This window comes from Dendrobates tinctorius, unplaced genomic scaffold (assembly GCF_039654945.1).
Source record: "Dendrobates tinctorius isolate UK_male_01 unplaced genomic scaffold, ASM3965494v1 ptg000377l, whole genome shotgun sequence".
Classification (NCBI taxonomy): domain Eukaryota; kingdom Metazoa; phylum Chordata; class Amphibia; order Anura; family Dendrobatidae; genus Dendrobates; species Dendrobates tinctorius.
This window is the reverse complement of record NW_027362043.1, coordinates 3209150-3281238: the sequence shown is the minus strand read 5'-3', so window position 1 is coordinate 3281238 and position 72089 is coordinate 3209150.

Genomic DNA, 72089 nt, shown 5'->3' with positions numbered 1-72089 from the left:
TGAAAAGCTCTGACCAAACAATCAGCCTTCACCGAATGAATCATAGAATCATAGAATCATAGAATCGTAGAGTTGGAAGGGACCTCCTGGGCCATCTGGTCCAACCCCCTGCTCAAAGCAGGATTCGCTAAATCATCCCAGTCAGATGTCTGTCCAGCCTCTGTTTGAAGACTTCCATTGAAGGAGAACTCACCACTTCTCGTGGCAGCCTGTTCCACTCATTGATCACTCTAACTGTCAAAAAGTTTTTTCTAATATCTAATCTGTGTCTCCTCCCATTCAGTTTCATCCCATTGCTTCTAGTCTTTCCTTGTGCAAATGAGAATAAAGTTGATCCTTCTACAATGTGACAGCCCTTTAGATATTTGTAGACAGCTATTAAGTCTCCTCTCAGTCTTCTCTTTTGCAAACTAAACATTCCCAAATCCTGCAACCTTTCCTCATAAGACAGGGTTTGCAGACCGGTCACCATTCTGGTCGCTCTTTTCTGAACTTGCTCCAGTTTGTTGATGTCTTTTTTAAAATGTGGTGCCCAAAACTGGACACAATATTCCAGATGAGGTCTGACCAAAGAGGAGTAGAGGGAAATAATGACTTCACGTGATCTAGACTGTATGCTTCTGTTAATACATCCTAGAATTGCATTTGCCTTTTTTGCTGCTGCATCACACTGTTGACTCATATTCAGTCTGTGATCTATTAGTATACCCAAGTCTTTTTCACATGTGCTGTCACTTAGCCCTATTCCTCCCATTCTATATATGCTTTTTCATTTTTATTGCCCAGATGTAGTACTTTGCATTTCTCCCTGTTAAAAACCATTCTGTTAGTTGCTGCCCACTTCTCCAGTTTATTTAAATCTTTTTGAATCCTCTCTCTCTCTTCTCTAGTATTAGCTATCCCTCCTAGCTTTGTGTCATCAGCAAATTTAATCAGTTTACCCTCAATTCCTTCATCTAAATCGTTGATAAAGATGTTGAACAATACAGGGCCCAGGACAGAGCCCTGTGGTACCCCACTTGAGACATTCTTCCAACTGGATGTGCAGCCATTTACGACCACTCTTTGTGTCCGATCACTAAACCAGTTATGAATCCACCTAACAGTTGCCTTGTCCATTCCATACTTAGTCATTTTTTCAATAAGGATTGTATGAGAGACTTTGTCAAATGCTTTGCTGAAGTCAAGATATACTATATCTACAGCATTTCCTTGATCCACCCAATCAGTGATACCATCATAGAAGGAAATTAAGTTAGTCTGACATGACTTATTAGTTACAAACCCATGCTGACTCTGTTTAATCACTTCATTCTTATCCAGGTATTGACATACAAGTTGTTTAATAATTTGTTCAAAGATCTTTTCTGGTATAGAAGTCAGACTCACCGGCCTATAGTTGCCTGGGTCCACCTTCTTCCCCTTTTTGAAGATAGGAACAACATTTGCTCTTCTCCAGTCTTCTGGCACTTCTCCTGTTCTCCAAGAATTTTCAAAGATTATGGAGAGGGGTTCGAAAATTTCTTCTGCTATCTCCTTCAGTACTCTGGGGTGTAATTCATCTGGACCTGGAGACTTGAATTCATTTAGGTTAGCTAAGTGTTTCCTCACTATCTTTCTGTTTATAGATATCCTGGATTCTTCTATTCCCTTAATAGGACAGTGAATAACAGTTTATGTTACATTTCCTTTCTGAGAGAAAACAGATGCAAAATAGGAATTTAAAAGTTCAGCCTTCTCAACATCCTGTCTTACCATTTCATCATTTTCATCCTGTAAAAATCCTATAGCATCTTTGACTTTTCTTTTACTTTTGACATATCCCCAAAATCCTTTATTATTGCTTTTGACATCTCTTGCAAGCCTCAATTCATTTTCAGCTTTAGATAATCTGATTTGTGCCCTGCAGGTTCTGCAGACAGCATTATATTCTTCTTTAGATATGCCTCCCTCTTTCCATTTTATAAACATTTTTTTCTTCCTTTTTAGCATGTGCTTAAGTTCTGTGTTCATCCATCCTGGTTTCCTTAAATGCTTCCTTTTCTTCCCTCTTTTCGGAATTGTTAACAACTGTGCTTTGAGAATTTCATTTTTCAAGATTTCCCATCCTTCCTGGACATTTTTGTCTTTAAGGATATCCAGCCATTGGATCCCTCCAATTCTCTTTCTGAATCCTTTAAAATCTGCCTTTCTGAAATCTAACCTTGATGTCTGAGTCTTCACAGGTCTTCCGCCTCTAGTTATCCAAAATTCTAAAATAGCATGGTCGCTACCTCCTAGGTTCCCAGCCACTTTTACCTCCTCAACCATTTCCTCCCTGTTTATAAGGATTAGATCCAAGGTAGCAGTTCCCCTTGTTTTCTCCCTTACCTTTTGGAAGATAAAGTTGTCAGCAAGAGAGGATAAGAATTTCCTTGACCTGTTAGTTTTGCCTGAGAGAGATTCCCAACAAATGTCTGGATAGTTGAAATCTCCCATGACAGCTATGTCATATTTTTTGGAGAACTTGGCCATTTGATGCATAAAGAGTTCATCCATATCTTCAGCTTGCACAGGCGGCCTGTAGTAAATGCCTACAATGGTGTCCTTTCCATTGTTCTGTCCTTGTATTCTTACCCAAACAGTTTCCACAGAACTCCCAGTCTCTGAAGCTTCAATCTCTGTGCAGATATACGCGTTTCTAACATACAATGCGACACCCCCTCCTCGCTTATCAAATCTGTTTCTTGCAAATAAGTTGTATCCTTCTAGTCTTGTATTCCAATCATGTGTATTGTCCCACCAAGTTTCAGTGATTCCAATGACATCATATTTCTTTTCCTGTGTTAGTAGTTCCAATTCTCCTTGTTTGTTGCCCATGAGCCGGAACCTAGGATCTCTCCTTGGGTCCATATTCCCTCCAGTGAACCAGATATTGGAGGGAATTTCAGACCCTCCAAGAATCCACAATTCTCTGTACCTCGTACTCCAGACCTCCATCAACAGAGATGGGAGGAGGAGGGGAAGAGACAGACAACACAGACGGAACAAACTTCTTTAACAGGGATTTGTGAAAAACATTGGGGACACAAAGGGACAGTGGAAGCTAGCTTTTATCTAAAGGTAACAGGATTTATGACCTTTAAAATCTCATATGGGCCATTGAATTTCGGGCCCAACTTTGCCAAAGGTACTTTTAACCTTATATTCTTGGACGATAACCAAACTTTATCCCCAACTTTGAAAGTGAAACCCACGGAACGTTTCCTATTTGCCTTACATTTTTGCGGAAACTGAGCCAGCCAAATATTCCTCTGAACCTCCCTCCAAACATCCCCAAGTTTCTGAATGGTCACTTCCACTCCAAGTCACCAAAATGAGGATGAAAACCACAGTTACAAAAAAAATGGAGAAGTTCCAGTGGACTGATTGACCCGATTGTTAAAGGCGAACTCAGCAAGAGGCAAAAATCAGGTCCATTCCTCCTGAGGAGCAGCCACAAAACATCTTAAAATTTGTTCTAGTGATTGATTCGTCCTCTCTGTCTGACCATTTGTCTCAGGGTGCTAAGCAGAGGAAAAAGACAAATCAATCCCCAACTTCCTACAAAATGCCCTCCAAAATTTAGAGACAAATTGCACCCCCCTATCCGATACAATGTTTAAAGGAATGCCATGCAATCTCACCACATGGTTGATAAATAACTTGGACAGTGTTTCAGCATTAGGTAACCCTGCTAATGGAACAAAGTGAGCTTGTTTACTGAATCAGTCAACCACCACCCAAATGACCGTTTTTCCACCAGATAAAGTCAAATCTGTAATGAAGTCCATGGACAAATGATTCAATGGTCTTTCTGGAATATGTAATGGAACCAATTCCCAGCCGGTTATGACAGACTTAGAGTGGGCACAAATCTCAAAAACGGAAACAAATTCCTTAACATCGTTAAGCATGGATGGCCACCAAAAGAGTCTAGCAATAGCTTTCTGTGTAGCAGTGACTCCCGGGTGACCACTTAAGACGGAGTCATGAAATTCCTGCAATAGACGTAATCTAGGATACCCAGGCACAAATCATTTAAATTCAGGTGTAGCGGATGGGGACAATAACTGGACCTCACGAATTTCAGCTTCCAATTCCTAGGATACCATAGAAATCACAATTCCTAGAAGAATGGAGGATGGAGGTTCTGGAAGAGAAACAGAGTCAAGGCTGCATGACAAAGCGGATCTTAGGCGTCGGGTTCCTGCAGCAGCAGGAATCCAGAGCCTCACATTCTGCGGTCTCACATTCTCCATCGACCGCAGAGGAGCTTGCTCAGCAGCCCCGTCGTTCCCGACGCTCTGCCCAGACCTGCTCTGTGGATCTGGCTGTTGCTGCCACCTTTGGGCCAGCAATAGCAATGCAGGCTGCTCAGCAGCAAACCGCTCCAGAGGTGAAGTCCTTCCATTCCTCCACTGAGCATGCTCACGAGACGATCTCCCGTTGGAGATTGGGAGTCACATGCACAGGTCCTTCTCCAGATCTGATTGGTCCATCTCAGGGATCTGGAAGCTTCCTGAAGGTCCTGGCTATAAAAGGTTTACATGGCCGCTCGGCCATGCGCTAATATAGACTCTAGTTGCTAACTGTGTGAATGATGATGGATGTATGGACTTGCAAATGACTCATTAAGATTCCCCTCCCTCTGATATTACGTATGTGGATAGGGAACTAGTGTTAGAGTCAGCGCCAGTCAGTGGCAAGCTACAGGCCACAATATGCATCCTCCACAGTACTTGCGTCCGACAGTGCGCCTGCTACCAGGCATTGTCGTATAGCGGCAGTGTCTGGTGCCATGCTGCAGTCAGCAGTACTCCTTGGCGTCCACGGTTGCGACGTCACACGCACGGTAGGTCTAGACGGACACGGACCCTGTGTCTTGGCCCCAAGTCCTGTGACCATATACCGTGCGTGCATTCCACATAGTCCTGTGACATCAATAGGCTCAACCTTTTGTATTTAACGCCTTGGCGTCTGTTATGAATGGGTCACCATGGAGAAAAAGCAAACAAGCTAAGCCACAAAAAACAGAGTGGTTGGTAACTATGCAGATTGCAGATCCCTGATCTTACCACACAACTAGCAGTAGCCATGGAGCGTGCCTACGATGAACCTAGACGCCTCGTCACGGCCGGAGGACTACATAAGCCTAAAGCAAGAAAAGGGAAAATTAACTGCCCCACAGCAGACCCCAAAGGAATAGATAGCCCCCACACATGTATTGACGGTGAAACAAGATGAAGGCACAAACACAGGCAGGAAAATAGGCTGAGCAAATGATGGGGCCCAAACTAACTAGACAGGAAAGGAAAGGAAAGGAAAGGAAAGACACTATCTGCAACCTGCAAAAAACCCTACAAAATAATGTCCAACACTTCTGATAGCAAAATTAACCCTGAAGTCACTAGACTTCTCCCACTATATCAGCACTCTGAAATATTCTGAGACAGAGCAAAAAGTAAGGGACAAAAAGCCAATTGGCAAAATGCTGATAAATAAGAGTGGAAATTCAGCCGGGGCTGGCAGACCACACAAAAAAATGAATAGACCAACAAAATCAAGTGTGAACATTAGCAGAAAAACTTAGCTTTTGATGACTGGAACAGAGCTGAAAACCAAGAGCTGACAAGCCAGAAGGAATCACCAGCAACTGAATAGGGCGTCGGCTGTCTTAAATCCAATCTGAGAATCCTGAGATCCAATCGTCATCTTCATTCTCAGGTGGCAGATCTCCACCGATCAAACCAACCGCACCACCTCCCGTCACCACCAGAGAGAGTCCAGAAGGGGAACTCACAACTGGTGAGAATGAACTCACAACAGGCGTCTCTGTGAATTAACGGAGTCCGCCCAGCTCACTCCGGGTGACGTTCAATTCACGTGCGCGATACCGCCATTTAGTGCGTCTGCCATTACATAGCAGCAGTGTAATATCTTCTGCACGATGGACCCCGGGCGGCGAACGCACTTGTTATTATTTATTATTTAGTGCATTCCGCCGTCCCTAACATTATACTAGCGCCAGTGTCTGGCTAGTAATGGCGGACCAGCAGCAGCTACGGCAGCTAGAGGGCAGGTTGGCGGCCCTCGAGAGTTCCGCCTCAGGTGCGAATGCTGCAGAGGCTGCTGCCCGGGCAGTCACAGAGGCTGTCTCGCGTGGGGCCACATCCACGCCTGCGCCGACAATATCCCTCCTCCCGTTGCCCGATAAGTTTTCTGGTGACAGCACCACCTGTAGGGGTTTCGTGAGACAGTGCTCTATCCAGCTCGAGTTACTGGCCGCGCGATTCCCTACAGAGCGGGCTAAGGTGAGGTTTATCGTCTCCCTTCTGTCGGGCAGAGCGTTAGAATGGGCCACGCCACTGTGGGAGCGTGATGACCCCGTGGTTCTGAGCGCTGCTCAGTTTCTAAAGTCACTAAAGCAGGTCTTTTTGGGGCCCCAGGTCACACATGACACCTCTCTCCAGTTACTTGCATTAACACAGGGTTCCCCAGGCTCGGTCTGCCCTGGCGGGGTACCGGGTAAATGCCCGGTGGGCCCCAGGGGTCACTGGGGGCTCTTTAAAATGCTGCCCCTTTAAGTGCGTCGGCCCTTTAAATGCGCGTCCCATGATTTGAAGGGACGTGCGCGTGCACATACCATAGCGCGCGGCGGCGTGGGAATGGCGTACCCCCGTCTGAGGCGCTGAGGTGGCGTCGGGCGACCCCCTTGCTGGCTCTGGCTCTCTCTGATGACTCACACAGCCCCAGGACCTTGCCGCGTGAGTCGTGATGTCAGCTCAACAGCGCTCTGTTCTTGATGGCTGCTTTCCGGCTGCCAGCGTGTGAGACGAGGACGTCGCAGAGCTCTACTCTCCTTGCTGATGCTCCCGCTCCTACTCTGCTCTGAACCGGTGAGTAGAGTCTAGAGAGTGGGTGATAGGTGGTCTGTGTCCCTGGAGAGGAGGGGGAACAAAGAGTCTCCATGGAAGAGGCCAGAGGGGCCTGGAATAGGAGGGAAGAGGGGTCCAGAGGAGGAAGAGGAGGCCAGAGGGGTTCGGAGGAGGAAGAGGAGGCCGGAGGGGTTCGGAGGAGGAAGAGGAGGCCGGAGGGGCCCGGAGGAGGAAGAGGAGGCTGGAGGGGTCCGGAGGAGGAAGAGGAGACCAGAGGGATCCGGAGGAGGAAGAGGAGGCCAGAGGGGTCCGGAGGAGGCCAGAGGGGTCCGGAGGAGGAAGAGGAGGCCAGAGGGGTCCGGAAGAGGAAGAGGAGGCCAGAGGGGTCCGGAGGAGGAAGAGGAGGGAAGAGGGGTCCGGAGGAGGAAGAGGAGACCAGAGGGATCCGGAGGAGGAAGAGGAGGCCAGAGGGGTCCGGAGGAGGCCAAAGGGGTCCTGAGGAGGAAGAGGAGGCCAGAGGGGTCCGGAGGAGGAAGAAGAGGCCAGAGGGGTCCGGAGGAGGAAGAAGAGGCCAAAGGGGCCGGAAGAGGAAGAAGAGGCCAGAGGGGTCCGGAGGAGTAAGAAGAGGCCAAAGGGATCTGGAAGAGGAAGAGGAGGCCAGAGGGGTCCGGAAGAGGAAGAGGAGGCCAGAGGGGTCCGAAAGAGGAAGAGGAGGGAAGAGGGGTCCGGAGGAGGAAGAGGAGACCAGAGGAAGAGGAGGAAGTGGAGGCCAGAGGGGTCCGGAGGAGGAAGAGGAGGCCAGAGGGGTTCGGAGGAGGAAGAGGCCGGAGGGGCCCAGAGGAGGAAGAGGAGGCCAGAGGGGTCCAGAGGAGGAAGAGGAGGCCGGAGGGGTCCAGAGGAGGAAGAGGAGGCCAGAGGGGTCCGGAGGAGGAAGAGGAGGCCAGAGGGGTCCGGAGGAGGAAGAGGAGGCCAGAGGGGTTCGGAGGAGGAAGAGGCCGGAGGGGCCCGGAGGAGGAAGAGGAGGGAAGAGGGGTCCGGAGGAGGAAGAGGAGGCCAGAGGGGTCCGGAGGAGGCCAGAGGGGTCCGGAGGAGGAGGAAGAGGAGGCCAGAGGGGTCCAGAAGAGGAAGAGGAGGCCAGAGGGGTCCAGAAGAGGAAGAGGAGGCCAGAGGGGTCCGGAGGAGGAAGAGGAGGGAAGAGGGGTCCAGAGGAGGAAGAGGAGACCAGAGGGATCCGGAGGAGGAAGAGGAGGCCAGAGGGGTCCGGAGGAGGAAGAGGAGGCCAGAGGGGTCCGGAAGGGGAAGAGGAGACCAGAGGGGTCCGGAGGAGGAAGAGGAGTCCGGAGATGGAAGAGGAGGCCAGAGGGGTCCGGAGGAGGAAGAGGAGGCCAGAGGGGTCTGGAGGAGGAAGAGGAGGCCAGAAGGGTCCAGAGGAGGAAGAGGAGGGAAGAGGGGTCCGGAGATAGAAGAGGAGGCCAGAGGGGTCCGGAGGAGGAAGAGGAGACCAGAGGGGTCCGGAGGAGGAAGAGGAGGGAAGAGGGGTCCGGAGATGGAAGAGGAGGCCAGAGGGGTCTGGAGGAGGAAGAGGAGGCCAGTGGGGTCCGGAGGAGGAAGAGGAGGCCAGAGGGATCTGGAGGAGGAAGAGGAGGCCAGAGGGGTCCGGAGGAGGAAGAGGAGGCCAGAGGGGTCCAGATGAGGGAAGAGAGGTCCGGAGATGGAAGAGGAGGCCAGAGGGGTCCAGAGGAGGGAGTGGAGGCCAGAGGGGTCCAGAGGAGGAAGAGGAGGTCAGAGGGGTCCGGAGGAGGAAGAGGAGGCCAGAGGGGTCCGGAAGAGGAAGAGGAGGACAGAGAGGTCTGGAGAAAAAAGAGGAGAGAAGAGGGGTCCAGAGATGGAAGAGAAGGCCAGAGGGGTCCGGAGGAGGAAGAGGAGAGAAGAGGGGTCCGGAGATGGAAGAGGAGGCCAGAGGGGTCCGGAGGAGGAGGAGGCCAGAGGGGTCCAGAGGAGGGAGAGGCCTGTGCTGTGTATATCATGTGGGGCTGTGCTGTATACCATGGTGCTGTATACCATGTGGTGTTGTCCTATATACCATGTGGGCCTGTGCTTTATACCATGTGGGCCTGTGCTGTATACCATGTCGCAGTGCTATATACCAATGGGGGGCTGTGCTGTATACCAATGGGGGGCTGTGCTGTATACCATGTGATGCTGTGATATATACCATGTGGGCCTGTGCTTTATACCATGTGGGGCTGTGCTGTATACCATGGTGCAATGCTATATACCAATGGGAACCACAGAAAGAGGAAAGAATCCTCCAATATTTAAGAAAAAAACAAAACAGACAGAGATGCTTACTTGTATAGACAGGCTTCAAAACAAAACCACTAACAGGGTGCAGCGGACCCAAGTAAAATGGCAACTGCACAGAAGCAATAATACCTAATGAGCACTGGACAGCCCCCCTATATGGTGTTACTAAGAGGCTGTGAACCATATGCTCTGCATTCCCTGTGTGAACATTGCCACATACGGATTATTTTTTTGCACTGGTGTGCCACACGGCCAATCCCTGATTGTAGGCTGGCTGTTTCATTAGGTATTATTGCTTCAGTGCAGTTGCCATTATACTTGGGTCCGCTGCAACCTGTTAGTGCATTTGTATTGAGGCCTGTCTGTACAAGTAAGCATCTCTGTCTGTTTTGTTTTTTTCTCAAATATTGGAGGATTCTTTCCTCTTTCTGTGGTTTTCATGTTAGAGTAGGACTGGCAAGTGTAAGGAACTATATACCAAAGGGGGCTGTGCTGTATACCAATGGGGGGCTGTGCTGTATACCATGTGATGCTGTGATATATGCCATGTGGGGCTGTGCTTTATACCATGTGGGGCTGTGCTGTATACCAATGGGGGCTGTGCTGTATACCATGTGATGCTGTGATATATACCATGTGGGTCTGTGCTTTATACCATGTGGCCTGTGCTGTATACCATGGCGCAGTGCTATATACCAATGGGGGCTGTGCTGAATAGCAATGGGGGCTGTGCTGTATACCAATGGGGGCTGTACTGTATACCAATGGGGGCTGTGCTGTATACCAAGGGGGGCTGTGCTGTATACCAATGGGGGCTGTGCTGTATACCATGTGATGCTGTGCTATAGACCATGTGGGGCTGTGCTTTATACCATGTGGCCTGTGCTGTATACCATGGCGCAGTGCTATATACCAATGGGGGCTGTGCTGTATAGCAATGGGGGGCTGTGCTGTATACCATGTGATGCTGTGATACATACCATCTGGGGCTGTGCTTTATACCATGTGGGGCTGTGCTGTATACCAATGGGGGCTGTGCTGTATACCAATGGGGGCTGTACTGTATACCAATGGGGGCTGTGCTGTATACCAAGGGGGGCTGTGCTGTATACCAATGGGGCTGTGCTGTATACCATGTGATGCTGTGCTATAGACCATGTGGGGCTGTGCTATACACCATGTGGGGCTGTGCTTTATACCATGTGGGCCTGTGTTTTATATCCTGTGGGGCTGTGCTTTATACCATGTGGGCCTGTGCTGTATACCATGGCGTGCTGTGCTGTATACCAATGGGGGCTGTGCTGTATACCAATGGGGGGCTGTGCTGTATACCATGGTGCTGTGCTGTATACCATGTGGGGCTGTGCTATATACCATGTGGGTCTGTGTTATATTCTATGTGGCTGTGTTATATACCATGGGGGGTACATTATATATTATATTCTATGGGGGAGACTGTGTTATATAATATGGGGGGCTACATTATATTCTATGGGGAGGTGGGCTGTATTATATTCTATTCGGGGCTACATTATATTCTATGGGGGGGCTGTATCATCTTTATTATATTCTATGTTGGTGATCGCATCATACTCTATGAAGGGGCTACATTATACTATATGAGGAGGCTACATTGTATTCTACGGGGGGCTGCATTATATTTTATGGGGGGCTAGATTATAGATTATATTGTAGGCTTTATTATACTTTATGAGGGGGCTACATTATATTCTATTGGGGCTGCATTATACTCTATGAGGAGGGCTGCATTATATTCTATGGGGGAAAAATAACCTAAACTGATCATTCTCCCCCTGAGAATTTGTCAGGAAGTGCAACTACAGGTTCAAGAGAGACCAACTGCACATCAGAAGGTAAAGGAGTCAGTACTACAGTTGATGGTGAGGAGCTTTGGGACGCATCCATATTTCTAGAAAACTGACCCTGCAGCTGGGACTGTGTAGATTCTAATTTCAGGTGTTCCCTTTCGAAATCCTGAACCATCTTGGTCAAATTCGCCACCTGATCACAGAGTGCACGAATAGGATCCATTGGTGAAGGGAAAAAAAAACTACTTTTAAGGCCAGTCAAAATGTGACGCTAGTCACAACCTACAGCTAGTCCGTGAATAAGCGCACTCAGACATTCCGGGGTCAATACCAAAAGATCACGTAGTAAACCAAGGGAAAATACGAAGTCGCAAGTCAGGTCACATGCCAGGGTCAGAATGCCAGAGAAACAGCGGATAAGCTGTCACGACTGCAGCCGCAGACGCGGCCCAGCAGGCGCCTCCACGCCGATGGCGAGGGGCATGGGCATCCCCCGGGGACGCAATATGGACCCTCTATACCACAGAGGGGGACCAGGGCCTACCCGAACTAGGGAAGGGCAGTGACCGAGATTCTGTGGCAGCTGAGCATGTGGACAAGGACACGTAGGACTTGATGACACCACACAACTTCAGGTATAAATAAAGTAAAGTTTACTTAAAGTAAAGTCACAGTACATAGACAAAACCAGGACACATGAGGTCATCAGGACACACAAGGTCATCAGGACACACAAGGTCATCAGGACACACGAGGTCATCAGGACATCAGGACACACAAGGTCATCAGGACATCAGGATACACGAGGTCATCCAGATGCAGGCAGGACATCAGTGTCACCCACAGGACATCAGAGTCACCGGCAGACATCAGATGGGAGTCGTTTGGTTCCGGATATCCAACACAACCTACAGGCACCACTGCAGTCATCCAGCTCCAGGCTCCAGGCAGCGGTCATCAGGTTCCAGACTGCGGTCGTCGGGCTCCAGGCATCGGACCTAGGAAGGAACTCAAGCGTGATGGTACTAACACCGCAGGATCAAGGATTCAAGCCTGGATACACCGCCTCCAAGCCAGGGTGAATTTAGACGGGGTCAGGTACAGGATCAGGGATTCAGGCCCGGATATACCGCCTCTGGGGCAGAGCGAGGGAACAGGACAAAGCAGGAATCAAGGCAGGGAATTTGGTACCAAAACAGAGACAGACGAGGTCCAGGGACACAGACACGAGACATACATGGCAAGGTTCAGGAGCTTTGTGAGTAGCTCTGGCCCCGCCAATAGGGCAGGTAAGTTTATAAAGGATCTGCCCCTCAGCAATTGGCTGGGGACAGCATTTCAAGTACACACACTAACCCTGATAAAAGCAGGGAAGGTGTGGCTGCGCACGCCCTAAGCACACACAGAAACCATTGCAGCCCAATAAGTGCAGGAACTGCAGCCTAGAGCAGCTGGCATTGTCTGCAAGCATTTTCATGTCTGACATTATGTAGCCTCTTATCTACACGGCATTATTTTTTGCAGCTCTTCAGTTAGTGCGTTACTTTTCTCATTTTATGGGATGGAATGTTTTCTTGCACATTGTGTGCGTTATTTTCACCTCCATCCCAAACACTGTGGTTGTTGCACATTTAGCATGGTTGTGTGGTATTGAGGTATCATGATTGATATGTTATCCAGGAAACTTTTCCTACCTGAGGGTCATTTACATGTCTGAGTCTCTAATCAGGGCGATCTCATTAGGTTGCACACTATGAGGGGCATTTTGATGTAACTACATTGTCATACATTATTATGTGGATACGCCCACTTGTGTATGCCCGTTCCTACTTATCTTGTTGTTTATCCATGTTGATGGTATATATATGAGACTCTATTCTATTTTGTATGGACTAGGATATACAGTGGGATTGTTATTCATTTTTCTGCTTTTACGTGTTTTTAATGTAGCATTGTTGTTAATAAAGCCTTCTCCTTGTATAATCATACATACTGGTGGTGTGCATTTTTCTATATGGTCTTCTTTTTTTCTTGTTGCTACAGTATATTACTATGTGACCATTTGCATCCCCTGGCAATTGTTACTTCTGTAAATTAGCAGTGCGCCCGTACATTCCTTATTTCAGTTGTCTGCAAGCCTAGACACACGTGGAAAGACATGCACCAGCTGGAAATGACCTCACAACCCGCGGACAGCTTCCACAGCGGCGACCAGGGACCGCACATGTGAATGGTCAAGCAGCAGAGCAAAGACCTAACACCACATGTGCAGCTACGCAGCAGAGCAGGGAACTGAGCAGGCTCCACACAGGTAAATGGGTTGCCCTCGCACACCCAGGGCAGCGGGGTACTCGGTACCGGGCCGGTGTCAAGGCGGGAATGTGTCACAGCAGCGGTGACCCGGTCCGTGGCCCTGGGCCCCCAATATCAATGGTGGTGACGTTAATGATGTTAAAGTTTATATGAATAGTTCGTGACGCCACCTGTGGTGTTCGGCAAGTAAGATGGTAAGCCAACGCTGCATGCAGATCCGCTGGGACTGATGGTGCGGTGCAGCAGAGATGGTATAGCTCCCCACAGGTGGAGCTGTAGTCCCAGGGCAGTGTAGGTTCAATGGATAAGGAGAGGCGCAGAATGGTATGGAGGCTGGTACCCAGGTGTAGTGATGCTGGAATAACTGGAGGACACCAGAATATGCGGTTACAAAGCTTTATTCACTGTTTGCAGTTCACACAACTGCCTGCCTCCGTACTGTGTTCTCCAGGTCAGGACTCCAGCCAACCTCCAGGCAGGATAGGATTCTCCCTTCCACACTCCGCCAACATGTACCTTACTGAACGACTCCTCCAATGCGCCTTTAGGGGCGAAGCACTCCAGTACTTAGTTACCCTGGAATGCCTCTCTCTAGGTGTTCCTAATCTTTACTTGTATGACAGACAGCTGTAGCCTGCTTCGGGGACTCCTCACTGCGTCCCGGCTCTCTATTCAGTTGCTGTTGTGTCCCAAGTCTATGATGGGAGCAAGGCGTTAGCGGCTCACTACTCCTCCGGTGTCTGTTGCCGGACATAAAGATCCAATCAACCTCGGGGACCGGGCCCCGGCCTTTGCGCTCTCTGGACTGGAAGGGTTCTCTCTCTTTCTCAACCTGCTTCCCACCGTCCTTCTATTCTCCTTCGTTCCGATCTGTTCTATCTCTATCTTATGGAAGGTTAGGTTATCAATCTTATCAGTCTCTTTCTCTGGTCTTTCTCGTGCCAGCAGCCCAGATCACTGGGACCTGCTGCAGCATGTCCCTCAGACACCCATCTTCTCTCTTCTCTCTCCTCTAACCAACTAACCAATAACTTTCACTCTTCCCACTCTTTTGTATAATCTTACTCCACCCGCCTCCCAGCACATCTCGTGTAATGAAGCAGGGTTCCAAGAGGGGTGCTCTGCTAACCCCCAGCATGAAGCTGTTAGGTGGCCCCACTGAACTATCTTGTGTGTGGAATGCAGGTGTGGAGCGTGGTCAGGAGTTCCCACCTTACCTGGATGGTGGGGCACTACACCTTAGGAGAAGGTGCAGTACCTCTGTGGCAACTGAAGCCTCAGGGGCGCCACATAAAAGCCAGCAGTATCCCAGCTCAATTAGGGGGAAAGGAGTAAGGGATTAAAGCAAAAAACATGCATTGTCACGCCGACAATCAAATACAAACAGAATGGTGTGACATAAGCAAAGGGGAAATAACAAATGGGTAGTCTGAACACGGTCCAAAGGTCAGCAACGGAATATCAGATGCAAAGGGGCAATGACAAACGGGTAGTCTGAATACAGTTCAATGGTCAGCAGAATATCAGATGCAAAGGGGCAGTGACGAATGGGTAGTCTGAACACAGTCCAAAGGTCAGCAGCAGAAGAAGATCAGAACTTACAGCACAAGGGACAGGCAAAAACACCAGAGAGCACCAGCTTTGAACAAGTTTTTGACTGGCAATGATCTGGGCCAGACAGCTCACCTAAATAACAGGGCAATTACCAAGAATATGGAGCGCCTGTGGAAGTCTCTGCACCTTCCAGTTAGATAGATCAACCAAGCTGTCAATCAAAGCACCAACAGCTCAGCATGCCCCAGCACAGGATAGGATGCCAGAGCTGTCCATCACAGAATTCCAGACACTCTGAGCAGAGGAATCATGACAATGGGATCATTTGAATTCAATCGGATGTCCTTGGGCCTTACTAACGCTCCTGGAACATTTCAGGGACTGATGGAGAAATGATTGGGAGATCGGAACTTTTAGGCCATCCTCAACTATCTGGATGACATCATTGCCTATGCAGCCACCTTTGAAGAACATCTCCAGCGGTTGGAGCAAGTGTTGAGTCGGCTACAGAAACACTGCCTGAAAGAGAAACCCCCAAAATGCCACTTTTCCACAAGCAAATCGAATACCTGGGACACGTATCCACTGAGGGAGTGGGACCTGCACGTGAGAATATAGTGGCAGTACAAGACTGGCCCACCCCAAAGACAGTGAAGGACGCTTGGACCTTTCTGGGGCTTACTGGGTACTACCGAAGGTATGTGAAGAATTTCACTAGTATTGCTAATCCGCTGCTGGAGTTACTAAAAGGAGTGCCATCTGGTGCAAAGAATCAGACTATTCAGTGGGGAGATAGCCAGGAAGAAGCCTTCTGAACCTTAAAGGTGGCCTTGACTGAAGCCCCAAATCTGGCCTATGCAGTCTTCTCCCAGCCCTTCATCCTTCACACCGAAGCCTACATGGTCTAGGGGCTGTGCTGTCACAAATACAGGATGGGAAGGAACGAGTGATTGCCTATGGGAGCCGGTCCCTCCATGACGTGGAATGGAACCTGGATAATTACAGTTCCTTCAAGCTGGAATTGCTGAAGTTAGCGCGGGCGATGATCGAGAAATTTGCTGAATACTTCTAAGTAGAGATGAGCGACTTTGCCTTTTCTCAGGTCGAGTCGGGTTTCATGAAACCAGACATTCGCAAAAGTCGGGTCGAACGCAATCGGCCGATTATCATGAAAAGTCGAAGGCCGACTGAAACAGGAAACCTGTCATGTCCGCCATGTCTGTCATGTCTGTTTTGTCTCAAGAACTCCTGGAGCGATGTGCATGCGCATATCTTGTCTGCTATCCTGCTTGTTCCCTAGAGCAGTGTGCACACTCACCTCATGTCTGCTGAGCTGCAAGATGCCTGTGTTTCTGCTTTGCCTTCTGTGATCTTCTCGTCATGTCTAGAATCCCTGATCATGTGTCATTCCTAGGATCCTGCACTGTCTGGTTCTGCAATCATCTCGTCATGTCTGAAGCCTTGATCATGTGACGTTTCCTAAGATCCTGCACTGTCTGGTTCTGCAATCATCTCACCATGTCTGAAACTCTAATCATGTGACCTTTCCTAGGATCCTGCACTGTCTGGTTCTGCAATCATCTCGCCATGTCTGAAACTCTAATCATGAGACCTTTCCTAGGATCCTGCACTGTCTGGTTCTGCAATCATCTCGTCATGTCTGAAACCTTGATTATGTGACGTTTCCTAAGATCCTGCACTGTCTGGTTCTGTGATCATCTCGTCATGTCTGGAATCCTGATCATGTGACTGCGCTCTGTGATCCTGGAGCATCTGAACTAGGAAGTTCTCCCCTTGTCCTGACCCAGAAGAGGAGGTGCTATGCCCTATATTAGACCGCCCCTTCCTATGCTCAGGGCCTGAGTATTGTGTGGTGTCCCTGCATGGCTGCTTGGTCTGTGGGGCGCTCCCTCTATTCTGTGCCCTTGCACTCTGCTCTGTCATGCATCTCTGCACACGCTCCGTGCTCGTACTCCATCTCTTGTCCCGTGCCTTGTCTTATGTTTGTCCATTGTGCCATGTTCGTCCTTGTCCTGCTTGGACTTGTAGTCCTTCTGTTATTCTCTGCCTTGCCTGTTTTTGCCATGTCTTGCCTTCGCTATGCTCTGCCTTGTTCCTCCCTATGGTCTCTGTCCTTGCTTGCTCTTCCTCGCTCTCTCTGCTATGGTGCTCTGTAGTGCTCCCTGGCACACTCACCATTCCTCCTCTCTTTCAGTTTGTGCTCTTTTCCATGTCTAGTCCCAAGGCTCTGCCTTGGCCCGGCTCTGGGCTTTGGCCTACGCTCCGCTGCTAGACTCTTTCCTATTATGCTCTCTTGCACGTTTCTAGGATAGTCCCAAGGTTCTCCCTTGGCCCGGCTCTGGGCTTCGGCCTACGCTCCGCTGCTAGCTCTGTTCTTGCTCCGACCTGATTCCGTGTTTCTGCCTATGCTTCCGTTCCTGGTTCTATACTCTGCTTAAGCCCTGCCTTGTTTCTCGTCTTGTCTTCCCTTGCTCTGTTTCTTCGTATGCTCTTTGCATGTGCCTGGCCTTCCTAGCCTCCTGTTTGTGCCTCAGCTGTGCTCGTCGGTCAGTGACAGCTGTGTCGCCTGCCATGCCTCAGTCGGGTTTGCTGGAGTCTTGCCCGTCTGTCAGTGCCGCAGCCCGATCAGCTAGCCAGTGCCCCAGCCGTGCCCTCTGTGCTCCCTAGCACTTCACGCTGTTTCCGCACTGTGCTCTGCGTGCTCTCTAAAGCACGCGCAGGCCCTCGCCTGCCCATGGCATACCTCCCCGTGCTTCTGTAAAAGTACGCGCAGGCTTTGCCATGTCCCCTGTCGTGCCCTCTTGCACGCACAGGCCCTAACCCTGTCCTGGAACCCTGACCCTGACGTGCCTCTCTGCACGCGCAGGACTCTGCCTCGCCTGACCCTGGCGTGCCCCTTTGCACGCGCAGGACTCTGTCTAGTATCTTGTGCCTTGGCGTGTCTCTACACACGCACTCTGTCTTACCTTGTGCTTTGGCGTGTCTCCAAGCACGCACCCTGCCTTGAACCCTGGCGTGTCTCCAAGCACGCACCCTGCCTTGAACCCTGGTGTGTCTCCAAGCACGCAGCCTGCCTTGAACCTTGGCTTGCCTGCCGGATTCCCGAAACCTGCCGACCGTTGCCAGAGGTCCGGAACCAGATGACTGCGGCCTGATGTCTGGAGCTGATGTCCTTAGCCTGATGCCTGCACCCTGTCGGTCGTTGCCAGTAGTCCAGAGTCCGATACCATCGCACCCCGTCTTGGATCCTGGCGTGTCCTAGCATGCATCCCTTCTAGGAACTCTTGTGTGATCCCTATCACGTATCCTGTCCTGGACCCTGGTATGTTTTCGTGCACGTACTATGCCTGGAACATTTGGCGTGCCCTTGCACGCATCCTGCCGTGTTTCACTGTTTGTGCCCTGCACCTGATTCCCTGTTATGCCTTGCACCTGAATAAAGTGTGAATCCATGTTTGAGGAAGAAACTGTGTGACTTCGCTTTATGTTGGGTATCCTGTCCGTCCTGTTGTCAGACACTTAATAGTGTCTCATTCAGCCGGCCGTCTGGTCCAGCTGCCGTGGTGGCTCACCCCCTTGGTCTTGCCCCTGACACTCCCTGTACAGGGGGTGGGTTCTCACTAGGTAAGCTCGCCCTAGGTGGGTGGGTGCCACGGCCCAGAGGGTCCACTCTTTCTAAGAAGAACGACTCAGCGAAAGCTGACACTCGTCACAAAACCCAATGCAAGTCAATGGGGAAGAAAAGTCTGCAGTGAGTGGAGGACAGGAAACACACCTACAGTGCCCATTTTAATGCCCAAAACATTAATTCTTATTACTTAAGCTTGTCAACCTTAATTTACTTTATAATAATAGTTAGGCATTGAAAACTGTGGGTTATTTGGCTAAAGTTGTGGGGGGGAAGGGCTGGCTCCTGATTTTCGTGGGCCCAGGGCCAAAGAGTGTCAATAGGCTCCTTTAACACATGCAACAATTCATGATCCTCTAATACTGCAGAGAAATAGCGGTATAGTACAATGAAAAATACTTCACTTCTTACATCACATGACTGATATCGATTTTAAATTCTCCAATAGCTCCAAAAACAGACAGTATATTCCTCCATACAGTATTATGGCCACCGCATAGTGCGCTATACAGAGTAAATGTCAGAGACACCGCACTACACTCGCTCACAGAGCCAGTGCGCGTGTCCTGAGTACAGAAACAGTGCTAAAAGATACCTGTGGAGCAGGGCAGCAGAGGTGACAATGCGTGCTTCAAACTATTAGTGTCAGTGTCCAGTCAGCGCCGGAAAGTAAAGAGGCACAGGACCTGCGGACACTGAAGTTAGCAAGCTGGCACAGGACCTATGGTCAGGTGACTAAAAGGGGCGGGGCTTAGCGTCCTGCTTTCAGATATGACCGGACACCATGCAACAACTCAGAGTCAGGCAAAACGGAGGTCACAACAGTACGGGCAAACGAAGCACAGGAGGGACAAACAGATGGGTAGTCAGACAAAGCCAAAGGTCATACACAAGAGGGCGATGTGGTACCAAGGGGACGAGCAGAGAGAAGTTGGGTCAGAAGCAGAGAGTCATACACGAGAGGTAGCGCAGTACAAGAGGAGCAGGCAGACCTTGTAACAGGGACAGAACCGGATCAAAACCAAACAAGCAAGCAAGATATCAGGCACAAGGCACACGTACGCACAAGGTCAACTAACTCAGCCGAGGGCAGGAGTATAACTGACACCGGACCTAGGTCCAGTGAACATTAAATAGTCGCCCTCTGGCAGAAAGAGGCGGAACAATTAACCCCCAGTCTGATCAGGACGGGCCAAAGCAAAACCCCGTCCTGGATCATGACAGTACCCTCCTCTCAATGGGGGGCCACCGGACCCCCAGATCTTTCAGGGTACTTGGCGTGAAAGGCCCGGACCAACCAATCCGCATGGACCGATCGAGCAGGAACCCACAACCGTTCTTCAGAACCGTAGCCTTTCCAATGTACCAGATATTGAAGGGCACGACGGACCAACCTAGAGTCGACGATTCGTTCCACCTCATACTCTGATTGCCCGTCTACCGAAACCGGTGGTGGGGAAGCTGATGATCCCTCCCCACCGGACCTCACCGGTTTCAAAAGGGCCTTATGGAAAACATTTGGGATCCGCAGAGATGGTGGGAGCCGCAACCGAAAAGCCACCGGGTTAACTGCTTCGGTAATTACATAGGGACCTATAAACTTGGGTCCAAGCTTCGCAGAGGGGACCTTGAGCCTTATATTCTTGGTGGACAACCATACCTTATCCCCAATGTGAAACACCGATCCCGCGGATCGTTTTTTGTCCGCAAAAAAATTAAATTTGTCCTGGGCCTTCGTAATGTTACTCTGGACCTCCCGCCATACCTCCCCCAACCGCTGGATCGTCTCATCCGCCCCAGGACACCCAGAATTCAAATGGGAAAATTCTCCAAAATGAGGATGAAACCCATAATTACAGAAAAAGGGAGATGTACCCATAGACTGGTTAATGCGGTTGCTAAATGCAAACTCGGCCAACGGTAACACAGAACACCAATCATTATGTAGGGCTGAGGTCAAGCAACGCAAAATTTGCTCCAGAGTTTGATTGGTCCGCTCGGTCTGCCCATTAGTCTCAGGATGATAAGCGGAGGAAAATGACAGACCAATACCCAACCTCTTGCAAAAAGCCCTCCAAAATCTGGAAACAAATTGAACTCCTCTATCAGACACCACATTCAAGGGTACCCCATGCAACCGCACCACATGCTCAACGAACAAGCTGGACAACGTTTCCGCATTAGGTAGAGCTGCCAAAGGTACAAAATGTGCCTGCTTACTAAACCTGTCCACCACAACCCAAACGACGGTATTACCCTTGGAGGGGGGAAGGTTGGTGATGAAATCCATGGACAAATGAGTCCATGGTCTCTCAGGAATTGGCAGTGGTACCAATTCCCCAGCCGGCCGGTTATGGGGGGTTTTTGCACGGGCACAAACATCACAAGCAGACACATATTCTCCAACATCAGAGGCTAAAGCAGACCACCAGAATACTCTAGCAATGGCCTTTCGGGTAGCTGAGATCCCTGGATGTCCATCCAGAACTGAGTCATGGAACTCCCGGAGGACCTTGAGGCGAAACTGAGCTGGCACGAAAAGCTTATCCACCGGCTTAGTCGGAGGTGCCAGAGACTGAGCCTCCCGAATCTCCAGTTCCAACATATTAGAAATATCTGCCACCACCACCCCAGGCTAAAGAATGGAGGACGGAGGTTCCAGGGGGACACCGGATCTAGACTGCGTGACAAGGCATCTGCTCTGACATTTTTAGATCCTGGCCGAAAAGTGATCGAGAAATTGAACCGGGAAAAAAAAGTGACCATCTAGCCTGTCTGGGAGTCAACCTTTTAACTGACTCAATGTAAGCTAGGTTTTTGTGGTCCGTAATTACTGTTATAGGATGGACAGCCCCCTCCAAAAAATGCCTCCATTCTTCAAAGGCCAACTTTACGGCCAGAAGTTCTCGATTCCCCATATCATAGTTTCTCTCCGCAGGGGAGAACTTCTTTGAGAAAAAGGCGCAAGGTCTCAAATTGGTCAAAGTGGCGGGTACCTGGGACAATACCGCCCCCACCCCCACCTCTACCTCAACAATAAATGGTTCCGACGGGTCTGGTTGAATAAGAACCGGGGCAGACATGAAACATTTTTTAAAAAACTGAAACGCCGCTACCGCTGCGGTTGACCAATTCTTGATGTCGGCCCCCTTTTGAGTCATGTCTGTGAGGGGTTTAACCACCTGTGAGAACCCCCTTATAAATTTACGGTAGTAATTGGCAAATCCTAGGAAACGCTGCAGAGCCTTCAAATCACAAGGCTGAACCCACTCGACAATGGCCTGCACCTTATTAGGATCCATGCGATACCCCTCAGCAGACACAATGAACCCCAGAAAGGACAGTTCCTGAAACTGACAGTTAATGAAATTTTGGAAAACCGCTGGAGCATTGGTCAGACCGAAAGGCATGACCAAATTTTCAAACAACCCTTCAGTAGTGAGAAAAGCAGTTTTCCACTCATCTCCGTCCCGGACTCGGATAAGGTTATACGCTCCCCGTAGATCTAACTTTGAAAACCACTTAGCTCCGGACAACTGATTGTATAAATCAGGAATAAGTGGAAGGGGATACGTATTCCTCACAGTTATCTTATTTAACTCACGAAAATCGAGGCATGGGCGTAAACCACCGTCTTTTTTCTTTACAAAAAAGAACCCCGCCGCTACGGGAGAAACAGAAGGATGAATGTGTCCCTTATGGAGACTCTCGGAAATATATTCTTTCATCGCGGCCCGTTCTGGACCCGAAAGGTTATACAAGCGGGCTTTGGGCAATTTAGCACCTGGAACCAGGTCAACGGCACAATCAAATGGGCGGTGTGGTGGTAAAACCTCAGTCTCTTTTTCGGAGAAAATGTCCGTATAGTCTTTTAGGCACTCCGGAATACCTTCCAGACCCACGGATGACACAGACACCGTAGCAAGACATTTTTTCAGAACAATAGGGGCCCCATTTAACAATGTCCCGATATTCCCAATTAATTACAGGATTATGCAATTGTAACCAGGGGAACCCTAACACCAGTCCCGCAGGCAGGTTGTCCATAGCAAAACATGAAATGTTCCTGGTGTAAGGAACTCACTTTAAGGAGAAACTCTTCAGTGCGAAACATAACGTTATTCTTAACCAGTGGTGTTTTGTCAATGGCAATAATGTGAATAGGAGTCTCCAACCTAACTGTCCCTAACTTACACCTGGCCATCAAGTCCGAGTCAATAAAGTTCAATGATGAACCGCAATCCACGAAGGCAGAAAAGGGTACCTGAGAGCCTGGGTGACCTCCATGACAATCACCCGGGCTCAGTCGCTTGTTGGTCAGTGGACCGGAGGGGCAATTCTTTTTCCAATGTCCAGAATCGCCACAGTGAAAACAGCATTTTCCCATGCGCCGTTGTCTCCTTTCATTTTCTTTGAGGTCGATGGTTCCCATCTCCGTGACTTCCCATGTATGACTGGCTCCCCTTCCTTGGGAGAATAGCGGTCTCTCAATTTGCATCACTCCCCTCGCCCATAGCCTGCGATCCATTCGGACGGCCTGTGTCATAGCCTCTTCCAGGGAATTAGGCGTACGGTGGAGAGCCAAAGCATCTTTCAGATGTTCAGACAGGCCTCTACGAATCAAACCCTGGAGGGCGGCGTCATTCCAGCAGACCTCAGCAGCCCAGCGTCTGAACTCTGAGCAAAACCACTCAGCTGAGTGCTTCCCCTGGCACACACTCATCACCATGTCCTCAGCCATACGCATTCGATCAGGCTCATCATAAATATGCCCCAGGGCTTCAAAAAATTCATCCACATTCATGCGCTCAGGGCCCATGGTCAGAAGGGAGAAAGCCCAAGCTTGGGGGGCTCCCCTTAACTGAGACATAATGACCCCCACTCTCTGACCTTCATTCCCAGAAGAGTGTGGTCTCAATGAAAAAAAGCTTACAGCCCTCCTTGAAAACTCTGAATTTCCTTTTATCTCCAGAAAAGGTATCTGGTAACTTAACCAAAGACTCAGGGGAAACTAATGTAACATCCTGAGCCCTCGATGAGAATACCCCCTGCACAGTGTCAGCGATCAGCTGCTGAGACTGAGCCAGGACTCGTTCTCCAAGGAGTTTCTGAGACATCTGAGTCAGGTGCCTCACCTGCTCAGAAAGAGCGTGCATAGGATCCATCACATACACAGGAGAATGGGAGCAGAGAAAAAAAAATGGTATGGGTCAGTTATAATGTCAGAGACACCGCACTACACTCGCTCACAGAGCCAGTGCGTGTGTCCTGAGTACAGAAACAGTGCTAAAAGATACCTGTGGAGCAGGGCAGCAGAGGTGACAATGCGTGCTTCAAACTATTAGTGTCAGGGTCCAGTCAGCGCCGGAAAGTAAAGAGGCACAGGACCTGCGGACACTGAAGTTAGCAAGCTGGCACAGGACCTATGGTCAGGTGACTACAAGGGGGCGGGGCTTAGCATCCTGCTTTCAGATATGACAGGACACCATACAACAACTCAGTCAGGCAAAACGGAGGTCACAACAGTACGGGCAAACGAGGCACAGGATGGACAAACAGACGGGTAGTCAGACAAAGCCAAAGGTCATACACAAGAGGGCGACGTGGTACCAAGGGGACGAGCAGAGAGAAGTCGGGTCAGAAGCAGAGAGTCATACACGAGAGGTAGCGCAGTACAAGAGGGGCAGGCAGAACTCGTAACAGGGACAGAACCGGATCAAAACCAAACAAGCAAGCAAGATATCAGGCACAAGGCACACGTACGCACAAGGTCAACTAACTCAGCTGAGGGCAGGAGTATAACTGACACCGGACCTAGGTCCAGTGAACATTAAATAGCCGCCTTCTGCCAGAGAGAGGCGGAACAATTAACCCCCAGTCTGATCAGGACGGGCCAAAGCGAAATCCCATCCTGGATCATGACAATAATGAGGCCCATATATTTCTCCATACAGAATCATTGGTCCCATATAAGGTTCGATACAGTATATGATGAGCTTCACATAATGCTACAGTATATGTTGGTCCCCATGGATGAAGCTCCACTGTCTTATGGGCCCAAATAATGCTCCATATATAATGGGCCCCATTTCTAATGCTCCAGTGTATAATGGGCCCTGTAAATGCTGCTCCAGTATGTGATGTCCACCTTTGGAATGCTCCAGTTTATGGTGGGCCCCATATATCATTCTCCAGAGTATAGTGCTCCCCAAAAATTGCTCCCAACCTTTAAAACAATTAAATAAGTCTCCTCACTAGGGAATCCCTGTACTAGTCTGGACTCCTCGTCGTCCCCATCTTCCATCTCTCTGCACTTGGACTGTTTAGGCAGAGGGTGTACAGACGTGATGTCATCGCGGTCTTTGACCAGAATGTCACTGTCAGGAAATGCGGAAGATGTCACGGCGGTGGAGCAGGGAGAGGTAAGTATTTCAACTTTGCAAGTGCTGTGATCCTGAGCAAGCAGGGGGGGCCCACTCGTTGGCGACGGCACTGGCACAGGGCCCCTCATAGTACGGCGGTGTGTCTGACGGCGGGTGGAGGGCCCTCCCACCGGCAGAGACACTTTTGCATACTATGAGGGGCCCTGTGCCATGGCCGTCGCCCATAAGTATGCCCCCCCACCTGCTCAAGGAACCTGCACTTTCATCTGCACCTTCCTCTTTGTCACCGTGTAAGGTGGTATAGTATGCGGGAAGGGGAACCTGAGTTTCATCAGGGTCAGATTCTGGCTGTGTAGAGTGCGAGGGGAATGTAGTGCTCTGGGTCAATGTACCAGCAGAATCATCTAGCAGTGGCTGGGCATCAGGGCACTTGTGGCGCCCCCAGGAGTACGGTAGCCACAGTGGCATTACCTTCCTCCTAGGGAGTGTGATGTCATGCTTGGGAGCAACGAAGGATCTCTCTAGCAGTTAAACCAACACACAACACAGTTCCCACTCCAGGCCAGCAGGGACAGCTCTGAACCTGACTGCTGAGGAGCTGCTCTCTGTGGTCAGGAGGCGAGAAGTTAGGGCAGTCTGTGAAAGGAAGGGGAAGTGTGTGGACGTGAGAAGGGAAGCTGGAGGATGAGCAGAGTTAAGGCTCACTCCTAGCTGGAGCGCATGGTACGGATTCCGGTCTACGAGTTTGTAGGGACACTGATGGTCCTGCAGCAGAAACCGGAGGAAGTAGCAGCTGTAAATGCTCTGTTCCCAACTAAGGCTCGGAGGCCCCAGCAGTGACTTGTGTGAGCCAGAAGGAAAAGGCTATCGCTGCCTGCCATACGAGAAAGTTTCAAAAAAGAGAGTCAACAGGGGGAACTTCAGTGAACTCAGTACTGCGAGTACCTCAGATAAGCGCTAGACTGGAGGCCACACTACCTATCTGCAGAGAGAGAATTCCTAATTTGCTTCCAGGCTGACCAACTCCTTCTCCATCTGTACTCTGGGTCCTGGACGGCACTTACCAAGTACAGGTAAAGGAACTGCACGACTGTGTCTGTCATCTTTCTCCTGCGCCTGGCGCACGGCTCTGCTGCATCCTGCACTGCACACCATCTACCAACTCTTTCATCTGCCCTACGACTATGGTCCTACCTGTTCAGGGCTTCTACATCTTAGCTGCACCACAACATCTGTCCCAGAGAAGCGAGACTGCAGCGCTGGTCAATCTGATCAGAAACTACAGGTGGCGTCACGTATCATTCACCTATAAACGTTATTCACCCCTTTGCATGGACGCCCAGGGCCACGGACCGGGTCACCACCACCGTAACACATCCCTCTGAGACACCGGCCCGGTACCAATTAACCCCACTGCCCTGGCTGGCCACCCACACTCCATGTCAGATTTATCTTGGACTGGGGAATTCACGATTTGACTTGATAACCCAGGCATGGTATGTGAGAAAGAGCTACATGGACTAATGTGAAGTGTGGCCTGCTGCATCATTCACTTTTGGTGGGGGTGAAGGACACAAGGAAAGGGGTTCTTCCTGACCAGGAGCCAGCACTTGACAACTCAGTGCTTGCATTTTTTTGAAACTTCAGAAGAGGAGGGCATATTAGTTGGAGTCTGTTTCGGCAATGTAAGCCAAAACCAGTTCCTGATGCTCCGGCTTTAAAAGCGGTTAACCTACTCCCAGAAAAGGTAGCCTTCCAGGCGTTCCGGAGCCAGACCATGATGCAGGCTCAACACCTCCTGCCTTAGCTGCTATTGTGCTTTTGCCACTACCAGCAGATTCACCACCACCATCAGTACCAGATGGCCCACCCACGCCCACATCCGCAGCCTTTTCCACCATACTTCCAAATTTTGGAGAAAATTTACCCAAAATAAAATCAGATATATGGTACTGTATCAGAAGCGTACAGCTCTATACAGTCAAAGGATAATTGTCAATCTCCCTATATATTTCATGATTCACACAGAGACGCTCATAGGCTCAGTATGGATTAGACAAGAATATAAAAAGTAGAAAAAGGGTACAGTATCATCAGATAGCAGGTATATATAGTATAGTTTAAACATTCTAAATCTCCGTATATATTTCAGGAGGCAGACACAGACGCTCTCAGGCTCAGTATGGATTACAACACAATATAAAAAGCCGTAAAACGTTAATGGATCTGAAGCGTACCGCTGTACACAGTGTTGGGGTCATTTTCAATCTCAGTATTTATTTCCACAGTCAGAAACAGACTCTCACTTGGTCAGTTTGGATTAGACCAGAATATAAAAAGCAGTAAATGGGTAATGTATCACAAGAGTAGAGCTGTATACAGTGTTGGGGTAATTTTTAAATCTACATATAAATTGCAGGAGTAACCCACAGACTCTCACATGCTCAGGATGGATCACATCTAGTGTTGAGCGATACCACCCGATATTGAAAAATATCGGATCGGATTGGATCGGCCAATCTAAAAAAAGTATTGGGTATCGCCGATTCCGAAAGTCACATTAAAGTCAATGGGACAGAAATATTGGAATTAAAAAAAACCCTTTCGGGAGGGGGAAAAGAGTGTGGGCGGTGCGTGGGCGGACACTGTCCGTGTCTGTGTGTGCGGGTGGGGCCTATGCGGGCTGTCGGTGGTCTGTACGGGCTTCTCGGGGGCCTGTGCCGGCTGCCGGTGGTCTGTACGGCCCTTTCGGGGGGCCTGTGCCGGCTGACGGTGGTCTGTACGGGCCTCTCGGGGGCCTGTGCCTACTGTCTGTGCCGGCTACCGGGGGCCTGTGCCGGCTGCCGGTGGTCTGTACGGGCCTGCTGGGGGCTTGTGCCGGCTGCCGGGGGTCTGTATGGGCCTGCCGGGGGCTTGTGTCGTCTGCCGGGGGTCTGTACAGGCCTGCCGGGGGCTTGTGCCGGTTGCCGGGGGCTTGTGCCGGCTGCCGGTGGTCTGTACGGGCCTCTCGGGGCCTGTGCCGGCTGCCGGTGGTCTGTGACGGCCTGCCGGGGGCCTGTGCCGGCTGTCGGTGGTCTGTGCGGGCCTGCCAGGGGTCTTGTGTCTGTGCAGGCATCATCCGATGGGACTACAAGTCCCATCGGGCGATGCCTGCTACACTGACAGTGATTGAGACATTAGCCAATGATGGGACAGTAGTAGTCCCATCATCCGGCTAATGTGTTGAATGTAAAAAAAATAAATAAATAAATATACATACTACATTCATACAACATTCATACAACATACATACTACATTCATACAACATACATATATACTACATACTACATACATGCTACATATATACTACATTCATACAACATATATACATACTACATACAACATACATACTACATACAACATACATGCTACATACTACATTCATACAACATTCATATATACTACATTCATACAACATACATACATACTACATACATGCTACATACTACAGTCATACAACATACATATATACTACATACATACTACATATATACTACATTCATACAACATACATACATACTACATACAACATACATGCTACATATATACTACATTCATGCAACATACATATATACTACATACATACTACATATATACTACATTCATACAACATACATACATACTGCATACAACATACATGCTACATACTACATTCATACAACATACATACATGCTACATACTACATACATGCTACATATATACTACATTCATACAACATACATATATACTACATACTACATACATACTACATATACTACATTCATACAACATACATACATACTACATACAACATACATGCTACATATATACTACATTCATACAACATACATACATACTACATACATACTACATTCATACAACATACATATATACTACATACTACATACATATATACTACATACATACTACATACAACATACATACATTCATACAATACATACAACATACATATATACTACATACATACTAAATACATACTGCATACAATACATTCATACAACACATGCATATAGACATACAGTACATATAACATAGAGTACATACTCACCAATACTTGTCACATTGTTCCCCGAAGCCAGTGTCATCTATGAAAAAATATGAAAGTAACAAACAAGCCATATACTCCCTGATCCACAGAAAGCCACGAGGGTCCCACGCCGATTTCCCATGGAGAACAGCAGCATCAGCTGATGCGACCGCTCTCTAGGGGCTTCAATAATCCAATGTTGGAAGGTAGGTATCCTTCCGCACTGTATTCCTCCGCCACTGTAAAAAAATAGTCACTAGTCTCACTTTATGGCAAAAGCTGTGTGAGAAAGTTCCCAGGCAGCTTTTGCCATAAAGTGAGACTAGGGACTATTTTTTTTACATTTCTTTCATAGATGACACTGGCTTCGGGGATCAAAGTGACAAGTGATGGTGAGAATGTACTCTATGTTATATGTACTGTATGTCTATATGTATGTATTGTATGAATGTATTGTATGTAGTATGTATGTAGTATATATGTATGTTGTCTGAATGTATGAATTTTTTGCATGTAGTATGTATGTTGAATGAATGTAGTATATATGTAGTATGTATGTAGTATGTATGTATGTTGTATGAATGTAGTATATATGTAGCATGTATGTATGTATGTTGTATGAATGTAGTATGAATGTAGTATATATGTAGCATGTATGTAGTATGTAGCATGTATGCTGTATGTAGTATGTATGTATGTTTTATGAATGTAGTATATATGTAGTATATATGTTGTATGTAGTATGTATGTATGTTGTATGAATGTAGTATATATGTAGCATGTATGTTGTATGTAGTATGTATGTACAGTGGGGAAAAAAAGTATTTAGTCAGTCAGCAATAGTGCAAGTTCCACCACTTAAAAAGATGAGAGGCGTCTGTAATTTACATCATAGGTAGATCTCAACTATGGGAGACAAACTGAGAAAAAAAATCCAGAAAATCACATTGTCTGTTTTTTTTTCATTTTATTTGCATATTATGGTGGAAAATAAGTATTTGGTCAGAAACAAAATTTCATCTCAATACTTTGTGATATATCCTTTGTTGGCAATGACAGAGGTCAAACGTTTTCTGTAAGTCTTCACAAGGTTGCCACACACTGTTGTTGGTATGTTGGCCCATCCCTCCATGCAGATCTCCTCTAGAGCAGTGATGTTTTTGGCTTTTCGCTTGGCAACACGGACTTTCAACTCCCTCCAAAGATTTTCTATAGGGTTGAGATCTGGAGACTGGCTAGGCCACTCCAGGACCTTGAAAGGCTTCTTACGAAGCCACTCCTTCATTGCCCTGGCGGTGTGCTTTGGATCATTGTCATGTTGAAAGACCCAGCCACGTTTCATCTTCAATGCCCTTGCTGATGGAAGGAGGTTTGCACTCAAAATCTCACGATACATGGCCCCATTCATTCTTTCATGTACCCGGATCAGTCGTCCTGGCCCCTTTGCAGAGAAACAGCCCCAAAGCATGATGTTTCCACCACCATGCTTTACAGTAGGTATGGTGTTTGATGGATGCAACTCAGTATTCTTTTTCGTCCAAACACGACAAGTTGTGTTTCTACCAAACAGTTCCAGTTTGGTTTCATCAGACCATAGGACATTCTCCCAAAACTCCTCTGGATCATCCAAATGCTCTCTAGCAAACTTCAGATGGGCCCGGACATGTACAGGCTTAAGCAGTGGGACACGTCTGGCACTGCAGGATCTGAGTCCATGGTGGCGTAGTGTGTTACTTATGGTAGGCCTTGTTACATTGGTCCCAGCTTTTTCTCTTCACCAGCAAACCACCCTGCTGCTCAATGCACTTCCACTGATGATCCAGTGTACGAAATTCAACCTGAAGGGGAGGAGGAGGTGCCTACCCAAATAGTGCACCATAGCATGTTGCGTCCTTGCCTGTCTTGGGATCCTGAGGAAGAAAGGAGAGAGTCAGGTACCCCCGAAACGCTTGTTCCCATGGCTCCTCATTGCGATGAGGAAGAACTGCTTGCATAGCTCTCAGACCTGGATATTCCACCGCTCACCAGCCCAGGAGAAATGAGTAGGCCTGAAACTTCAGAAATGGCTGATTCAGTGGAACCGGATGTGCTCCTGTCGTCTGCCGCTCAACCTGAGTCCACCACTCCACCTAGCTCTACCACTCAGCCTGAACTACGCTGTACTAAGTGGACAACAGCTGGAATACCTCCCACTTGTTATGAAAAAGACCAGTTTATTTGGCAGCGAATTGTTTGAGAAATGGAAGAGTGTGAACGTCTGCTGAAGGAACTCTTGCCCATGGAATGGCGAGCTAAAGGAGAGGGGGAGTATAAGGAGGAAGACCGGGCTGCGGGTACCTGTATTGAGCCGGGTCTGAAACTGTCGAGGCTGCGTCCCATGGTGCCCAGGGGAAGGAATAATGGACCGGACAGGCCCCATGACCCAGGAAGAGGGGGTGTATTTATAAAGGAAGCAGAGTAAAAAGCGCAAAAAGCAGCAGGCAGTTTCCCGCCTTCAGGGAGAGTGCAGGAGGGTGAGCAGCACGCTCCGCACCCAGAACACCAGCGCTGCGACGGACTGGAGTTGACGGGTTCCGGTACCACTAGCGGGACAGTGAGAGTAAAGAGCGTCGTGCGCCCAGTGAGTGTGAGTACCGTGCACATGCAGGGAAGCGAGAGATGGGTAAAGGACAGAAGCTTGCAGCCCTCTCTGCCATCTGTTACACATCACCCCACGCTTAACCCTGGGATTGCTGTGACCCTTTTTGCTTTGGCTGCACAGGCTCATGGACTAGGGTCTCAACGTGTAAAACCAGAGATCGCCCGCTGCCGCCAGAAGACATCATTGTTCAAGAGACCCCATCGCTGGACACTACCCCGGCCGTTGCCTGTACTACAACCCCCAACGGATCATCTGTGGCTGAGGACACCATGATAATTTTATTAAGTGAACTGTTGCTACATAGCCATTCTTTTTCCTTACTCCCTTTACAAGTTAACTGTTTATCTCCCTGTTACTTAAATTGTTAACCCTTGGTCTGTCTGCATTGCGTCACTGCATCCCGCAACTTTCTTACACCCGTACCAAAAAACAAGCTTCAGGCGGCCTGGGAAGGCCCATACGTCATACACCAACAGCTCAACCCAGTCACCTACGTGGTCTCTCTTAAATACGCCTGGGGTAGTCAAAATGCCTTCCACGTTAATATGATGAAGGCTCATCAAGAAAGAACATTGAGCCTGTGTCCTACCAGTCTGCAACCTGACCGAGGGATGGGGAAGAAGACCCCCTCCTGGACATGCTGCCCCAAGCGAAGGCTGGTGGGTCCATAGAGGATGTGGAGATAAGCGCCTTGCTATCCGCATGCCAGCGTTCTCAGCTGCGAGCAATGCTAAAATTCTTCCAGGCCGTGTTTACCAACATGCCTGGAAAGACTGAGGTAATGGTACATGAAGTGAACACCAGGAATCATACCCCAATCCGGCAGACATCTTCTCGAATTTCGGATGAGGTGCAGCGTGTCATGTGCCAGGAGATCAATGAGATGATGAAGTTAGGGGTGATTAAGCGGTCTAAGAGCATGTGGACCTCACCTGTAGTCCTGCTTCCAAAAATACAGGGGGTTCAATGCTATAACGGCCTCCGATGCACACCCAATGCCACACATCGAAGAGCTGCTTGAGCGGTTAGCTTGCACGAGCTACCTATCCATTATGGATCTGAGCCGGGGATATTGGCAGATTCCACTGAGCCCCGAGGCACAGGAGAAGTTCTCCTTTATCACCCCCTTTAACCTGTATGAGTCCACGGTCATGCATTGTGAACACTCTTGACCTGAATTCTGAGTTTGGGCTCCCTCTTGTAGTTGCTGCGGGTAGTGGAGCTGGTCAGGTGGACTGAAGTTAATCACCTGAAGACGATGAGTGGAGGTCAGGGGTTACAGACTGGGAAGATTTAAGAGAGCAAGCTTCCCTCAGTTGCTGCTGGTGATTTGGTTTTCTTCTTGTGCATCTTGAAGTCTGCTTGTCCCCTGCCTGGTCCTGCATCGTTCAGATAAGTTATTTGTTTGCTGGAATCTTTTTGCATTTGATCCAGCTTTGCCTTTCTCTGCTTTACTGTGTGCGTTCAGCATTGTTCCCTGCTGGGACCGGTGCTGGACCCCGTTCCATATGCCACAGCTTATGTCAGTATTGCTAGTCCCCTGTTATATCAGAGTCTTTTGTTTTGCTTCCAGTTCACACCAGAATGCTGATCTAGTGGTGGAGAGGTCGTGTGGCCTCAGTATTTTTTGCATATCAGACGTGTTGGATTTTTTAGGCTTTTTTTTGCATGATTGCAAACAGTATCTTTCCTGGCCTGTTTTGTCTAGACAGTCTGGGCCCCATCATTTGCTTACCCTATTTTCTGCCTGTGTTTGTGCCTCATCTTGTGTCACCGGCAATATATGTTTGGGGGCTATCTATTCCTTTGGGGTTCTGCTCCTGGGAAGTTTAACTTTCCCCTTTCTTGCTTTTGGCTTAGTTAACTCTTTGGCTGTGCCGAGGCATCTAGGGCATCATAGGTATGTCCCACAGCTAATTCTAGTTGTGTTGTTAGGTTTAGGGGCCTGCAATCCGCTAAGTTACCAACCTTTCTGGTTTTCTGGTTGTCTAGATTATTTCCCAGCTATCCTCCTCGGTGACCTAATCATAACAGAATCACCAGCCTAAACTGTAGATTTTAGGGTACTCTAAAGAAGGGAAAAATTGTAAAAAAAAAAAAAGTGTCAGAATTTTTTATATATTTTTTCCTTGTTTTCACTGGGGGCCGGAGGAGGATTTTTTCTTTAATGGAGACTAAGAAATTGTCCGATCGTGTTGAGCAGCTCGCTGCTGAAGTTCGGGGAATTTCTGCCTATCTCGCTCAATCGTCTGCTGTAGAACAAAAATCCCTATTCCTGATGCATTTTCTGGGGATCGGTCTAAATTTTTGAACTTTAAGAATAATTGGAAACTGTTTTTTGCCTTGAAACCTAATTCCTCGGGGAACTCAATGCAGGAGATTAAAATTGTCATCTTCCTGTTGCGTGGCGACCCCCAGGACTGGGCTTTTTCTCTGATACCTGGGGATCCTATTCTGGCTAATGTGGATGCGTTTTTTCAAGCTCTGGGGTTGTTGTATGATGAACCTAACGTTATTGATCAAGCTGAGAAAACTTTATTATGGACTCTATCCTTCAGTTTGCGTATTGTGGAACCCACGTATTTAAGTCTACAAAAAGTACATTCTATAACATATATGACATAGTTAGAGTTGCAGTTGAAAAACTCTTGAATTTTGTAGCTCTTATTATTAGTAGCATTAGAGAAATTATCAGTTTTTAACCCCTTCACCCCCAAGGGTGGTTTGCACATTCATGACCGGGCCAATTTTTACAATTCTGACCACTGTCCCTTTATGAGGTCATAACTCTAGAACGCTTCTATGGATCCCGGTGATTCTGACATTGTTTTCTCGTGACATTTTCTACTTCATGATAGTGGTAAAATTTCATTCAAATAACTTGCGTTTATTTGTGAAAAAAAATGGAAATTTGGCGAAAATTTGGAAAATTTCGCAATTTTCCAACTTTGAATTTTTCTGCCCTTAAATCACAGAGATAAGGCACACAAAAAACTTGATAAGTAACATTTCCCACATGTTTACTTTACATCAGCACAATTTTGGAACCAAAATTTTTTTTGTTAGGAAGTTATAAGGGTTAAAAATTGACCAGCGATTTCTAATTTTTGCAACACCATTTTATTTTTACGGACCACATCACATTTGAAGCCACTTTGAGGGGTCTATATGATAGAAAATACCCAAAAGTGACACCATTCTAAAAACTGCACCCCTTAAGGTGCTCAAAACCACATTCAAGAAGTTTATTAACCCTTTAGGTGCGTCACAGGAATTTTTTGAATATTTAAGAAAAAAAATGAATATCTAACTTTTTTTCACAAAAAAAAATACTTCAGGTTTAATTTTTTTTATTTTACCAAGGGTAACAGGACAAATTGGACTGCAAAAGTTATTGTGAAATTTGTCCTGAGTACGCTGATACCTGATATGTTGGGGGGAACCACTGTTTCGGCGCATGGCAGAGCTCAGAAGGGAAGGAGCGCCGTTTGACTTTTTCAATGCAAAATTGGCTGGAATTCAGATCGGACGCCATGTCACGTTTGGAGAGCCCCTGATGTACCTAAACAGTGGAAACCCCCCACAAGTGACCCCATTTTGGAAACTAGACCCCCCAAGGAACTTATCTAGATATGTGGTGAGAACTTGGAACCCACAAGGGCTTCACAGAAGTTTATAACGTACAGCAGTACAATTAAAAAATCATATTTTTTCCACAAAAATGATCTTTTCACCCCCAATTTTTATTTTCCCAAGGGTAAAAGGACCCTAAAAGATATTGTGCCATTTGTCCTGAGTATGCTGATACCCCACATGTGGGGTAAACCACTATTTGGCGCATGGCAGCGCTCGGAAGGGAAGCAGCGCCATTTGACGTCTTTGGCTGGAATTGAGATCGGACACCATGTCGCGATTGGAAAACCCCTGATGTACCAAAACAGTGGAAACCCCCCACAAATGACACCATTTTGGAAACTAGACCCCCCAAGGAACTTATCTAGATGTGTGGTGAGAACTTTGAACCCCCAAGGGCTTCATAGAAGTTTATAACATACAGCCGTACAATTAAAAAATCATATTTTTTCCAAAAAATGATCTTTTCACCCTCAATTTTTATTTTTCCAAGGGTAACAGGACCCTAAAAGTTATTGTGCAATTTGTCCTGAGTACGCTGATACCCCACATGTGGGGGTAAACCACTACTTGGGTGCATGGCAGAGCTCGGAAGGGAAGCAGCACCATTTGACGTTTTTGGCTGGAATTGAGATCGGACACCATGTCGCGTTTGGAAAGCCCCTGATGTACCAAAACAGTGGAAACCTCCCACAAATGACACTGTTTTGGAAACTAGACCCCCAAGGAACTTATCTAGATGTGTGGTGAGAACTTTGAACCCCCAAGGGCTTCATAGAAGTTTATAACATACAGCCGTACAATTAAAAAATCGTATTTTTTCCACAAAAATGATCTTTTCACCCTCAATTCTTATTTTTCCAAGGGTAACAGGGCCCTAAAAGGTATTGTGCAATTTGTCCTGAGTACGCTGATACCCCACATGTGGGGGTAAACCACTATTTGGGCGCATGGCAGAGCTCGGAAGGGAAGCAGCGCCATTTGACGTTTTGGGCTGGAATTGAGATCTGAATGTCATGGTATGCCTAGGTTACTTTAGGCAAAAACCCCGGGACCCCTGCGATGTCCCTCAGACTAGGGGAACCCTGTCTGTCCCTCTACCCAGGGTTTACACTGAAGGTGTGCTTGCCTGAGCCTCCACCCTGTCCCTGTCTCCTGTCCAGCCCTAAGCTGAACCCACCACCCTCCACTCAGTGAGGGGACCAGACACCAGACCCCACAAATACGTATGGACAGGGGTAAAAGAAACACCACACAGTTAATACACAAGGGAATACAATAATGTGCAAGGGCAACCAAATATATATATAACAGATTGGAGAAAGAACCACTGAGGGATACACTGCACCAGATATCAGACGCTCCAACACCACCACTGCTGACCGGTATTGCTAGCACTAGGCTAAAGCTATAGTCGGCGACGCCCATAGTCAGGAAGAACTATTTAAAGACCAAGGGCGTGGCCCAGCCCTCAGCCAGCATGACAACCTGGTTAACCCTATCCCGACTGGAACAGAATACCCAACAGGGTATTACCGCTGTCTGCCGGACACCCTGGTGTGAACAGTGTCCGACATGACAGTACCCCGCCTTCTACGAGGGACCTCCGGAACCTCACCATGTCGAGGACCTGGCTTGTCCGGATGGCGACGATGGAACATAGTAACCAGTCGATCAGCATGAATGTCAGAGGCCGGCACCCATGTCCTCTCCTCAGGACCATAGCCACGCCAGTGGACCAGGTACTGTAGAGTGCGACGCACAACCCTAGAGTCCACCACTTTGGACACCTCAAATTCCAACGCGCCATCCACCAAAACGGGAGGTGGTGGCCCGGGGGAACCATCCACCAAACCCACGACCTTCTTTAGCAATGCTTTGTGAAATACATTATGAATCTTATACACAGCCGGCAACTCCAAACGAAATGCCACGGGGTTGATCACTGCGGAGATTCTAAATGGGCCAATGAACCTGGGACCCAACTTAAGTGACGGTATCTTGAGCTTAATGTTCCTAGTAGATAACCACACCCAATCACCCACACACAGGTCCGGACCTGGCACACGTCTGCAGTCAGCCACCCGTTTGTACCTGGAACCCACCTTCAACAAGCGCTGCTTGACTCTCCTCCAAACAGACGACAATTGAGCTCCCAACTGGTCCTCCTCAGGGACGCCAACTGAGCACCCCTGACGCAAGGTGCAAAATTGAGGATGTTGACCATACACACAAAAAAAAGGAGATTCCCCAGACGATTCCTGGCAATGGTTGTTTATTGCGAATTCTGCCAGAGGAAGAAACGCTGACCACTCTTCCTGATTGTCGGAAATAAAGCAGCGCAAGTATTGCTCCAGGTTTTGGTTCATCCGCTCAGTCTGTCCATTCGACTGAGGGTGGAAAGCCGATGAATGAGATAATTTGATTCCAAGGGGAGAACAAAAAGCTCTCCAAAACTTTGCCACAAACTGCGTACCTCGATCAGACACAATGTCAGACGGGACACCATGAAGTCTGACCACCTCGCGAATAAATATCTGAGCAAGAGTCTTAGCATTGGGCAAAGACGGTAAAGCAACGAAATGTGACATTTTGGAGAACCTATCAACAATTACCAAAATGACCGAGTTCCCTGCCGAGGCGGGCAAGTCAGTAATAAAATCCATGGAAATCTCAGTCTATGGCTTACTGGGCACCCCGAGAGGCTGCAAGCTACCAGCGGGACGGGAACGAGGAGTCTTGGCCCGTGCGCACGTGGTACAGGCAGCCACATATGAGGCCACATCCTGCCGGATATTAGGCCACCAAAAACGACCCGATACCAGTTCCAGAGTGCTCTTAACCCCTGGATGACCTGCCAGTACCGTGTCGTGATGTTCGCCCAACACTCTAGAGCGTAGATGTAGCTGCACAAAAGATTTATTAGCAGGCAACCCCGGCGGTACCACCTCCTGAGCCTCCGCAATCTCTGCCTCAATCTCTGTCGTGATGGCAGATACCACCACACCCTTTTGGAGAATAGGCACTGGCTCTTCACATAACTCTCCACCAGGAAAACACCTGGATAAAGCGTCTGCCTTAACATTCTTCGACCCAGGTCGATAGGTAACAATGAAGTTGAACCGGGTGAAGAATAATGCCCAGCGAGCCTGTCTGGAGGACAGGCGCTTAGCAGATTCTAAATAAAGCAAATTCTTATGGTCGGTTATCACAGTAATCTGATGAACAGCCCCCTCCAAGAAGTGTCGCCACTCCTCAAATGCCAATTTGATGGCCAATAGTTCCCTGTTGCCAATATCATAATTACGCTCCGCAGGCGACAGCTTCTTGGAGAAGAAGGCACACGGATGCAACTTGGCCCAAGAAGGGCCCTGAGACAGTACAGCCCCCACTCCAACCTCCGACGCATCCACCTCCACGACAAACGGTAAGGAGACATCGGGCTGCACCAGAATGGGCGCTGAGGCAAAACTATTCTTGAGGAATTCAAACGCCTGTACCGCAGGCTCAGACCAGTCAGAAAAGTCGGTACCCTTCTTAGTCATGTCAGTCAGTGGTTTAGCAATCATAGAGAAGTTCTTAATAAATTTCCTATAGTAATTGGAGAAGCCAAGAAATCGCTGAAGCGCCTTAAGATTATCAGGCCGATCCCAATGTAGTACCGCCTGCACCTTTGCGGTGTCCATCTTAAAACCTGAGGTGGAGATTATATAACCCAAGAAAGGTAGCTCCTGTACGAAAAACACACATTTTTCAAGCTTGACATAGAGCCTGTTCTCTCTGAGCAACTGCAGAACCTGTCTAACATGCTCTATATGTGTATCATGGTCGCGAGAGAAAATGAGGATGTCGTCAAGATAAATTATAACGAACCTCCCCAACAACTGAGAGAAGACATCATTAATGAAGTGTTGAAAGACCGCCGGTGCCATAGTCAACCCAAACGGCATTACCAAACTCTCAAAGTGACCCTCAGGGGTATTGAACGCTGTCTTCCACTCATCCCCCTGACGGACTCTTATAAGATTGTACGCCCCCCTGAGGTCCAGTTTGGAGAACCACCTGGCACCAACCACTTGGTTGAATAAATCGGGTATAAGTGGCATAGGGTAAGGATCACGGACCGTAATCTGGTTGAGTTCTCTGAAATCCAGACACGGGCGTAAACCGCCATCCTTCTTTTTAACAAAGAAGAAGCCAGCAGCCAGAGGAGAAGAGGAAGGTCTAATATGACCCTTGCTCAGGCTATCTGCAATGTATTCCTTGAGAGCTAGCCTCTCGGGACCTGAGATATTAAACATTCTAGCTTTAGGTAACTTGGCCCCTGGTTTCAACCTAATAGCACAGTCATAGGGGCGATGCGGTGGTAGTTCCGAACAACCCTTCCCAGAAAATACATCCGCATAATCCAGCAACGGCTCCGGGATACTGGGGGTCAAAGCGGAAATACATGTAGCCAGGCACCTCTCCTGACACTCCCTGCTCCACTGAATTATGTCCTGGGTCTTCCAATCAATAACAGGATTATGCATTGACAACCATGGAAAGCCCAGAACCATCTGAGCCGGTAAGTTACTAAGCACCTTACAAGTTACCCGCTCTGAGTGTAATACTCCGATGTGGAGTTGTATATCCAACACACACTCTGTGATCTCCCCTTGAGACAACGGGGAAGCATTGATGGTAACCACCCGGATGGGGTTCGGCAATTTCTCCACCGGAAATCCCGCTGTATGCGCGAACCTCTCATCAATGAGATTGGCAGCTGAGCCACTATCAATAAATACTGTAATAGAGAGCATTTGCCCCCCAAGTACCACCCTAGCAGGGAGCATACACTGGGAAACCATGACGGAGGATACACAAAGGCTCAGACTAGACTCCTCCAAACCCTCTGAGCCTATCAGTTTTCCGCCGGCGCGCCCTTCTTAGGTACCAGGGGGCAAGCGTTAATAAAATGTCCTCCTTTGCCACAAAAAAAACAGAGCCCCTGCCTTCTGTGCCAAGGACGTTTAGGCTTGTTACTCGGTGACTGTGCTATACCAGCGATCTGCATGGGTTCCACGGATTCACCCGCGGCAACCTCACCGACCACTCCCCCACCTCCCGGAGGCAACGAAACCAGCGCCCCCTGACGGAGACGTCGGTCTATGCGTACTACAAGTGCCATCGCAGCCTCCAGAGAGGCGGGAGTCTCGTACATTAGGAGAGTCTGTTTAACCCTTCCAGAAACCCCATGCAAAAATTGACTTCTAAGCGCAGGGTCATTTCACTGCGTGTCCACCGCCCAGCGCCGGAATTCCGTGCAGTAATCCTCAGCTGGTCGATCACCCTGTAGCAGTGAGCGTATCTTAGACTCTGCTAAGTTTAATCTATCCGGATCGTCATAGATCAAACCCAGAGCAGAGAAAAAAAAATCTACAGATTCAAATGCCGGTGAGTCTGAAGGGAGTGAAAAGGCCCAGGCCTGTGGGTCACCACTCAGCAAAGAAATCACCAAGCCCACGCGTTGAGCCTCATTACCTGAGGAATGTGGACGCATACGGAAATACAATTTGCATGATTCACGAAACACCGTGAACTTACCACGATCACCAGCAAATCATTCAGGAAGGGGAAACTCGGGTTCAGCTGCCCTGGCTGCAGCCTCAGCAGGTACTGCAGGAGCTGACAGGCCTTGTTGCTGGACCGCCCCCCTGAGTTCAGTGACCTGTATGGATAGAGCCTCCAGCTGCTTGGTTAGGGAAAGTATAGGATCCATAGTAAGTAACCCCTATATTCCCTATCTATACCTTTTTTTTTTTTTCTCTCACTTTATTATTTGGGCCGACTATAATGTCATGGTATGCCTAGGTTACTTTAGGCAAAAACCCCGGGACCCCTGCGATGTCCCTCAGACTAGGGGAACCCTGTCTGTCCCTCTACCCAGGGTTTACACTGAAGGTGTGCCTGCCTGAGCCTTGATAGGAACTGAAGGAGTTAAATTGAGTTCTGTCTATGTTGCATTCTCTTGTTTAAAACCTTATCTGTTCTTCGAGGAGATGTCTCAGACATCTCCCTTGTGAACCAAGGTCAAATACCTCTGCTTTTTCGCCTAAATGACTTTCTTTGTCAAAAACAAGTTGTAAAATCATTTGTACTGCGCATGTCTGTAAAATGTTTAAATTCTTTACTATAAAAGACGGAAGCCTAACTGATAAGCCAGAGGCGTCTTGAGAGGCATCCCGAGTGGTTTTATACAGCTGGTGTCTGTGTAGTTCTTCTCGACGGAGCTGATTTAATTAGAGACATATGATGCTTCACACCTAAGAACATCGGTCCTTCAGATGAAAGAGTAATCTGAGGGATCCCGACAGTTTCCTGGCGCCCGAAACAGGGACCTGATATAGGCACCTCTCCAAGACTACCCGATCTACAGACCACTCCAGTTACTGATGAAATTGTGAACAGCAGACCTAAACACCTGGCCAGGTAAGAGATCAATTTTTCTCTTCTCTGCTCTTCATAATCTATCATTATAACTAAGGTCCGTATAAAGGGGAATCTAGTAGAGGAGGGGGCCGTAAAATCAGGTCCATATAAGAACTCTGAGGAAATCGGGTGTGACACGCATATGTAATTTCTGCTCGAATGAGAGGTTACTGTAGGTTCTGTGTGTGCACAGCTATTTTTAGAAAAAGAGCTGATGCAAATCAAAATGGGAGAGGTCTGACATTACGGAATATAAGGCTGGGTGAACAGTTCATACTGCGCAGCCCGGACGGACAAGTTTTTCACAATAGACGATTCCGCACTAGGAATAGAGGAGGTTGTTGAGTGACTGCCTTGATTTGAAGGACTGTGGAAAGTAGAAAAATAAGCTGCACAGTAGGTATTCGTTCAAAGAGTGGTGATATTGCCTAACTGGGTCATGTGACAGCGTCCTTTCGGGGAGGTCACCGCCTAAGCTTAAATCAACACCCTTTACGAATAAACCTTGTGACAGATAAGAGTGTGACCGAATGAGCACAGGACCGTGAAATGAGCCTGTGACAGGATATGACTGAAGAACCCCGATAGATGGACACTTTATTTACAATCCTGTGTGTTGTGGGAGTATTTCTGTTCGGATGCTACATAGCATATAAGTACACGAAACACGTAGTACACCGAGGAACAGACACTCCATTTAGCCTGTTAGCACCTTAGGAAGAAGGTAACGAGGTATAGTAGAGCCTAGTCTTGAGCTTACCCAATACACCACCTAAGGCAGGGGACTAACAGGAAGACAACAAGAGAGACAGGATAAGAATAAAAGATAAGATGGGGAACAGTCAGGGAAAGACACCTGAAGAAGGAAATCGGTTATGTGATATAATTGAGGATAGATATGGAAGTAGTGCAGCAAAGAACCTGGAAAAAGTATTAATCAAATCCAAAGTGCAAGATAGGCAGGCTGTGTGAATCCTTGTATATATGTCTATGAGAACCTCTGAATAAGATGAGAGATGAGTAATTGAGTAAAAAAAAAAAAAAAAAAAGAAATCAGTGAATGAGCACGTATGAATGAATCATCACACATCATTTTTGTGTCAAGAGATTTGTGACCTTTCTAGTTGTGGTGGAATCCCGGACAGATGCGTTATAGATATTTCAAATCTACATCTGAGACCGAATGAATTGAGTAATGATATAGTTCGTGTTATATGTGGCATTACATTGTAAAGTTTCCTGAATGCATTTGGCCAGAAAAAGGGCAAGGCATGGTTAATCTCATTATACAGTTATCTGCCCTTACAGTGAAATCCCGTGATTTTGAGTTTCTTTGTAGAAATTGATTTTGATAAGTCTAAAGAACTACAGAATTCTGTGAAGGATGACGCTGCATTCTGACGGGAGGGGTGAAGGATGGAGCTGCGCAGTTTCTTCTCCCTTCGCTCTTATCTCTGCTGAGTATGGCCCCAGATACCACCAGGATGGACGATTCTACACTGGATATGCAGTAGTATCCTCACATGAGGTAATCCGAGCGGAACCACTCTCTCCTCACATGTCGGCGCAGGAGGCAGAGTTGAAGGCACTCACTGAGGCGTGTAGAGCCGCTGCAGGTAAAGTCGCTAATATTTTCACAGATTCGAAGCCCATTAAAAATGCAGAGCTGGTGAAACAATTGATGGAGGCATTGATGTTACCAGTCCAGGTTGGCATTGTCAAGGTAAAAGCACACACAAAGGTGACTCCGTGGAGGTAGAGGGCAATAGAAGGGCGAACGAGGCTGCTAAAATAGCACAAGGCGGCCTAGAGAGAGCAGTGGACGGTGGCGGGGAGTCAGCGTATTCCAGCCACATTGGGTCTAGATGTCCTGAAATCCCTCCAGCAAAAGGCTGCCCAAACAGAGAAGGTACACCGGGGGAGACTGGGAGTTGAGCTGAACTCAAATGGAGTATGGGAGAATAAGGATAAAATGTGCCCACCAAAGTCCCTGTTCCCAATCATGGCGCAAGCAGCACATGGCCCCAATCACACCTCAAAAAGTCACATGTGTGCCATGGTAGATGCCTTCTGGATCGCTCCTGGCTTCAGTTGCGCAGCCGCGAAACTTGTACAATCATGCCTCATCTGTGCACAGCACAACCCAGGTAAAACAGTAAAAGTCCCTAAGAAAGCGACACCTAGGCCTCTCTACCCGTTTCAGAGACGGCAGATTGACGACATACAGCTACCAAGGTAGGAGTGTATGCAAATATCCTAGTATGTGTAGATCTCTTCTCTGGATGGCCAGAGGCCTACCCGGTGAAAACGGCTACAGCTCGAGCCACTGCAAAGAAACTGGTGATGGAACTAGTACCACGATTCGGTGTCCCTGAAACAATTGAATCAGACAGAGGTACACACTTTACTGCTGAGGTAATGCAAAATGTAATGCAAATGATAGGTGTAGAACAAGCATTTCATACACCCTACCACCCACAGAGTTCAGGGAAGGTAGAAAGAATGAACGGGACACTAAAATTGAAAATACAGAAAACCATGGAACAAACCCATAAACCATGGCCAGAGTGTCTCCCATTAGCATTATTCTCAGTAAGGTACACACCCACGGGGAAAACTAAACTGTCACCCTTCGAGATACTGTTTGGAAGACCACCGAACACAGGGTTGTATTACCCACAGGTCTTAACACTCAATGTGGATAATTTGACAAGTTATGTAATCCAGTTGCAAAAGCATTTAACTCAAATGCATTCTCTAGTTTTCTCTTCCACTCCAGATCCAGATAGTGTGGAAGGAATCACTGTCTACAACCTGGTGATTACGTATATGTCAAGAAACACTCCAGAAAGACCCTTGAACCCCGATATCAAGGACCTTACCAAGTACTCCTAACAACGCCTACTTCTGTTAAGTTGGAAGGACGACCAACCTGGATCCACGCATCGCATTGCAAACTAGCCACAGGAGTTAACAAAGCATAAGAGTGCATAATGTTTTGGTTTGGTTTTGTTGCATTATCTGTAATAATGGTAGCTGCGTGGGACAATCTAAATTCTCCAATGTCCTTGAATAATAAGTTTATACAACATCATGAAAAATTACTGAATGATTGGTCAAATCATTTGCTGGATCTGCACACATTCACCAGTATCAGCCACTAGTATTCCGTTCCTTGTTATTCCTGTGCCACCCGAGGAATTATTTGCCTGGACCAGTTGTTCTGATACACTTGCTAATAATGCCACAAATAATGTGAAGTTATGGAACACAACTGTTGGTATACCTATTGTGGGATGGGTAGGATACCCTTGGTGGCAGGGTAATCTTTCAGGAAGTAATACATACCTTCAATATCTGGCATATAAAGGGGGGGCTTGGGTACCCAGGAATAGAACTCGATTAACCTACCTGGGGCAAATTCCAATGTATGGCCTACAAGTTAGTTTTAATGTAACTTCCCACTCTACTGATGCCTTCAAACCAATACTGCTAGAAAGAAGGTTGCATAACACGTCCTGGGAGTATTCCAATTTATTTCCCCAGGGCAATAATGAAACTTGTTTTAATATTTCAGGTAATATACCTTGCAACGAGTCATCTGGATATGAGAAAGGAACTCCCACCTGTGGAAATCCCGATGTAGGGTATTGTAGCCCTTTAGGACAACTTCCAAATTGGTGTATGCTTCAGAATGTATCTGCGTTCATAGATTTAGTTCATAGACTGGTATTACAACATTCAGCCCTATGGGACCTACCTAGTGACATGTACTGGGTATGTGGAGACAATGCATATAAATGGTTGCCAGTAGGGGTAAAAGGTGCTCGTACTCTGGGTCGTTTGACTCCAGCTACCTTTGTTATTCCGAATGACCAGTTGAATACTCAGAGCATACCTAAACACACGTTGTACAAAAGAGCTGCTGACAATACACCTCGCCTCTCTGGGAGACCACATATAGTGCAGATGAGTGTGGCTAATAAAATTGTCAGCTCTATTTTTATTTATCCTATGATCACTCAAATGTGGGATAAATTAGTCAGGGCTACAGATTACTTAGATGACCAAATATGGGATATATTGGATATATTGAACACCACCGTTGCTGTCCAAAATCAGCTTATTATAGTCACTAATCAGCATACCATAGTATTAGATTATTTAACTGCAGCGCAAGGAGGTATGTGTCAAGTCATCGGACCCGCTTGCTGTCATTATATAGATCCCAACAGTAGTTTAAAGTTAAGATCAAAAATAGAGGATGTTCAAAAACTTAGAGATCAGTACAATAAAGACAATGATCGTACTAAGGATAGTTGGTGGTCAGATACATTCTCCTTTCTTAATCCAGCTAATTGGTTTAAGGGTATTGGAGGCTGGATAGCTGGGATTATACTAAGTCTATTACGTATTTTTGTTTGTATCTTCGTAATATATGTGCTATTGAAACTTGTTTTTTGGTGTATCTCTGTATGCAAGAAAAGATGTAGAAATAGATAAGGAAGTTTGACTGTAAACAACAAGAATTTAACTATTATTCCTTTGAGTCCTAGATTGACATCTCATTTCTGGCATGAAGGAGCGTACTCTTGCAATGATGGACGTGGCTTCAGTATCTGGGGGATGGAGAAGGTAGAAGACCTGTCTCCCTTGGGCAACCCGTCGGCCTGGGATAGTACCTGGTGAACGAGCCACTATCCGCTGTTGTTGCAGGATCCAGTGTTCCAGATTGTGGAAAATGAAGATGTCAAAGGGGGGAATGATAGGAACTGAAGGAGTTAAATTGAGTTCTGTCTATGTTGCATTCTCTTGTTTAAAACCTTATCTGTTCTTCGAGGAGATGTCTCAGACATCTCCCTTGTGAACCAAGGTCAAATACCTCTGCTTTTTCGCCTAAATGACTTTCTTTGTCAAAAACAAGTTGTAAAATCATTTGTACTGCGCATGTCTGTAAAATGTTTAAATTCTTTACTATAAAAGACGGAAGCCTAACTGATAAGCCAGAGGCGTCTTGAGAGGCATCCCGAGTGGTTTTATACAGCTGGTGTCTGTGTAGTTCTTCTCGACGGAGCTGATTTAATTAGAGACATATGATGCTTCACACCTAAGAACATCGGTCCTTCAGATGAAAGAGTAATCTGAGGGATCCCGACAGCCTCCACCCTGTCCCTGTCTCCTGTCCAGCCCTAAGCTGAACCCACCACCCTCCACCCAGTGAGGGGACCAGACACCAGACCCCACAAATACGTATGGACAGGGGTAAAAGAAACACCACACAGTTAATACACAAGGGAATACAATAATGTGCAAGGGCAACCAAATATATATATAACAGATTGGAGAAAGAACCACTGAGGGATATACTGCACCAGATATCAGACGCTCCAACACCACCACTGCTGACCGGTATTGCTAGCACTAGGCTAAAGCTATAGTCGGCGACGCCCATAGTCAGGACGAACTATTTAAAGACCAAGGGCGTGGCCCAGCCCTCAGCCAGCATGACAACCTGGTTAACCCTATCCCGACTGGAACAGAATACCCAACAGGGTATTACCGCTGTCTGCCGGACACCCTGGTGTGAACAGTGTCCGACATGACACTGACACCATGTCGCGTTTGGAAAGCCCCTGATGTACCAAAACAGTGGAAACCCCCCCACAAATGACACCATTTTGGAAACTAGACCCCCAAGGAACTTATCTAGATGTGTGGTGAGAACTTTGAACCCCCAAGGGCTTCATAGAAGTTTATAACATACAGCCGTACAATTAAAAAATCATATTTTTTCCACAAACATGATCAATTAGTCCCCAATTTTTTTATTTTCCCAAGGGTAACAGGAGAAATTGAACCCCAAAAGTTGTTGTCCAATTTGTCGTGAGTACGCTGACACCCCATTTGAGGGAGAAAACTACTGTATGGGCACACGTCGGGGTTTGGAAGTGAAGTAGTGACGTTTTGGAATGCAGACTTTGATGGAATGGTCTGCGGGTGTCATGTTGCCTTTGGAAAGCCCCTAATGTACCTAAACAGTGGAAACCCCCCACAAATGACCCCATTTTGGAAACTAGACCCCCTAAGGAACTTATCTAGATGTGTGGTTAGCACTTTGAACCCCCAAGGGCTTCACAGAAGTTTATAATGCCCGGGCATGAAAATAAAAAAATCGTATTTTTTCCACAAACATGATCAATTAGTCCCCAATTTTTTTTTATTTTCCCAAGGGTAACAGGAGAAATTGGACCCCAAAAGTTGTTGTCCAATTTGTCCTGAGTACGCTGACACCCCATTTGTGGGAGAAAACTACTGTATGGGCACACGTCGGGGCTCGGAAGGGAAGTAGTGACGTTTTGGAATGCAGACTTTGATGGAATGGTCTGCGGGTGTCATGTGCGTTTGGAGAGCCCCTGATCTACCTAAACTATTGAAACTCCCCACAAGTGACCCCACTTATCTAGATGTGTGGTGAGCACTTTGAACCCCCAAGTGCTTCACAGAAGTTTATAACGCCCGGGCGTGAAAATAAAAAAAATCATTTTTTCCACAAAAATGATATTTTTGCCCCCAATTTTTTATTTTCCTAACGGTAACAGGAGAAATTGGACCCCAACAGTTGTTTTGCAATTTGTCCTGAGTAGGCTGATACCCTACATGTGGGGGTAAAACACTGTTTGGGCGCATGGCAGAGCTTGGAAGGGAAGGAGCACCATTTGACTTTTTCAATGCAGAATTGGCTGGAATTGAGATCAGATGCCATGTTGCATTTGGAGAGCACCCGATGTGCCCAAACAGTGGAAACCCCCAATTCTAACTCCAACCCTAACGCCAACACACCCCTAACCCTAATCTCAGCCCTAACCCTAACCCTAGCCCTAACCCTAGCCCTAACCCTAACCCTAACCCTAACCCTAACCCTAGCCCTACCCTAGCCCTGGCCCTAACCCTAGCCCTAGCCCTAACCCTAATGGGAAAATGGAAATAAATACATTTTCTTTTAATTTTATTATTTTTCCCTAACTAAGGGGGTGATAACGGGGGTGTTGATTTACTATTTATGGCGGTATTTATTTTTGGCGGCTGTCGCACGCTAAAAGACGCTTTTTATTGTAAAAATAGTTTTTGCATCACCACATATTGAGAGCTATAATTTTTCCGTATTTTGACTCACTGAGTCATGAGGTCTTATTTTTTGCGGGATGAGTTGACGTTTTTATTGGTACCATTTTCGGGCACTTTTTTGATCGCTTTTTATTCCGATTTTTGGGATGCAGAATGAACAAAAAACAGCGTTTCATGAATATCTTTTGGGGGAGTGCGTTTACATCGTTCCGCGTACGGTAAAATTGATAAAGCGGTTTTATTCTTCGGGTCAGTACGGATACCTCATTTAGGTCGTTTTTTTATGTTTTGGCGTTTTTATGCAATGAAAACTATTTTATATAAAAAATAATTATTTTTGTATCACTTTATTCTGCAAGCTATAACTTTTTTATTTTTTCGCTGACGTTGCTGTTTGGTGGCTCGTTTTTTGCGGGACAAGATGACGTTTTCAGCGGTACCATGGCTATTTATATGCGTCTTTTTGATCGCGCGTTATTGCACTTTTTGTTTGGCGGTATGATAATAAATCATTATTTTTTGCTTCGTTTTTTATTTTTATTTTTTAAGGGGTTCGCTAAAGGGGTTAACTAATGGGATAGTTTTATAGGGCAGGTCGTTACGGACACGACGATACCTAATATGTGTACTTTTATTGTTTTTTTTGTTTTTTATTTAAAAAAATGGATTTATTGAGGGAATATTTTTTTTTTTTTCTAACTTATTTGGCGATTTTTTAAAATTATTTTAACACTTTTTTTTTTTTAACTTTATTACATAGTCCCAGGTGGGACATCACTGTCCTGTGACAGATCGCTGATCTGTCACATCACAGATCACTGTGACAGATCAGCAATCTGTCACAGGCAGTTCTTCAGTCTTCCTCATGCCTGCACTTTGCAGGCACTGAGGAAGTCAGCTCCCTACAGGCCCCCGAAGGCCCCCGTCGCCATCTTGGATTCGGGGGCCTGTAGGGAAAGAGACCCCCACAGCAGCGCTGCACATTGCGCTGCCGTGGGGGGCTCAGGGAAGCACGGAGGGAGCCTCCTCCCTGCCGATGCTTCCCTTTAACCCCCGGTACACCGCGATCATGTTTGATCGTGGTGTGCAAGGGGTTAACGTGTCGGGGGCGGTCCGTGACCGCCCCTGACACATAGTGCCGGGTGTCAGCTGTGATAATCAGCTGACACCCGGCCGCGATCAGCGGTGTTCACCACGTGGGCGCCGCTGATCGCGGTAGACGTACTATCCCGTTCATGGGCATAGGGCCCGGGTCCCATGGACGGGATAGTACGTCTGATGTCAGGAAGGGGTTAATGACAGAGTGCATGTTTTGCATGGGGATTGACCACACTTGTGATAACCTGTCACAGATAACCAATTTTGACAGAAAGGTTTTTATTGGAATTGTAAAAACTAGGGGATAAAGAATTACCGAGAGTTGGTGCTCTTCTGGATACAATTTTAATGTCATCTTGTAACAAATTATCTAGGATGCTATCACCTCTCAAAATGTGTATATTACGATTAATTAGATCAGAGATGGCCTTAAAATGTGTGCTGTATGTCAAAACTAAAGTTTGGACACTCAGGTTTTTTATTCACATTTTTAATTGAGAGCACTGGTTTAATCAATGATTGCCTGGGATTATTAGCGGTAATGTTAGTTGCTCCATCTAAAACCCAGGTGGGATAGCCCCGTATACCAAGGCGATATCTGATAGAAAAATCTTCATCATTATAAGATTTTTCATTACTGCAATTGCGTTTTGCACGTGTTAGTTCACCAACAGGAATAGATCTAATTGTGTGATCAGGGTGGAAACTACGGGCATGAAAAATTGTATTGCCCACTGTTTCTTTTCAGAACGTTGAACTTGAAATATTTTGATGTGGTTCTCCCACCAAATGGAGATCATGAAAGCAAATTTCTTTCTCATGGAAAAAATGGGTGAAATTTAAGTTATTTTGATTAGAGTTCAAATACTCAACGAATTACGAGATAAGAAGAATATCACCTTTCCATATTAATATTAAATCGTCTATGTAACATGAATAATATTGTATATGGTTGAAAAATGGATTAGTGACATTAAATATAAACTGTTCCTCCCACCAAGCCATTACAAGATTGGCGACCGAGTGGGAAAATTTCGCCCCTATCGAAACGCCATTATTTTGCAAAATAATGTTACTATCAAACAAAAAATAATTGTGAGATAAAAGAAATTGTAACACAATGGTGGGAGATACAGGTGTAAAGGCAAATTATATCGCATGTTAACCATGTCCACTTTGGATCCCATACAACATCATGAAATGAAATTAAAACATCTCTAGTATCTTTGAGATATCCTGGTATACGTTGCTAGAGCAATGTTCCCCTACTCCAGTCCTCAAGGCCCACCAACAGGTCATGTTTTCGGGATTTCCTTTGTATTGCTGAGGTGATGCAATTATCACCTTAGCAATGCTAAGGAAATTCTGAAAACATGACCTGTTGGTGGGCCTTGACGACTGAAGTTGGGGAACCCTGCACTAGAGGTTGAAGCACTGAATCCAACCACCGGCCAAGCCTTTCATTTACTGAGCCTATACCCGATATTATAGGATGCATTGGTGGTGGAAAAGTATTTTTGTGCGTTTTTGGTAGTGCATGCAAAATGGGAGTTACCGGTTTATCTACAAAGAGAAATTCAGATTGTTTTTTAGAAAAGAAACATTGTGAAAAACCATCACCTATAATACATTTACACTCCCGTGAGAAATCAACAGTAGGATCACTTTTCATGGGAGTGTAAATTTTATCATCAGAAATCATTTTATTAATTGCAACAACGTAAACCGTTTCATTCATTACTACTACTGCTCCTCCTTTATCAGACTTTTTGATAATTAAACCAGAAAGTGATTTTAGTATCCTAAAAGCCTCTCTCTCTGCAAATTAAAGATTAGATTTAACTCCGTGATTACTAGAATTGTTAAACAGAATTTTGATGTCCCTTTCAACATTTTTTGGAAAAAAGTTCCATTTCATATGTTCTTGTCTGTACTGGATAGAATGTAGGATTTTTTATCCTGAAAGGGAAACAAGAATTTAAAACATTATATGACATTTCAGATGTGTCTAAATCCATAAGACACAAAAGGCTATTTTGCTCCAAAAATTTTTTACCAGAAAAATGATTTTCAGCAAAAATTTGAGGTGGCTCTTGTAACTCCTCATCCGAAAAAAAATGTTTTTTGATAGTCAAATCTCTGATGAATTTATTTCCGTCCTTTAAGGTGGAAAAAACATCAAGATTTGAATTGGTCGGAACTAAGTTCAATCCTTTTGATAGAAGATCAAGTTCTGGTTGCGTGAGGGTTTGTGCATACGGTGCAAAATCTGCTGAGGAATTTTCCTTGCAGATTTTGCTAAATCCGCAGGTAAAATTACCTACATTTTACCTGCGGATTTACTGTGGATTTTCTGCAGTTTTTGTGCAGATTTCCCCTGCAGTTCTCCACCTGTGGATTTCTAGAATGGAGCAGGTGGATAACTGCAGCAAATCCACACAAAAGAAGGGACATGCTGCAGTTTTCAATCCGCAGCAAATCTGCGCAGAAAAATCCGCAGCATGTGCACTGCGGATTTTGATTTCCCTACACTATAATGGTCCTGTACATCACTTGCACTTCTTCTGCGGATCCGCAGGGCCAAATCCGCTGCAGATCCGCAGCAGAATCCGCAACGCATGCACATACCCTTAGTGTCACATTGGAGAGGTTTACAATATCTAGCGATTCATTCTGTTTGAACTTCTCAGACGATTTTTGATAAAAGCCGGTGTTTCTATGTTTACTTCCTCATCTCCTTGTGTTTTTTGGTAAAAAATTAAATTTTCGTGGCTTCTTATAATATGTAGATTGAGATTTAGTAGAAGTAGATTGACTTTCACCATGATTAGAAGCATCACAAAATAAATCACTGGAAACATCCTACAATTCTAAATCAGATGAAGAAAAGTAACTTGATTTTTACGTGTGGAGTTAGAGAAAGCGTGGGTGCTTTTTTTAAAATCCATTTGGGAGGATAAGATGGCCTCTCCCATCAACCCCACTCATAAACTTGGTTATTAGAATAATCAAATATGTCTCTATTGAATGTCTTCTTTTTTAAGCCCTTCCCGACCTGTGACACAGCGTATGTGTCATGAAAGTCGGTGCCAATCCGACCTGTGACGCATATGCTGTGTCATGGGGGATTGCGTACCTGCGGGTCGGGTGACCAGGTCACTGAAAGGTCACCTGACCCACAGGCACAGGACCCTTTGTGCTTCACCCCAGGGGGGTGGCTTAGCCCCCCCATGGCTATGATCCCTCTGATTGTCCCTACCGCTGACACCAGTATGTCACGGATGGAGGGATGCGACGCACACGGCTATCACAGGCGCGGGGGAGCTTATCTTAGTTATTCTACCGCCAGCACCATTTGACAAAAAAAACAGCAAGCTAGTCTCACCACTGCTAACAATCTTCCACAAACTGCGGGGATTTATGGATATCCCACTTTTCAGTTCCACTTTGGGACTCGCAGCTCTCCGGTGCCCCCCTTACCCTCAGGTCAGTCCTGGGAACTACACCTAGGATAATTAGTCACAGGATGGGCTGCTTGTTGTGCACGGGCGATTAGACCGCTGCAGTGAGGGAATTATTAATGCTTTGGCTGCAGCCACCCCATCAGCATATGAGACGCTTCCGTCACTGCCAGCTAGCCCAACCAACACACCACACCGCCACCAGCTCCAGGTTTCTCTGCTTAAGTTATAGACTTAATAGAGGGGGTTGAAGCCAACCCAATCAGTAGCGTAATTATCTTAAAGGCACGTGTACGTTCGTTCTTAGAACATGAAGACAGATTAATAAGTTTTAGAATTTATTCTCAAAAAAAGGTGGGCAGTGATTACACAGATAAAAGATGTTATAAAGTTGAGACATTAGATATGTACATTGCAAATATAAAATAAACGGGATTAAAAGCCGAAATCAAACTTACAGTTGCTTAGTTGGTCTTTAGGCTAACCATGTGGCCGGGGAGGGGCAGCCAGCCACACATCTCCCTGCATCTGGGGGTCCTTTCAGCACGGACTCTGCAGCTCCTCTTAAGAATTTTAAGGGAGGGATATCTTATAGCCTAGGGTCGGTTACATCATGAAAGGGGCGGTCTAGGGATGTTACTCCCTCTGCTATAGGAGTTACAATTCAACTACAGAACTTATAATAACTATATCTCGTAGAGGGTATCTTGTATAAACACGCACATAGGCTCATCTTTTCCAGCTCGTCGCTGGCATTCATCCAAAACCAAACCTGCAGACATTGTGTCACACCGTTTAGAAGGAACCCGTTTCTCAGTTTCTGGGGGTGCTAGAACCTCGCAAAAGCCACCGTAGTGAAGCTGGATCAGCGCATATCACAGAAATGTCCGTTTCATTTTTCTGTCGTGAACGGAATCTGCGCTATGCTTCTTTTAATATTTCCCAGTACTTAATTGGCCTCATAGCTTCAAACAAAGACATTCTTTCCCCTGCCTGTGCAGGGAGGGGGAAGGAGATAGCTGCTGCCACAGGAAATGTCTGGTGTCCTATTACCAGCAGGCAGATTTCTCATAGAATGGAAGATTCAGGAAGGTTCCAGCAAAATCATATATTACAGACATATCTTACTTATTATTACACCTGCCCCTCTTAGAGTGCGCTACAGAGGCATAACCTGACGGTAATCCGCCATGCGCACCTCAGCGGGTTCGCCCCGGCGGGACAACCCATCGACATTAACATGCTCGCTGCACTTTTTGTGTTGTACGATAAAGTCGTACTACTGAAGGGCAAGGCATCAACGTAGCAACTTTCCATTGGTTCCAGACACTGTGCAGCCAGCTCAGAGGGTTGTGGTCGGTTACAACCATGAAGGTGCGCCCATACAGGTAGGGCTGCAAACGTTGCAGTGCCCACACCATGGCCAGGCACTCCTTCTCGATGGTGGAGTATGCCACTTCCCTCGGCAAGAGTTTCCAGCTCAGGTACAACACGGAGTGCTCCTGGTTCCCCTAGTCGACCTGGCTGAGCTCAGCACGGAGGCCAAACTCGCTGGCGTCGGTCTGTACCAGGAACGGGCGACTGCTGGCGACTGCTTTCAACACTGAAGAGTTTCACAGGGCTGTTTTCAAAGCTCGGAAGGCCGCCTCACAGTCATCTGTCCAGTTGACTGTTTGGGGTAGCCTCTGATTGGTGAGGTTGGTCAAGGGCTTTGCAAGGGCGCTATAGTCCTGTACAAGCCGCCTATAGTACCCTGCAGTGCCCAAGAAGGACTTCACGTGTTTCTTAGTCTTGGGGGTGGGCCAGGACATGATCGCGACCACTTTCTCTGGCTCTGGACTCATGGAACCCCCGCCTACCCGGTGCCCCAGGTAGTGGACCTTGCTCATGCCCATCGGGCACTTTCCCGGCTTGATGGTCAGGCCTGCCTGGTGAAGACGCTTGAGCACCTCCTGGAGATGCTGAAGGTGTTCCTCCCAGGTGGAACTGAAGACGGCAATGTCATCCAAGTACGCCACCGCGCACTCCTCCAGTCCCCGGAGCAGGTGGTTGACCATCCGCTGGAAAGTGGCAGGGGCATTTTTCATGCCGAAGGGCATGACTGTGGACTTGTACAGTCCAAAGGGGGTGATAAAGGTGGATTTCTCCTGCGCCTCAGGGCTCAGGGGAATCTGCCAGTATCCCCGACTCAAATCCATGATGGATATGTATTTTGCTTTTGCCAACCGCTCAAGCAGATCCTTGATGCACGGCATCGTGTATGCATCAGAAGTTGTGATGGCGTTGAGCCCCCTGTAGTCCACGCAGAACCGGATGGTCTGATCCTTTTTAGGCACGAGGACTACAGGCGAGGCCCACGCGCTTTTTGACCGTCGAATCACCACCAGCTGTAACATCTCCTGGATCTCTTGGCGCATGACCTTTTGCACCTCCTCAGAGATCCGATAAGGTGTTCGCCGTAGTGGTGCGTGATTCCCAATGTCCACCTCATGAACCGCTAACTCCGCCCTCCCCGGTCAGTTGGTGAACACGGCCCGGAAGAGGTTCAGGGTGGCCAACAACTGCGACTGCTGGGGTACGGTTAACAAATCACTTATCTCCATGTCCTCAATGGACCCTTTGGCCTTGGCTTGGGTCAGCATGTTGCAGGCTGCAGACCGGTAGGACACAGGCTTCACGTTTGTGGTGCGCCTTCAGTATATTGACGTGAAAGGCCTTGCGCCTACCCCGAGCATGGTCAAGCGTCACCACATAGGTCACCGGGTTGAGCTGTTGGTGGACGACGTATGGGCCTTCCCAGGCTGCCTGAAGTTTATCCGTTGGTACGGGGACCAGCACCCACACCTTTTGACCCACCTGGTAGGTCCACTCCCAGGCGTTCTGGTCGTACCAGTGCTTTTGGTCAGCCTTAGTCTGTGTCATGTTGTCATGCACCAACTGCATCAAGGTCTGCATCTTGTAACGGAAGCGCATGACATAATCCATGATGGACACTTCAGAGGGGTTTGGCTCACATTCCCAGGATTCTCTTATCAACCCAAGGGGTCCCCGGACTTGCCTGCCATACAGGAGCTCGAAGGGGGAGAACCACATCGAGGCCTGCGGAACTTCTCTGTAAGCGAATAGCAGGTGTGGGAGGTACCGCTCCCAGTCGCGCCCCTGGGTCTCAACCAGCATGCGGAGCATGTTTGAGGATACCATCGAATCGTTCACACAAACTATTGGACTGTGGGTGATACGCACTCGATACCAGGTGCTTCACCTGCATTTTATTACAGAGAGCCTCCATTAGGCGAGACATGAATTGGGTCCCTTGATCGGTAAGCATCTCCCTGGGAAATCCTACCCTTGTAAAGATGGTCACCAGTGCATCAGCCACCTTATCCGCCCTGGTAGAAGACAGAGCTACTGCCTCTGGGTACCGGGTAGCGTAGTCTACCACGGTGAGAATGTATTGCTTTCCAGAGCTGCTGGGGACGGCCTGCGGGCCTACAATGTCCACTGTGATTCTCTGGAAAGGCTCCTCTATCACTGGCAAAAGGATAAGGGGAGCCTTAAGAACAGGCCCTGCCTTACCCACTTTTTGACAGGTGGCACAGGAGCGGCAGTAGGTTGTGACGTCTGTCCCCATCTTGGGCCAATAGAAGTGTTGAGACAGCCGTGCCTTTGTTTTGCTGATCCCCAAGCGTCCAGCGAGTGGAATCTCAAGGGTAATCCGCAACTCAGTTCTGAACTGATAGGGGACGACCAACTGTCTTTCCCTCAACCACTCCTTTTGGGATTCTCCGGGTACTGTCTCCCGATACAACCTTCCTCGTTCCCAGAACACTCTCTCCTTATCAGACTTGGAGGTGGGCGTCTTGGCGAGGTCTCTCAATTTCTCCAGGCTCGCATCTGAGTGCAGAGCAGCCAGGAGCTCCTGGCTGGAGGCAACCAGAATTGACGTCAGGGTCCCTTCCTCATTGGGACCCTCTGGAACCTGCTCTGGGTTCACCTCTGGATCATTCTCTCTTGTAGCAGAGGAGGATCCAGAAGGCAGGGCGCTACCTGCGATCTGGGCACTCTGACTGCGTGTGACAGCGGCTATGTATGTTGTTTCCCCGGGGATTTCTACAGACCCACCAGTCAGCGCTGCTATGGGCTCTACCTCCCCATCCACCCCCAACACTTCAGGAGCAGTGTTACTTATGGGCCAGTTACCTTCCTCGGTGGCACTGGTCGGTTGCCGGGCATCACCTTTCTCATGGTTCCCCTGCACCTCCCCATTTCCTTGAGCACCGTTGCTCGCTTCTGCTAGGGGTTCCTCAGCCGTCTCAGTCCGCAGAGCAACGGGGCTGAGCACTTTGGTAACTGTGGACACATCTACCGTTTCAAAGAAATGGTTAACAGGTTCAGTCAGCACAGATACATCATCATTCCTAGGAAAAGAATGGTTATCAGATTTCTTTGGTACAGTTACATCAACATCATTCCTGGGGAGAGAATGGTTATTAGTTGCATCATTACTCATCAAGGCATTAGCAGGTAACACATTCAGTTTTCCGTCATCATCATCAGCAGCAGCAGGGTTAACGTTACCCTTATTATCAGATTGGGGAGGGGTGTCAGGGAAGTAGTATGCAACCATCCTCCCCAAGTCAGTCCTCAATAAAACATCAGTGGGCATGTTCTCGGACACTCCCACTTCCCTCACCCCGCTCCCAATCAAGAAAAATCCGGGCCACTGGCAAGGGACAATGGGTGACTCCCATCCCGGTGACAGTCAGGGTTTTCCCCTCAATAAACTCTTCAGGGGCCACCAGTCCAGGACGGATGAGGGTTCGTTCAGCCCCGGTGTCCTTGAGGCCTTTAGCAATATGGGCCCCCACCTGGACGGGTTGAACGTTGTCGTCAATCCTCCCAACCACACCTCCCACCAACAGAACAGAGGCGTTGGGCCCAGAGACCTTGGCTGGGGGGTCTTCTGCTTTTCCGGACATGTGGCACTGATATGACCAGTCCAACTGCAGTTGTAACACTGGCGACTGTCAGTAGTAGGCCTGGTTTTGGCAACAGGGACAGGGCCTCCGGAGGGACTGCTGGCAGCGGCACTGGGGTTGGTTGCAGGCTTACCCCCTCTCCAGCTGGTGGTGACTGGCCTCCGTTTCTCTGGTTTCCGGTCGGCCTCTTAGTTGTCGGCGATCTGCTCTGCTTTGTCCGCTTTCGTTGGTTCCTGGTCCAGGATGAAATGTTTGACCTCAGCTGGGCAGAGATGCAGGACCTGGTCTTTGATCATCAGGTCCTTTAGCAGCTCAAAGGAATCAACTGACAATTCATGGATCCACTGGTTAAAGTGGGTCCTGAGTCCTTGCACCATATCGCTATAACTATTGTGTGGGCCACATTGGAGGTTCCGGAACTTCTTTTGGTATACCTCAGGTGTCAGCCGGTATTTGGCGATCAGGGCCTGCTTGATAGCATCATAGTCGTCATCGTCTTCTGGCCGCAGAGAAGCAAACACCTCCAGGGCTTTGCCTTTTAGCCCTGGGGTCAGATACCTGCCTCATTGGTCCTTATCCAGCCAGTACTGTCTGCAGGCTTTCTAAAAGGCTAGCAGAAACGTGTCCAAGTCCCCGTCCTTTTCCATCACGGGAAAATGCTCTGGCCGGGGTCTAGGATTCTGGGCGCTGCTGGGCTCACTGCTTTGGGCTATGGAGTGTGTTCCCCCCTGCCAGAGCATCTCAAGTTCTTGAGCTCTCTCGGCCTCCCACTCGGCTCTCTGGGCCTGGGCCTCTCTCTTGGCTCTGCTCTCTCCTGAGCTTGCTGGACCAGCTTCAGATGTCCATCACGGTCATCGGAAGAGAGTTCGTCCAAGGCCGCTTGCAGGTAGGGGTCCAGCCTGGCCTGGTTGCATGTGGGGCTGGCATACGGTGGTTGGACCTCAGCTGCAGTGCCACCTCGACTGGGGCCGGCTTCTGCGCACGCTGGGATCTGGGCGTTGTCCAGCTACACCAGAGCTGCAATCAGTTGGTCTTTGTTCTTGTTCGCGGCAACAAGACCCCAGTACGTGCATATTCCAGCAAGAGTTTCCTTTCTCTGCTGCTTATACCACTCTGCTCCCATCGTAGCCATGGTTGCCAAATAAAAGATAGGATAGAAAAACAAAGAGAAGGGAGGGGATACTTGCAAGTACACAAAATTGTCTCAGGACTAGTAACCACTGAGTGTGTTCTCCAAAACCTATGACGCAGGATTCCCGCAGGAACCGTGCAGGTTTTTAGTGAGAGGAATGATTGCTCAAACCAGATCACTAATGCTCTATGAATATCCCACCGCTGCCACCAATATGTCACGATCCCTACCGCTGACACCGGTATGTCATGGATGGAGGGATGCGACGCACTGCCAACACACGGCTATCACAGGCGCAGGGGGGCTTATCTTAGTTATCCCACTGCCGGCACCATGTGACAAAAAAACAGCAAATTAGTCTTGCACTACCAATTTATTGCAGAGGGGTTATTTTGGGTGTCCCACCACTGCTAACGATCTTCCACGAATTGCGGGGATTTATGGATATCCCACTTTTCAGTTCCACTTTGGAACTCACAGCTCTCCGGTGCCCCCCTTACCCTCAGGTCAGTCCTGGGAACTACACCTAGGATAATTAGTCGCCGTATGGGCTTCTTGTTGTGCACGAGCGATTAGACCGCTGCAGTGAGGGAATTATTAATGCTTTGGCCGCAGCAACCTCATCAGCATATGAGACCCTTCTGTCACTGCCAGCTAGCCCAACTAATCACAACACACCACGCCGCCAACAGCTCCAGGTTTCTCTGCTTAAGTTATAGACTTAATAGAGGGGTTCGAAGCCAACCCAATCAGTAGCGTAATTATCTTAAAGGCATGTGTACGTTCGTTCTTAGAGCATGAAGACAGACTAATAAGTTTTAGAATTTATTCCCAAATAAGGTGGGCAGTGATTACACAGATAAAAGATGTTATAAAGTTGAGACATTAGATATGTACATTGCAAATATAAAATAAACGGGATTAAAAGCCGAAATCAAACTTACAGTTGTTTAGTTGGTCTTTAGGCTAACCATGTGGCCGGGGTAGGGGCAGCCAGCCACACATCTCCCTGCATCTGGGGGTCCTTTCAGCACGGACTCTGCAGCTCCTCTTAAGAATTTTAAGGGAGGGATATCTTATAGCCTAGGGTTGGTTACATCACAAAAGGGGTGGTCTAGGGATGTTACTCCCCCTGCTATAGGAGTTACAATTCAACTACAGAACTTATAATAACTATATCTCATAGAGAGTATCTTGTATAAACACGCACATAGGCTCATCTTTTCCGGCTTGTCGCTGGCATTCATCCAAAACCAAACGTGCAGACATGTCACACCGTTTAGAAGGAACCCCTTTCTCAGTTTCTGGGGGTGCTAGAACCTCTAAAGAGCCACCGTAGTGAAGCTGGATCAGCGCATATCACAGAAATGTCCGTTTCATTTTTCTGTCGCGAACGGAATCCGCACTATGCTTCTTTTAATATTTTCCAGTACTTAATTGGCCTCATGGCTTCAAACAAAGACATTCTTTCCCCTGCCTGTGCAGGGAGGGGTGTTGTAAGCTCTCTTAATCCGACTTTTGAGGCAAGGCTCCCTCTGGTGGATACTGCTGGTAGTGGTGCTGGTCAACATGATGTTAACCCAACAGCTGCAGAAGATAATTGGAGGAGTGGTGGTAGTGACTGGGACTACATAAGTGAGCAGACTTCTCTCAGTGACTGCCAGTGACTCTCCTTTCTTTGCTTACTGAGGATTTCTGTCTCCTGCCTGATCCTGCATTTTTTCAGCTAAGTGTCATTTGCTAAACCCTTTGCTTCTGTTTTTGCCTTGCTGTCAGGGGTCAGCTCCCCCTGGGGCTGCTGGTTCCTGCCCTGTATTTTAGTATCTTGTGTTTTTTTGCACAGTGCCCTGCTGCATTAGCCTGTTGCTAGCCGCCAGTTCACACCTGAGTGCTGATATAGTGGGGGCGAGGTTGTTCAAACCTCAGTACTTTTGTACATCAGTCGTGTTGGAATTATTAGGGTTTTTGCGTGACTGCAGACCAGTGCCTTTTCTGTCCTGTCCTATCTAGTCAGTGTGGGCCCCATCATTTGCTCAGTATATTTTCTGTCTGTGTTTGTGCTTCATCTTGTCTCACTGACAATATATGTTTGGGGGCTTTCTATTCCTTTGGGGATCTGCTCCGGGGCAGTTTAGATTTCACCTTTCTGTCTTTAAGCTTAGTTAGTCCTCCGGCTGTGACGAGGCGTCTAGGGCAACGTAGGAACGCTCCACGGCTACTGCTAGTCATGTTGTTAAGATCAGGGGTCTGCAATCCGCTGAGCGACCAACCTCTATGGTGTTCTGGTGGCATAGCCTATTGCGCTCTCCTCCTCGGTGACCCATTCATAGCAGAATCACCGGCCAAACTGTAGATTCTAGGGTACTTAAATGAAGGAAAGAATTGCAAAAAAGAAAAAAAAAAGAAGGTGTCAGAATTTTTTATATATTTTTTTCTCTGGGGCCGTAGGAGGATTTTTTCCTTAATGGAGACTAGGCAATTGTCCGATCGTGTTGAGCAGCTCGCTGCTGAAGTGCGGAGAATTTCTGCTTATCTTTCCCAATCATCTGTTGTAGAACCAAAGAACCCTTGGGGGGTGTATAATCTTATTCGCATCAAGCACGGGGATGAATGGAAGACAGCTTTTAGTACTCCGGAGGGACATTTTGAGTACCCGGTGATGCCTTTTGGACTCACTAATACCCCTTCCGTCTTCCTGTTTTTTATGAATGATACTTTCCGGGACTTTGTGGATAAGTTTTTGATCATTTATCTGGATGATATTTTGATTTTTTTCCAGTGAGTGGGATTCTCATGTGGAACATGTTCAGACTGTGTTCCGGATCTTGAGAGAAAATGCTCTGTATGTTAAGGGATCGAAATGTCTCTTTGGTGTACAGAGGATTTCATTTTTGGGATTCATTTTGTCCACATCTGCTATTGAAATGGACCCGGCAAAGGTACAGGCCATCTATGATTGGGTTCAGCCCACTTCTCTGAAGGCTCTTCAGAAGTTTTTGGGTTTTTCTAATTTCTATCGTAAATTTATAAGTAATTTTTCTGATATTGTTAAACCACTGACGGATTTGACCAAAAAAGGCGCTGATGTGGTGAATTGGCCTCCAGAGGCAGTCTCGGCGTTTCAAAAGCTTAAGCGGAGATTCACTTCTGCTCCGGTTCTGCGGCAACCTGATGTTTCACTCCCATTTCAGGTGGAGGTAGATGCTTCTGAGATTGGTGCAGGAGCCATTTTGTCTCAAAGGGATCTGGTAACCTCTAAGATGAATCCCTGTGCCTTCTTTTCTCAAAAATTTTCCCCATCTGAGCGTAACTGTGACGTGGGGAATCGAGAGTTGTTGGCCATGAAGTGGGCATTTGAAGAGTGGAGACATTGGTTGGAGGGAGCTAGACATCAAGTTGTGGTCCTTACCGACACATCAAGAGAATCCACAAAGAAACTCCTAGAAAGGGCGTCCGCCTTAACATTCTTAGTGCCAGAAAGAAAGGTGACCACAAATTTAAAACGCGTGAAAAACAAGGCCCACCTAGCTTGTCTTGGATTCAAGCGCTTGGCTGATTCAAAATAAATCAAATTCTTGTGGTCGATAAGGACCACAACTTGATGTCTAGCTCCCTCCAACTAATGTCTCCACTCTTCAAATGCCCACTTCATGGCCAATAACTCTTGATTCCCCATGTCATAGTTACGTTCAGATGGGGAAAATTTTGAGAAAAGAAGGCACAGGGATTCATCTTAAAGGTTACCGGATCCCTTTGAGACAAAACGGCTCCTGCACCAATATCAGAAGCATCTACCTCCACCTGAAATGGGAGTGAAACATCAGGTTGCCGCAGAACTGGAGCAGAAGTGAATCTCCGCTTAAGCTCCTGAAACGCCGAGACTGCCTCTGGAGGCCAATTCACCACATCAGCGCCTTTTTTGGTCAAATCCGTCAGTGGTTTAACAATACCAGATAAATTGCTTATAAATTTACGATAGAAATTAGAAAAACCCAAAAACTTCTGAAGAGCCTTCAGAGAAGTGGGCTGAACCCAATCATAGATGGCCTGTTCCTTGGCTGGGTCCATTTCAATAGCAGATGGGGACAAAATGAATCCCAAAAACAAAATCCTCTGTACACCAAAGAGACATTTCGATCCCTTAACATACAGAGCATTTTATCTCAAGATCCGGAACACAGTCTGATCATGTTCCACATGAGAATCCCAATCACTAGAAAAAATCAAAATATCATCCAGATAAATGATCAAAAACTTATCCACAAAGTCCCGGAAAATATCGTTCATAAAAGACTGGAAGACAGAAGGGGCATTAGTGAGCCCAAAAGGCTTCACCGGGTACTCAAAATGTCCCTCCGGAGTATTAAAAGCCGTCTTCCATTCATCCCCGTGCTTGACTCGAATAAGATTATACGCCCCCTAAGGTCAAGTTTGGTAAACCAACAAGCACTTTTGACCCTAGAAAATAAATCAGAAGTCAGGGGCAACGGGTACTGGTATTTAACAGTGATCTTATTAAGGGAGCGATAGTCAATACATGGCCTTAATGAGCCATCTTTCTTGGCCATAAAAAAACAAACCAGCACCTAAAGGTGAAGAGGATGGTCTTATATGACCCTTCTCTAATGTCTTCTTGATATAAGATCAAATAGCATTATGTTCAGGTACCGATAAGTTGAAAAGCCGACCTTTGGAAAATTTTCACCCGGGCATCAACTCAATTGCGCAATCATAACGCCTATGAGGAGGCAAAGACGCGGACTTACTCTCACTAAATACTTCAAAAAAATCAGCCAAATAGTCAGGAATAGAGTTGAGCGAAACGGGTCGAAAAATTTCAAAAGTCGCCGACTTTTGGCAAAGTCGGGTTTCATGAAACGAAACTCGACCCTAGGATGAGATCGGCCACGAGGTCGGCGACTTACGCGCCAAAGTCGCGTTTCAAAAGTTTGTTTTGCGCTCTTTTTCAGCCAATCAGGATCCACGGACACTGTGGGCAACGTGATGACATAGGCACGGGTCACCACCATCTTTCAGAAGGGCATGCAAGTGATTGGCTTGCTTTGGTGGGCGTCACAGGGGGTATAAAAGGGCGTGCACGCCGACCGCCATCTTACTTCTGCCGATCTTAGTATAGGGAGAGGTTGCTGCTGATTCTGTAGGGAGAGCGTTAGGCAGGGAAGAAGACAAAAAAACTGCTTCTGCTGCTAGCGATTTGGCCTGCACAACACACCAGTCACTGTGTGTGCAGTGCAAGGGGAGGCTATATAGTTGTGTATCAGTGGTGTTGGTTGTTGGGCTGCCTTCTAAGGCTTCCTGACATTCCTGCATTGCTGTTTACCCACTGCTCCGCAAACTGCTTTTTTAAAAGCAATCCCAATTTTTTTTTTTTGTCCTGCTGAGAAGACAAAAAAACTGCTTCTGCTGCTAGCAATTTGGCCTGCACAACACACCAGTCACTGTGTGTGCAGTGCAAGGGGAGGCTATATAGTGGTGTATCAGTGGTGTTGGTTGTTGGGCTGCCTTCTAAGGCTTCCTGACATTCCTGCATTGCTGTTTACCCACTGCTCCGCAAACTGCTTTTTTAAAAGCAATCCAATCTCCCTTATCCTCTAGTCACTTTTGTCACAGCTGTGCCATCGAGCCTGTCACATAGCGCTCAGATATTCATTGGGCCTCACACAATCCAAAAGTGTCCAGTGTCCAAAAGTGTGTGCAGAGATTCAAAATCTCCCTTATCCTCTAGTCACTTTGGTCACAGCTGTGCCGTCGAGCCTGTCACATAGCGCTCAGATATCAGTGGGCCTCACACAATCCAAAAGTGTCCAGTGTCCAAAAGTGTGTGCAGAGATTCAAAATCTCCCTTATCCTCTAGTCACTTTGGTCACAGCAGCTGTGCCATCGAGCCTGTCACATAGCGCTCAGATATTCATTGGGCCTCACACAATCCAAAAGTGTCCAGTGTCCAAAAGTGTGTGCAGAGATTCAAAATCTCCCTTATCCTCTAGTCACTTTGGTCACAGCAGCTGTGCCATCGAGCCTGTCACATAGCGCTCAGATATCAGTGGGCCTCACACAATTCAAAAGTGTCCAGTGTCCAAAAGTGTGTGCAGAGATTCAAAATCTCCCTTATCCTCTAGTCACTTTGGTCACAGCTGTGCCATCGAGCCTGTCACATAGCACTCAGATATCAGTGGGCCTCACACAATCCAAAAGTGTCCATCCAGTGTCCAAAAGTGTGTGCAGAGATTCAAAATCTCCCTTATCCTCTAGTCACTTTTGTCACAGCTGTGCCATCGAGCCTGTCACATAGCGCTCAGATATTCATTGGGCCTCACACAATCCAAAAGTGTCCAGTGTCCAAAAGTGTGTGCAGAGATTCAAAATCTCCCTTATCCTCTAGTCACTTTTGTCACAGCTGTGCCATCGAGCCTGTCACATAGCGCTCAGATATCAGTGGGCCTCACACAATCCAAAAGTGTCCAGTGTCCAAAAGTGTGTGCAGAGATTCAAAATCTCAATAATCCTCTAGTCACTTTGGTCACAGCAGCTGTGCCATCGAGCCTGTCACATAGCGCTCAGATATTCATTGGGCCTCACACAATCCATAAGTGTCCAGTGTCCAAAAGTGTGTGCAGAGATTCAAAATCTTCCTTATCCTCTAGTCACTTTGGTCACAGCTGTGCCATCGAGCCTGTCACATAGTGCTCAGATATCAGTGGGCCTCACACAATCCAAAAGTGTCCAGTGTCCAAAAGTGTGTGCAGAGATTCAAAATCTCCCTTATCCTCTAGTCACTTTGGTCACAGCTGTGCCATCGAGCCTGTCACATAGCGCTCAGATATCAGTGGGCCTCACACAATCCAAAAGTGTCCATCCAGTGTCCAAAAGTGTGTGCAGAGATTCAAAATCTCCCTTATCCTCTAGTCACTTTGGTCACAGCTGTGCCATCGAGCCTGTCACATAGCGCTCAGATATCAGTGGGCCTCACACAATCCAAAAGTGTCCATCCAGTGTCCAAAAGTGTGTGCAGAGATTCAAAAACTCCCTTATCCTCTAGTCACTTTGGTCACAGCTGTGCCATCGAGCCTGTCACATAGCGTTCAGATATCAGTGGGCCTCACACAATCCAAAAGTGTCCAGTGTCCAAAAGTGTGTGCAGAGATTCAAAATCTCCCTTATCCTCTAGTCACTTTGGTCACAGCTGTGCCATCGAGCCTGTCACATAGCGCTCAGATATCAGTGGGCCTCACACAATCCAAAAGTGTCCATCCAGTGTCCAAAAGTGTGTGCAGAGATTCAAAATCTCCCTTATCCTCTAGTCACTTTCGTCACAGCTGTGCCATCGAGCCTGTCACATAGCGCTCAGATATCAGTGGGCCTCACACAATCCAAAAGTGTCCAGTGTCCACAAGTGTCTGCAGAAATTCAAAATCTCCCCTGTCCTATAGACACTTTGTACCTTGTTTTACATTACTATATAGTTTGTTGGATTTTGTCTACATTTCTACCAAAAATGAGGAAGGCTGGTGGAAGAGGCCGTGGAATTGGGCGGGGGTTGGCAGCTGGTAATGATGGTGTTGGTGGTGGATCTGATGGTAGTGGCAAGAGCAAAATAGGACCGAATGCAGGAGGTGCTGACCCTGCGTCATCGTCTGGCTACATAAGGCCTCGAACGCTTAGTTTTCTAGGAGTTGGCAAACCGCTTTTAAAGCCAGAGCATCAGGAAAAAGTTTTGTCTTACATTGCTGACTCAGCCTCCAGCTCTATCGCCTCCTCTTCTTCAGTTGTAAAAAGTAAAAGCACTGAGTCGTCATTGGAGGCTCATGTTCATGAACCACACCTTTCCTTGTGTCCTTCACCCCAACCAAGATTGAAGGATGACGCAGGCCATACTACTGATTACTCCATGGAGCTGTTTTCACATACCATGCCTGGATTATCAAGTGAAATGGTGAATTACCCAGGCCAAGATGAATCTGACATGGAGTGCACTGATGCACAGTCGCTGATGGATGATTCTGCTGGTACATTCACTCAGAGCACTACATTGTCCTCGCAGTGTACAGAGCCAGATTCTGACCCTGATGAGACTCAGGTGCCCCTTCCCGCACACTATACCACCATACACGGTGACACAGAGGAAGGTGCACATGACATAGAAGAGGAGGTGATGGATGACCCAGTTGTTGACCCAGATTGGCATCCATTGGGGGAAGAGGGTGCTGCTTCCAATAGCTCAGATGAGGAGCATCCACAGCAGACATCGACATCGCAACAGCTGTTATCTGGCAGGCCCGGAGCACTCCAAAGACAGGTTCCAAACATCAAAAGAGTTGCTGGACAGCTTGTCCAGAGGGTCAAAAGATCACAGCGTGCTAGGCCGCAAAATGTCTGCCAAAGTAGGAAGAGTGCAGTGTGGCACTTTTTTGAACAAAATCCTCATGATCAGGCCAAGGTTATCTGTAAGAAGTGCGCAAAGACCTTTAGCCGAGGGAAAAATCTGAAAAATTTGAATACCAGTTGCATGCTTAGACATTTAACCAGCATGCACTTGCAAGCGTGGACACAACACCAAACCTCAAGTGCCACATGTGCAACTGATCACAACGAAGGTAGTCAGCAACGCTACATTGTTTCCCCCACTGTAAGCCCACCGGTTAGCACAGCAGCAAATGTTGAGGTGTCGTTGCAAGACCACAGCAGTCAGGGAATCCCACTGTTATATCAACGAAAGACTGATTCTAGGCCATCAGAAAGAACACCAACTCCATCACCATCATCATCCCTCTCTCAGTCCGCCCTGTCCACCGCTACTTCCACCATATGCAGCTCTCAAGTCCAGCTCACCCTCCCAGACACTATGAGTAGGTCAAGAAAGTACTCAGTCTCTCATCCGCGTACACTGGGTTTGAACGCCCACATTGCCAAACTAATCTCGTTTGAGATGATGCCCTTTCGGTTGGTGGAAAGCACAGCTTTCCGCGAACTCATGGCCTATGCAGTACCACGCTATGACCTACCCAGTCGCCACTTCTTCTCTCGCAAAGCCATCCCAGCCCTCCACCATCATGTGAAAGACCGCATTGTCCATGCACTCAAGCAGTCAGTGAGCGGAAAGGTGCACCTCACAACTGATGCATGGTCCAGTCGGCATGGCCAGGGCCGTTATGTGTCCATCACTGCGCACTGGGTTAATGTGGTGGATGCAGGGTCCACAGGGGACAGCGGTGGTGGGACAGTGCTGCCTAGCCCACAGTATAGGAAACAGTTGGCTGTAGGCGTTCGACCCTCCTCCTCCTCCTCCAGAAGCGAAAGCTCGTCCACAGAGCGCAGTCGTACGAGCACTCCATCTGCAGCTGAGACTGTTGCACACGATGTGTCCCCCTATCGAGCAGCTAGTGGAAAGCGTCAGCAGGCTGTGTTGCAGATGATGTGTTTGGGCGACAGACACACCGCCGAGGTGCTGGCCGAGTACTTGAAGCGACAAACTGAGTCATGGCTGGGCAGTGTACATCTTGAGGCAGGCAAGGTAGTTAGTGATAACGGCCGTAATTTTGTGGCAGCCATAGCCCTTTCAAAACTCAGCCACATACCTTGCTTGGCTCACACCTTGAACCTGGTGGTGCAGTGCTTCCTCAAAAATTATCCGGAGTTAACAGCCCTGCTCCAGAAGGTGCGAAGACTGTGCGCGCACATCCGCCGGTCGCCTGTACACTCCGTTCGTATGCAGAAGCTGCAGCGATTGCTCCACCTTCCCAACCACAGCCTCATTATCGACATTGCAACAAGGTGGAACTCCACCCTGCACATGGTGGAGCGGCTGTGCGAGCAGAGGCAGGCCATAATGCATTTGTGGGAGGATACATGGCCAGGCACTTTGAGAGCAGACATGGAGTTGACAGGTGTGCAGTGGTCGAAGCTGAAAGACCTTTGTAAAGTCCTTCAGTGTTTTGAGGAATGCACACGGCTGGTAAGCGCAGACGACGCCATCCTAAGCATGAGCATCCCACTTATGCGTCTGCTCATGCAAACTTTGACGCACCTTAAGGAGCAGGCGTCTGCAGCCAATGTTGATGAGGAGGAAGAGGAGGAGGGAATCCTTGATGACATTCAGCCATTGTCTGCTCAGGGACCTCTCCTGGACGAGGTGGAGGAAGAAGAGGAGGAGGAGGATGATGATGGGGATGATTACTTAGGGGAGGAGGATGCATCTCGTGGGGCAAGCGAAAATGTTGGCGTGGCAAGGTCTGGTACAGGGTTTGTGCGTGACTGGAGGGATGTGGATTTGCCAGAAAGTGCTCCTCCACCCAGCACTCGCAGTGCATCATTGACACCGGGAACATTGGCCCACATGTCAGATTATGCCTTGCGGATCCTAAAAAGGGACCCCCGCATTGCCAAAATGATGAACGATGACGACTACTGGTTGGCCAGCATCCTGGATCCACGCTATAAAGGCAAATTACAAAACATCATGCCACAGGAGAACCTTGACCTAATATTGGCTAATAAACAAGCAACTCTGGTAAATCGGTTGCTTGAGGCATTCCCAGCACACAGCAGCGGTGATGGTTCTCACACGAGCCGTACGGGCCGGGGGCAGCTTGGCAGAGGTGTTCGTGGTGCACACAGCAGAAGTGGCGTTGGAGACAGGGGTTTCATGACAATGTTGTGGACTGATTTTTCAAATACCGCTCACACAACTGGTAATACTGCATCGATGGAAAGTGACAGGAGACAGCAGTTGTCAACTATGGTTACAAACTACTTTTCCTCCCATATCGATGTTCTCCCACACAGGTCATTCCCCTTTGACTATTGGGCCGCTACTGGACACCTGGCCTGAATTGGCCCAATATGCCTTACAGGAGCTCGCTTGCCCAGCTGCAAGTGTGCTATCGGAAAGAGTCTTCAGTGCAGCTGGATCAATCCTGACAGAAAAAAGGACCCGTCTGTCAACCCAAAATGTGGATGATCTAACCTTCATTAAAATGAACCACGCATGGGTTTCCAAGGATTTTGTCCCACCTTCCCCTGATGACACATAGGGTGACAGAAAAATGGCTTGCTTTGGTCCACCTCTTCCTGGTACTTCACCTATTTCGCCTTGTGCATCAGCTGAATGTCCAACATCAACATATGCCACTTTCTAAAACTCCCTAACTGTGCTGCCTCCCCCCCATGGCCGGGGTCACCACCTAGCGCACGACACCGTGCGAGTGCCATTGCCCTGGACAGGTGGGTAGGCCGACTCTTGGGCGCGGGCACTGGCACAGGGTCCCTCATAGTGCAATCAAGTGTCTCTGACGGTGGTGGTGCACACCCGCCGTCAGACACACCGCTGTACTATGAGGGGCCCAGTGCCAGTACCGACGCCCACGAGTGGGCCCCCCTTGCTTGGGCAGGGCCCCAGCATTTGCAATCTTTACCTCTCCCTGCTCCTCCGCTGTGTAATCTGGGCCGTCAAATCCATACTGTGCCTGACACCGTCTGAGCCTGCCTCCTGATGTATAGACATATATTTTGAATGTGTACGCTATCCATACATGTTATCCGGGGATACGGTACCCTTTCTAACCTTTGTGCAATCACGTGCAATCCATACTGGGCCTAACACCGTCTGAGCCTGCCTCCTGAGACATATATTTTGAATGTGTACGCTATCCATACATGTTATCTGGGGATACGGTACCCTTTCTAACCTTTGTGCAATCACGTGCAATCCATACTGGGCCTAACACCGTCTGAGCCTGCCTCCTGAGACATATATTTTGAATGTGTACGCTATCCATACATGTTATCTGGGGATTCGGTACCCTTTCTAACCTTTGTGCAATCACGTGCAATCCATACTGGGCCTAACACCGTCTGAGCCTGCCTCCTGAGACATATATTTTGAATGTGTACGCTATCCATACATGTTATCTGGGGATACGGTACCCTTTCTAACCTTTGTGCAATCACGTGCAATCCATACTGGGCCTAACACCGTCTGAGCCTGCCTCCTGAGACATATATTTTGAATGTGTACGCTATCCATACATGTTATCCGGGGATACGGTACCCTTTCTAACCTTTGTGCAATCACGTGCAATCCATACTGGGCCTAACACCGTCTGAGCCTGCTTCCTGAGACATATATTTTGAATGTGTACGCTATCCATACATGTTATCCGGGGATACGGTACCCTTTCTAACCTTTGTGCAATCACGTGCAATCCATACTGGGCCTAACACCGTCTGAGCCTGCCTCCTGAGACATATATTTTGAATGTGTACGCTATCCATACATGTTATCCGGGGATACGGTACCCTTTCTAACCTTTGTGCAATCACGTGCAATCCATACTGGGCCTAACACCGTCTGAGCCTGCCTCCTGAGACATATATTTTGAATGTGTACGCTATCCATACATGTTATCCGGGGATACGGTACCCTTTCTAACCTTTGTGCAATCACGTGCAATCCATACTGGGCCTAACACCGTCTGAGCCTGCCTCCTGAGACATATATTTTGAATGTGTACGCTATCCATACATGTTATCC